The sequence below is a fragment of the Crotalus tigris genome, unplaced genomic scaffold (assembly GCF_016545835.1).
Source record: "Crotalus tigris isolate CLP2741 ecotype Arizona unplaced genomic scaffold, ASM1654583v1 scf7180000018260.1040479, whole genome shotgun sequence".
NCBI classification, from domain to species: domain Eukaryota; kingdom Metazoa; phylum Chordata; class Lepidosauria; order Squamata; family Viperidae; genus Crotalus; species Crotalus tigris.
This window is the reverse complement of record NW_024096909.1, coordinates 27,636-99,724: the sequence shown is the minus strand read 5'-3', so window position 1 is coordinate 99,724 and position 72,089 is coordinate 27,636. Positions and strand designations below refer to the sequence as shown.

Sequence of the window (72,089 nt, the reverse complement as noted above, 5' to 3'; positions counted from 1 at the left end):
TATATTGTATTATTTTAAGATTAGTTCAGCTTAAATTAAATCACTTATATTATCAAATTAAGTTTGCTCTGGTACTCTATAGGACTTTGACCTGGTCATCCAAGTTGTATAGGATAGGCCTTGGAGCCTCTCAAGAACCAAGTGTAGCTATTGGACCCCCCCCCCCAAAGTCAATGAGACATGCATAGGCACCAATGTCACTACAGCACTAATTACAGCAAACATCAAATTCTAAAATGAATTTGGTCCCCACTACCAACCAGAGTCCCAACCATATTGAAGGGGTGGACATAGAAACCTGTCTTTTTCTTTTGTCAGATGAATTCAATATTCACATGCACTTTATCATTCCATTATTATCATTAATAATCATAAAACCCGTATGCCACTCAACGAGTCTGAGATCAGAACTCAACTACAGAAACTTCCCAGATGACTTTGAGCCAGTCACACACACTCAGACTGACCTAGCTGGTAGAATTGCAAGCAAAATCCTGTTAGTGCTACCCATAGGTACCACTTTGAGCTTGTGAATGACAGATGGGTTATAGATCTAATACATAAATTACTATAGCTGTAAATATTCCTTGTTTGTAAGATATTTTGGCTTTTAAAATAGTAGGACACTGAACAGAATCTGAACTTCTTTTAGAGAATCTGAACTAAATTTATTTAGTTTGTTCCCTTTTAGTTATGTCATCATCATCATCATCATTATCAAGTTGGAAGAGACCTTGGAGATCTTCTAGTCCAACCCCCTGCTGAGGCAGGAAACTCTACCATTTCAGACAAATGGTTGTCCAGTCTCTTCTTAAAAACTTCCAGTCTTGGAGAATTCACAACTTCTGGAGACAGGTTGTTTCACTGATTTGTTTTAACTATTAGGAAGTTTCTCCTTAGTTCTGGGTTGCTTCTCTCCTTGGTTAGTTTCCATCCATTGTTTCTTGTCCTGCCTTCAGGCGCTTTGGAGAATAGCTTGAATTCCTCTTCTTTGTGGCAGCCCCTGAATTATTGGAATACTGCTCTCATCACTCCTAGTCCTTCTCTTCATTAAACTTGACATATCCAATTCCAGCAACCGTTCCTTATATTTTTAGCCTCCAGTCCTCTGATTATCTTTGTTGCTCTTCTCTATACTCTTTCGAGAGTCAGATTAACGAAAACTATCAAGAACATGGGTGGAAAGGGCGGACAAGGTTTGATTTTATAGTCGTGAGTATATCTACTTTCAGAATATTGAAAAGTAATCAACATTTAGTAAATGATAGGTGTTAATTATATGGAGATTTCAGTGTTGGGAGAATTAAAGATGAATGGGACTGTACTTTTCTGAAAGAGAAAAAAATCCTTTCATCATTTTTCATTATAATTGTCTCCATAATCGTAAACAATTTTTAATAAAAGTAGATAGCTTTCACATTAGCCCTTTCAAAATAATGATATTCACTATTTATTTTATATCTCCCTCACATGATCCAGTGAATGAAGGTGAACTCAAAAAAGAAATGTATAACTTTTACCTGGAAAGATAAGATTTATAACAAGCCTCACCCTTTTTGAAACAATGTTAAATCTGAGAGAATGAATAATTATTGTACCAGTGGAACACATTTGAAAATGTGGAAATTGTTAATTTCACTCTCCCCCCCCCCCAAGAACAATAATCTAGGCTTTGCTGACGTTTGAATTTACTTCAAGGAAGCAGTTATTATTATAATATTCCATCTTCCTGTTTTCTTTTTGTATTGTAGGAGTAGAAAGATGGAATGCTATAATATTCTCTCCAAAGGAAGTTGTGTGTTCTTTAATGCTGTAACAAACCAGTCAGAGGAGAAGCATGTTCTTGTTCTGAAGTTCATCCTCTTCTATGAGAGAACAAACAAACCTACATCTCTTCTTCATTGGATCCCATTAACTATTTGTAACAAACTGTGTCTCTTCTAAGATGAGGTAATCTGAAACAGCCTTTCCCAGCCTGACACTCTCTGGATTTATCAGAACTGCAATTCCAGGAATCCTAGCAGAGACTGAACAGTTATGTTGTGATTCAACTCAGTTTTAAGGATGTGAAATATGAAAACTGTATTCAAAACAGATTTAAATAGCAAGAACTTATTCATACCCTCTTATAATCTATGTGCACGCTTTGGATTTAATTAATTGGGTTAGTTAATTGTGTACTTTATACTTCATTAAATTCATTCTAATTAAAAGTCTGTGGCTGGAAGAAAAGCAAATTATTTTAAAGATGACAAATGTGGGAGTGAGGAGCTAATATAAAATACGGGAAATTATGACACCATTTTTTTTCTCATGACCTCTGATTTTGGAACTCAGCTCCTGACATTGTATTGAGAGGTCAAAGATGACTCTGCAAAAGAAAACTATTTTTATTTTAAGGAGGAAGGCATCAGTTTATTGACTATCTACCTGGATATTCATGCCCTTGTTAAAAGCTTTTGTTTTTCCACCTTTAGCTGCTAATTATCTGTTCAGAAAGAGCCTTTGCTCAAATGCTCCTGGATGTTGGCCCCTTGCTTTTACTTCTTCCCATTTCTTACATGCAGACTTCATCCAGTGACTTCACTACAGTGATGGAAAAAACAAGTGAGACAGAATGTTCTGTGAAAATACACCGACGCTTATTAGACTTCAGACTTGGATTCAGCGAGCCTTACAAATGCTGTGTGTCCAAAATCTCGGGTTCTTGTAATCAGACTACTTAATATACAGGGAGTGATCTCTGGTTTTCTAAGCAGTGTATGGAGACATGATCTGCTTGATGCATCACAGAGAATGATGTAATTGCAACAGTTAGCATTAAGTGCTTCCTTGCAGTTTAACCTTCTCCAGTTCGTCTTCCATAGTTCATAGCCAAATAATGCCTATCTTTTCCAGCAAGTGAGAAACATTTTACTTCTCTGTTTTTATAATCTAACTTATGTGCTTCTCTCTGCCTCATAAGGATCTTGGAGCATTAAATAATGGTTCCACTTAATTTTTTTAAGTTAGTGTACAGGAACTACTTAACTTTATCAATTGACTTCACATGACATGTTAAGCTATAATGTGGTCTGCCTATTTGTGACTTAGAATGTTGTATGAACCCAAACAATTATGACTTACAGTATTCAATCAACTTCACTTAAACAAAACTTGACTTAGTGATTGAGAAATCACTGTCATGGATTTTAGTAAGATGTAGCCCCCCCCCCCATAAGGTAGCAGAGTTTACTTGGTGCCATACTCAGTGCTGCAGTGCTCCATAAATCAGCCCACGATCAGTTATCTATGACAGAGAATGAAGTGATGAGAAGCAATGGCTTCCCTCCTATGATGTTTGATAACCATGAATTGATAGCCATGATGATAGGGCTACCATACCTGCACTGCAAATCTGGGTGGAAAAAAAGTAACACTTTGCTCCCATCTAGTGGTCACGTATGTTTTTGCAGCTCAAGTACAATAACTACATGGCAGACTCTTTCCCTTTTCTGTTGCCCCTTCATCTAAATGATGGACATTGCTAATTGAAGCCGTTTGTGTGAGGTGGGTCACTATAAATCTGTTTTGCAAAGAAATGTCTCAGTGATACAATGCAAATTCATTCTCATGCAAATGGCAGCTATTCCTCTTCAGGAGAAATGAGAATTAATGTTTCTGTCCATTGTTCTTCCAAATTTGTTCTGAAGCAGGTTTTCCCAGTCATTCTGGAAACCTTCTGTAACTAAAACTACCCTATTTTGGGTTAAAAACAAGCATTTTGAACTCAGAGCTACTTCAAGCCTGAATATTTGGAACAAACTTGAAACAGTATTTCAGGCTCAGTACAAATTTGAAAGGTCAAGTAATAAATAGTAATAAGTACAGAGTAAATGTATCCTTCATTGTAGTTTTTCAAACCTGTTTTGTTGTGTCACTTTCACAGCCAAAGCAATTTCTCATATTTTAAAACATTATTTGTCCAATAGATTTTACTCTCTGAAATTTTACAATAACAAACTTGGAACGTTTGTGATCCCGTATGTTGTAGCCATTTACTTTCATTAGGAAAATCCATCAATAAACTATAGGTAGGACTAATTACAAAAGATTTCCCAATTTCAAGTACTGGATTAATTGAGCATTACCACCAAATATGGCATTATATGCCAAGTTACTCATAACTCCACCAAGACAATAGCCAGAGGTTTGAATTAATAAGCTGCAGTGCTACCTCTTGATTATTTTCAAGGCCAGTTTTTGGTGAAACAGATTGAAAAGAAATCTGTTTCAGTGAGATTCACTGGGTTCACATTTCAGAACAAATTGCCCCAGTTGTTAAGAATTTCAAGAGAACATGGTATGCTTATTATAAGAATCCAGGGCTTTTTTTTCTCATAGAACGCCCAGAACGGAGTTCCGGCACCTTCTTTGGATGGAACCTTGTAGCTTAGGCAAGGCGGGTTGTATGATGTGTGTGAGTTCCGGCACTTTTTTTTTTTTAAGAAAAAAAGCACTGTAAGAATCATATATAATATTAATCAAATTTCCTTTCTGTTAAATTAAGTAAATAAGCACCATTCCCAAAATGGTTAGTTAATGAGACCTACCGGTAGTTATTGAATTTAATTCGTTTGAAACCTGGTTGGTATTTGCAACGATTTGTTTTGCAAATTGTAATTAGAAGTTTCTAACTAAAATCAAGCAATCTGTTAAAAGTAACTGTTTTCACATTCTTGTATTGAACAAATTTTACTTTGTGCTTAAAAAGGCAATGATTAAGGGATGGGAAAAGAAATCTCAGAACAAGAACCAAATATTCTTCCCACTTTTTCCACTCTAAAGTTTCAGCTTTGAATTTGAGGCAGAGGATAAGTAAATTCTCATTTAATATGGTAAGTAATATATTCAGGTTCTACTCCTACAGCTTCCTACCAGGTCCACCTGTCATACAATGTTTTTGATAGAGCAGCTCCATCAAGAATGGAGGAAAGCCTAGATGACATCTCTAAATAAGGATTTTCAGAGTTATACTTAGTGCCAGAAAGAAATAAGGTTCATTCCTGGGTTTTTTGGTGCTGTTTGCTGAACTGTTTGCACTATGTTTTACCTTATAATAAGTCCTTAAATATTCTTATTTTCTCTAACATGCTAAAACTTCTAGATCAGGCAAAATGTAGCTGAGAGTAGATATCCATATTCTGGTAAATATAACCAATCAATTGGCGCTTGTCCACTGGTATTAGTTACTGTTTGTTCCAATGAATGTAATAGGTGACTAAGGATAGGATTGTTCTAGGAATAGAACATTCTGTTTCTTTTCTTAACAATATTGATTTGTCTACTCTAGATGTGACCCAGTGCTTTCTTTTCTTTTCTTTTTAAAGTTCATCCCCTGAACATGAAATGGTTTATGAGTTCTGGACCTAGACTGGCTTCCAAACAGGCCTGTTTCATCTGGAACATCAATGTCTAAAACACTGCATGCAGTTTGGCAGATTCACTTTTGGGAAAAAAAATCACTGGACCATGTTAAATTATGGTCCAGAGAAAAAGCAAAACATTCTAAAGTTCTTGGAGTTTTCCTGTAATAACATGTCTTACATGTACCTACATAACAGAGATCCTTACATCTAAATCTTGTTTCATCACTATCAAGAATGTTACCTACCATTCCATTAAATACTTTGAAAACATCGGCAAAAAAATTATCCAAAGACAGCAAAATTAAATAGAGTTACAATGTCTCTAGTGAAGTATATTAATATCTTGACTGAATCTATTTTTTCTTGGAAGAGATTGATTGAAGAGAGGCAATTACTTAGAAATAAACTTAATTTAGTACAAGAGTCCTGTATAAAGATATGTATTGAGATTATTCCTTTGTTTTAGGATTACCAGAAGTTATATTTCCTTCAATGGGTCTAGAATCTTTGTATCTGTGAATATATCATTTTATACTTGACTGCTACAGTTAAAATTAATTTTTAAAAACTTCATTATATTTGTATTTCGAACGTGAAATTTTATCATTTTAAATTGTTTTATGACGCTATTTGTATCAGCCTTAGTTCTTAGTTGATTAAGTGATTCTTATTTTCTTAATTTAATTGATTTAGAATTTACTAAGTCCTGATACTATTAATAATGTCAGAATAATTGGATGTATAAATAAATAATTTAAAATTCATTTTGTATATAGTGGTTAGAATGGAGTAGTGAGGCTGACTCTGCCCATTGCCAGGAGTTTGATCCTGACTGGCTCAAGGTTAACTCAACCTTCTATCCTTCCGAGTTCGGTAAAATGAGGACTCAGATTGTTGGGGGCAATATGCTGACTCTGTAAACTACTTAGAGAGGACTGTAAAGCACTGTGAAGTGGTATATAAGTCTAAGTGCTATTGCTATTGCTATCTTTTTGTAAAAGATTTATTGATTAAACTGACAACGTGTTTTCAGAAGCACTGCAAAACTCTTATCTGATATTATCTTATAATTTCCCCCTTTGCCTTAACTTCTAAATTTGTTTTTGTAAAAATCAACACATATAATAAAGACTATTTGAAATAGCAAATACTGGAAAGGAAAGAAATTGAAGCTTAGCTTATTCAATCATGAAAACAAGGAGAAAAGATAAAAAAAACCCTCATCTAATATTATCAGGGCATTTTTATGAAATTTGCATCCAAACAGAAACCCTGTTATTCTAGGAACAAACATACAGTTCCAAGAGCATTATATGATGTAGAAAATTCAAATAATGAAAAAATAAATTTGCAGAAGAAAAAAAGTGATTGACTAATCAAACCAAACTTCCAACTATGACCAAGTTTATCATTATCTCATTGTGATCATCACATCAAAATGCAGCAGGCCAATCTCTATTACTTCTCTTTGCAGAAAATCAACCCTTGTTCTCAAGATGAAGAGAAGCGGTTTAACTCAGATTGGAGGTTTTGCTTTGCCAACCAAAGGTTCTGGCTACTGTACACAAAGTCACTAAAAGGCAACTCCCCATAGTCCTTTTACAAAATATGGAAATTTTTTGGGGACAAATCATGGGAGGGTGTTAAATGTATAAACCTCTCCCCCAAATAATGTCTGCAGGTGGATATATATAGTGCTAAACTCTGTTAAAAAGACCAGTCTCCTTAGCAATTTTACTGAACAACAACAATGGTCTGATGAGAAATTGTTTCAGGAATGTAAGGGTTATACTAGTCTGGTTCCCTGTAAGGATTTGTATCTTGCAACTACAGATGGAAAGCAGTGATCACCAAGAGGTTAACTGTACAAGATCCCAGTCACCCTTGCGCTTTGGAGTTAATTATACTGACTTAGCCAATGTTTATGCACCCAAAATAGGAACATTTAATTATATAAACCCAATTTTAAAAGTGAACAGTTCATATGGCTGAGGTCAACCCCGTTTTATCCTCTATCTACTTCTCTGTGGCTGAATTGAGTTGAGTATCTTATCCATCTGAGGCAAGATTGGTTGTAGTCTGTCTCTCCATCCAAGCTGAATTCCTTCTCAAGTATAATTCCTAAGTCAAATATTTAATTTAAACTTTCAGTATGGAAGTAATACAATTGAAACATGCAATTTATTATATATTCATTCTTCCATTTTTTGGGTTTGTTTTTTTGAATAGCATAAGGACTAACATAACAAAATTAACAGTTCAGAAGGTTTCACAGAATTATTAGATTCAGTAAAGACTACTATTGTATTAAATATTATATGTTGATATAAAATAATAAAATGCAAATCACTAGATGTGGCAGCATATTAAAAATAGAATAGAATAGAATAGAATAGAATAGAATAGAATAGAATAGAATAGAATAGAATAGAATAGAATAACAGAGATGGAAGGGATCTTGGAGGTCTTCTAGTCCAATCCCCTGCTCAGGCAGGAAACCCTATACCATTTCAGACAAATAGTTGTCCAATCTCTTCTTAAAAACTTCCAGTCTTGGAGCATTCACAACTTCTGGAGGCAAATTGTTTCACTGATTAATTCTTCTAACTGTTAGGAAATTTCTCCTTAGTTGTAGGTTGCTTCTCTCTTTGACTAGCTTCCATCCATTGCTTCTTGTCCTGCCCTCAGGTGCTTTGGCAACTCCTGAGATATTGGAACACTGCTATCATGTTCCCCCTTGTCCTTCTCTTCATTAAACTAGACATACCCGATTCCAGCAACCGTTCCTTATATGTTTTAGCTTCCAGACCTCCAATCACCTTTGTTGCTCTTCTCTGTACTCTTTCTAGAGTCTCAACATCTTTTTTACATCGTGATGACCAAAACTGAATGCAGTATTCCAAGTGTGGCCTTACCAAGGCATTGTAAAGTGGTATTAACACTTCACATGATCTTGATTCTACCCCTCTGTTAATGCAGCCTAGCACTGTGTTGGCTTTTTTGGCAGCTGCAGCTGATTGTCCACTAGGACTCCGAGATCCCTCTCACAGTTACTACTACTGAGTAGGATACCACCTATACTATACCTGTACATTTGGTTTTTCTTGCCTAAATGTAGAACCTTACTTTTTTCACAACTGAATTTCATTTTGTTAGATAGCAGCCAACAAAATGAAAAAAGTATAGTTAAATAATTCTTATAAGGCTATAAAATAAGAGTGGGTGCGATGGCTCAGAGGTTAAAGATACTGAGGTTGTCAGCTGAAAGCCTAAGTAGAGAAAATCTAAGTAGAGATAATTTCTTCAATGGCACACTTTGCCATGAAGTTTGTTATGTGCCTCCAAGTATCACAGAGCTTGGAGTAGAAAGACCCTTTTCTAATCTACCTCAACCATGGAAGGTCAATGTTGGCCGTGGGCCCATCACTCTTTCCCAGTGTATCTTGTCTCACAGGGTTATTATAGGACAAGATAGGAGAAGGGAGCCCTGTATGTGCCACCTTGACCTCCATAATAAAAGGTGGGGTACATTTCTAATAAATAATTTAATAAACTTATTGAAACTGAGATAACTTCAACATATGATACTGGTATTACCACTAAGAACAATAATTTGTACTTATTTGGAGTACCAATAGGTTGTGTCTAAATATTTAGCAATGTATCAACTCCACATCTTTCCCAATGATTACTTTGCAATTCCATTTTTCATATTGTTCCATTAAAATCCTTGAATAATTTTATTATTTGAGCCAATGTTATTATTTTCACAGAGAGTTTCTTTTGTGTATGTAATATAACCAAGCAACATATTTTTAATGAAGGGACACTTTTCTTGATTATGACACAATTCATTGCCTCAAGGGGCTCTTTTGGCCTTAATCCTGTACCAGTGCTGTATTAAAAAATATGATTTGTATTTATCTCTGTAAAACATATGTTAGTTTCCTGATTCAGTAAAGGACGCAGCTACATTAAGAATGACAACATTGCATTCTTAGAGTGAGCAGTGAAGGAAAAGGAATCACATGTGGTTCTATTATAGGCATGGAAAATGCATCCTGAGATGTAACAAATAAAAGAAGACAAAACCAATAAAGAACCATGAAAAAGCAAATATAAGAGAGAACTAAAGAGATATAAATTCCCCCCCACACACACACACAATGCGAACTGAACTTTCCCATCAAATCCTGAATTGCCCAACCATATGTCTATCACTAAATGTATCATATGATTCTCCTCTGTTGCTAACCCAATTTACTTCTTGTGAAGCTTCTTGTTCATTTGTTGATTGCTGCCATGAATCCCTGACTTGCTACAATCTGTCTAAATAGCCTAATTGATTGTAATTATGAGCCACTGAGATAGAGAGAGAGAGAAGTCAATGCTGTTTAATCCAGCAGGGGAGGAGGGAAAACATATACTGTTCTCCAATTTCATGCCATGACAGATAAGCACTGAAGTGCAAACTAACAGGCTCCTATTAGGAAAAAAAAATAAGACTGTGAGGCAGTGAAGAATTGCATTTAACAAATTATACCGTGCTTGTTTAAAGTGACAGAAAATGTAATTTTACTCTTTCTTCATCTGCGGGAGCACAACATTGCTTTAGGTCATTTGTAGCTGAGAACTAACAGGATAGAAAAATCCACGTAGTCCACATTTCAGCTCTCACTTTATTCTAAAAGTCACCAGAGAAAAAGAAGGATTAAAAAGATGTTTTTCCAAGGGTTATTTTGATAGGTTTGATATTAAATTTTATTGCATACTTCTGAAGTAATATGTTTGGCAGGAAATATTGCTTTCATCTTATCCATGCCTCTGACTTATATTTGTGCAACTGTTGGAGGTTTTTTTAAATTATTTTTTTGCTTATGTCCTATTCCAAGCAGCTTGTGAACAAAATATCATTTGTCTTTCTGGATCCCCTTTGGGAAACCATCCTGGTCAGCTATGCCTAAACTATTCTGTCCAGAATTGTCCTGATCCAATCTTGAATAAGGAAGGAATCTGTAGGGGAGCCTTCTGTTTTGATGAAGGAATCCCCTTTTCATTCAGAAACACTGCTTCCTTGTTAGTCTGATTAGTGATGAGAGTGTTAGTTACTTTCCTGCTATATCAATAAACCATGAAGAGTCTTTGATTTGGAAGTTCATCTGATATCTATCCTTTCAGTCAGAGGAGGTGCTGCAAAATTAACTCATAACTTTTCTCCATGGCAGTTTAATCTTGGAAAAGTGTAGGCTATTGAAACAATGATATGTAGGCTATTGAAATGATCGTCTCACCCCCCCCCCTCCAAATTAAACGAATCACTTGTGAGTTTGGATTTCCTAAAACACATAGATTATTTAGAAACAAGCAAATGTTGTGGTCTCTTCTCCTGATCTGAAAGAGGAAGAGAAAGGAGTAAATATGCAGGTCTAAGACAAGTCATGACTGTTTCATATTACAGGAAATGATTAATTCTCATTACATTGAACATGGAATAGCATGCTGCATTTCAGCTTCTCTCTAGTCTTCTGTTCAACATGGAAGACAATCTGGCCAAAGCAACTGTCAAACAATGTGTAAAAATATCCAGTCCTCAATTTTCATGTTGAGTTCCTAAATATATCCGGTACTCTGTCTAAACCTGATCTTACCATTGCTACATAAATATATTCAGGAATTGGAACTGAAACAATTTTAGACATCTGTGTTACTTTCAGAAACTAATCTTGCTACAACATACATTGCCACATTTGTATGATGACTTCTGGCTTATGCTTGGAAATGAACTAGATTCAATGTGCATCTAGTCTGCTATATAAGGTGTTCTTAATCAATGATGGTGCTCTCTGAGCTTGTTTGCTTTCTTGCAGACATTTCATTACCAATCTCGGTAACATTATCAATACTAGTGTTCTTAACCTAATAAACATAGTTGTTCATCTGCTAATGTTTTATGCTCCCTTGTACCCTTCTCCTGTCTAATGTCTCCTTTTTGATCATCTGTATCTACTCCTACATAAACATACATGTACACATGCATGTATGTTAGTTTTTTGGCATATAATCTTTTTAGATCACTTTTTCTAAATTTTTAGCTTTTTAATTTTGTGCAACTTTTTATCTTTATCATTTAATTTTCTTTCCCTATGATTGCGTCCTAAATTTCTATGTTGGTCTATTAAGTAATGAAGATTGATTGATTGGCTGATGGGGAATAATTTAATGAATAGTGAGATTAGCATGATTTATTTTCAAGGAAAAAACCCTTGTATCTTAGTCTATAAAAGGAGCGTTTTTAGTTGAACTGTCCAATAACACTTCTCAGCGGTAGTTCAGAAAGGTATGTGTTTAGAAAAAAAAAAGGCTGCAACTGTAAAATATTTATGAAAATAAACAGCAATAGGGAGAGACTAAAGATAATATTTAGCAATTTTGTGTATTCAAAATGTTCCACATCCACCATCTTAACAAGATAGGACAATATTTTGATCCCTATATTAGTGAAAGGCTGACTGCTTAAGGCATCATTAAGGTGAGAAATGAGAGCTCTGGAGAGATTTATTAGCTCATAGCCTTTCCATTACCTTATTACAAGGGTGGAAAATCTGTATAGAAAACTAACAACAAAAAGAAAAATGGTTATTCGTTTAAGAGATTATTACCCTAACTCATTTTCTCTTGACCTTTCTGCACAAAATAGCTGACATCATTAACAAATCCCTTTTGTAAATTCAATATAGGTTATTCAAATCATTCTTCTGGTCCTTTATTTGTACATCCTTTTTAATTACTAAAACATCAGCCAGTATAATTTCTATTTTCAGTATTTCATTTTTCCCATATTATTTGTGTAGGCTATCATTTTCAAGTCCATATTTGAATATATTTCAGTCTCGTCCATATTCCTCTTCCATAATATCATTTAGTCTGCCAATAACAGTGGGAATCTTAAAAACAGGCTTCTGAGCCCATTGTTCCAAAATATCTCTTGATATATTCCTTGTTTTCTTTCTTTCTGAGATTTTCTAGTGTTCCACGTTCATCTCAACTTATGATATTTAATTTTCAATTGCAAATGCATGGATAGTTTCCCATGGAAAAGATTCTTATATTTAATTTTCAAATTAACTTCGTTCAGCTCCATTACATACCAGTTTCAAAAGAAACACAGGACACTATTGTTCTTCCTTTTCTCTGATTAATTCGTACGCTTTTATAATTCACTTCTCTTAAATGCCAATTCACTTCCTTCATATTGCACGATGTTTGACAGATAGAGCCACAAATATTAACATTCATTACCCATCACATCTTTTGTTAATCAAGGTATTGCACAACATTTTTTTAGAAAGACAGAGAATTTCAGGTAGATTACCGGCATTAATTTACCCACATCACCTGCATTAATCCTTGCTAATGATAAGGACAATGTGGGTAAGTTCTGATACATTTTGGTTAATATGCCACAAATGCAGTCAAACCCCATTTTACCTCCCTTCTGTGCAAGCTAGGGTCTTTAATCTATATGTTGCTGTACCCACATACTATTGTCCACATCAAGCCAAATGGGAGGTACATGCAGCATATAGATCTATACTTGGGATAAGAGGTTTCCACTGGTGTAATTTAAATTCTTACTAGCTTTGCATATGTTATCTTACCTATAAGAGATACTGAACATCCCAAATTCTAGATCAGCGGTTCTCAACCTATGGATCGCGACCCCATTTGGGGTCGATCGACCATTTCACAGGGGTCGCCAAGCAAGTCTTCGACTTACGGCCGGTTTAGTCCTTGACTTACGACTGGTTGGGGGTCGTGGCATTAAAAAGGTTGAGAACCACTGTTCTAGATAGACTTTATTGCATTGCATTGTACTGCATCTGTTTTGGGTTTTTTTTACATTGTCTTTTAGTCCTTCTTGGAAGCATATTCTCTTGAAATGCATTGAACCAGGGAAAAGAACCCTGGTAGCAGCTGCTTTACTTCTGTTGCTTTCATCCCATGCAAGATACCTTTCTCCAGTGACGACCAAGCAGTGGAACAATGGATCAGAAACATGCCAGGCACTTATCTATTCCATGTAGCCCATAGTTAGATACCTAATGGCCAGGTTCAGTATAAGGCATATTCCTATATTTTCATCCTTCCTATATTTTCAGAAGAAGAAACAGAATTATACACTTTGGAATATTACCAAATGTTGCCTAATTGCATTTCAGTCAGTAGACCTCAGTTTTGTATTATCTATTCTTAAACTGCATTTAGAAATCCCATGCTTTAGAAAGTCAATTGTAATTGCATCTATCTTCATTTAAAAAATAAATAAATAAATTATTGCCTTTTAAAAAAAAAAGCCATTAGATTCATGTGGGAACATTTGTAAATTACACCTGGTAGTCAGCTCAATTGCATAACTAATTTATACAATATATATACATATATGCAACCATATATAATCCATAAAAGCACATCTGAGTTAGTTACCAAATTGATAACTGGCCTAAGTAGAAATGGAAGAGCAACAATTCTATGTGATAAATTATGTGAGATAAGTTTCTATTTCCTCTCAGGGTCGAGAAAACACATGGATGGCTGATAGAAAAAGGAACTTAGACCAAACAAAAACAACAATAACAACCCCCAGTAAGATAGTTCCCTTCAAATGCCATGTACTTGATTATAACCACTGGAATGGGAACTGCAACAAACACGTCTTGCTTACTGAGAAAGAACAAATGAAAGGAAAATAGATGAACAAAAATGAAAGCAGAGCAGATGGGAAAATAATGGTTGATGTCCAATGAACAAGCTGTAACGTTTAATCCACTTGGAAAAAAAAAAGGAACACTACCTAGAATGATAATTGCAATACTGTTCTTGCATTTGAGGTTTATTTCAGGGGATCTATAAAAAGTATTTTTAAAAGTTTGGCATATAGAGGCAAAGCAAATAGCAAAACAAGAATTATATGTCGCTAAGTTTGTGCAATTTCCTCAACTACTGTAATTGGTCTTAATGGTAATTAAATTGGCAACTTTGTCTTAAGCTGGTAAAGTAGTGAGGAGACTGGAGGTCTTTTGGCAATTTTTCTCCATTCTAGAACTTAACTTATACTATTGTGGGAAGAATCCAGAGAAAGAAATATTTTGGAGAATATTAAAAAGGCAGACTATATTTTTCCAAAGGAATAATGGAGAAGATCTTTAAAAAGGGAGAAACTTCTCCCTCCTCCCCCCCAGCCAGAAAACTTAGCAGAAACTAGCTTTCAGAAATGCAGATGTAATAATTTATTCAGAAAGGTTGGAACCAGGAAGCTGTTGAGATTAGGAAGACAAAGATTCCTAAAATCTACATACCCCACCCAAACTCTAAAGACATAATAGGATTAACTCACCAATACCAAACGGGCACACTCAGACTCAGGTCAAAGTGCATGACATAGAAAATACAAAGCCTCAAACTGGAATGGTAAACAACCTCAAGAGCCCCAGAAGGTATAAAAACTACCACTCCCAGCTACATGTGGTTAGCTTTCCCAGAGCCATGCTTCTGTCTGGCTTTGCTCTTCAATAAACTACAACCTTCTTTCTAAAGCAGTCTCCATTTTGTTTATTCCCAGCTTGGACTGGACCCTGATGAAGACTTTTCTTTCAACACTATAATAATTAATAGTTTAAAAAAGTGTAAGTGTTACATTATGGCAATGTTACTTTTTATGGGACTGCTAGAATGCTTCCTTGTATATTTGATCTGTATGTCATCACTAGTCATATTTTTTTTAAAAAAACCCTGAGAGCTATAAAACTAATATTGCCACATCCCCATTCAGAGATCTTTGTATAAAATAGCTTTTATATGATATATAAATATCAGCATGAATTTATTTATTTATTTATTTATTTTTAAAATTTATAAGCCGTCCCACTCCCAAAAGACTCTGGGCGGCTAACAATAAAAAACACATAAAACATAACAAAACAACAATACAAAAACAATCATCCAGGGGTAAGGTTTTATAAACCCCAGGCCTGCCGGAAAAGCCAGGTCTTAAGTAGCTTACGGAAGACCAACAGGGTGGGAGCGGTCCTAATCTCCGGGGGGAGCTGATTCCAAAGCGTGGGTGCCATCATAGAGAAGGCCCTCCTCCGTGGCCCCGCCAAATGGCACTGCTTGGCTGACGGGGCCTGAAGGAGGCCCAGCCTGTGGGAAACTAACCAGACATAGGGAACTATGAGGTAGTAGGCGGTATCGCAAATAGCCTGGCCCTGAGCCATATAGGGCTTTAAAGGTAATGACCAACACCTTGAATTGGACCCAGAGACCAATAGGCAACCAGTGCAGCTCACGGAGGATAGGTGTAACGTGGGTGTATCGAGGAGCACCCACTATCACTCACGCGGCTGCATTCTGGACCAACTGTAGTCTCCGAATACTTTTCAAGGGTAGCCCCATGTAGAGCGCGTTGCAGTAGTCCAAACGTGAGGTGACAAGGGCGTGAGTGACTGTAAGGAGAGCCTCCCGGTCCAGGTAGGGTTGCAACTGGTGCAACAGGCGAACTTGTGCAAAGGTCCTCCCAGCCACAGCCATCAATTGATGTTCCAAAGTCAGCTGTGGATCAAGGAGGACACCCAAGTTGCGAACCCGCTCCGAAGGGGGTATATTTTCCCCCGCAAGAGTCAACACTGGATAGTCAACATGATCCTTGGGAGGCAACATTCAGTGCATAATTTCCAAACTCAGAGGTGCCTGAGTTTAAGTTCCCCAGACAGTGGTAATTTTATACTCTGTTAGTCTTTATGACTATTTCCAAATGCCTCCCCTGAGGCTGTTGGTGCTTGATGGGAGTGCAAACGTGTGTTCTCCAAAAATTTTTTCAAATGATCCATTGAACGGCTCTGAAACGAGGCAATTGTTAAGATGTATCTCTATTAGTTCAGAAGCAGAGTATAAACTTATTTCACTTCTGACTTCTACCTCTCTACTGTAGATAGAGTTTATACGTTTATCAATAGTTCAATAAATCGCAGGAGATATGGTCCTAAACAGCACAGATGAGACAAATAAGTTCCATTGAAGTTACAAATAAGCAGTTATTGTGCATTTGCTATAAGATTGTATGCAGTGGTGGGATTCAGCCAGTTTGCACCATTTTGGCAGAACTGGTAGCTAATTTTTTGTTGCCCAGGCCCAAAATGGATTTCTGGAAGCAGCATTCACACAGAGAACTGGTTGTTCACATATTTGAATCCCACCACTGATTGTATGTTGCCAGTGTAAAGCCATCACTTGGGGTATATTTATAGCACAGGTGCTTTCTTACACAACGAAAGTGTCAGGTTGCTGAAGATCAGTGCTCTATTTTGAAGTTTGACTGAAAAGGGAAAAAAAGAAAAAAAAAAGAAAACAAAACAAACTGGGAAAGCATTTACTTTCTAGCTTTCTTTCCAAGTTTTCCCTTTTAATGTTATTGCTTTCTGCTATTAAACACTATCACATCACATTATTGGCTGCCAAATGTTACAAAGTATCAACTGTCAAATGTTCACCTCAAATATCATTGTGCCAAATGCATTTCTCCAGTATTCCTTGAATGCCAACAATATCCGTGCAAAATTCAACATCAGAAAAGGACAATTTTAAATAACCAAACCAGCATGTGAAAATTTATTCCTAGCTTGTCCAGCATACAGCAGTGTGTTTCATGGCACCTATAGCTTTTGCTACCAAAATGATATATTAGTTTTGAAAAACAGTTAATTAACAGGTGTTAATTAAATACTTTTTAATTTATTTTAATTTATCATCGCTTAGTCAGCCAGATGTTCAGATTGGATTTGGCATTTTTGTCTACCTAGCGAGTCCTTACCAAGGACCTGGAATAGGCAAATCTGGATGTTTAATGGTATTACAAATATCATCATAGGATTATTATTATTGTTATTATTGTTGATTTGTTGTTGTTGTTATTATTATTATTAAAATTATTTGATGCCCAGTTTGCTACAAAGCTACACTGGATGGAAATATCATGCTTTGAATACCTGCATCAAAAGAGATGCAAAACAGGATATCCTTCTTTAAAATCAAAACATTCCCAGGCTAGCAGAATCAGCCAAGCATATCATCAAAGCAGCCAAATCCTTGCTCAGTGGGGACAGGCTCCCTTTTTACAACCCCTTCATTCTGAAAGGAAAAAAAAAAAACAAGTTGTGATGGTAATATTAATATATCTTAAAAGAAGATATATGTAAGATTATTTTGCTAGCCAGTATATTTTGGATATTAATAACAAGAAGCCTATTAAAATTGTCTTAGCAAGGAGGTATGACATAGTGGAGTCGCAGCATGAATCGGTCTCAGTCATACCTCCATGGCCAATGTACAGTATAAAAGATGATGAAACATTTATTGGCACAAAGTATCCTGTCCTCCTTCATAGAACTCTCTGAGTTGATATAAAGCTAATTCAGAAGCAGAGAACTGACAATTTTGTTGACTCAACTTTTTGAATCAGATACAAAGGCATTCTTCCAAGAAGGAAGAGCTGCTTTTCTTGCAATTGTGCAGTTTCAATACATCCAAAGTTCTTTATAAATAGACAAATTACAAAGTTGAAATATAATAGATGAATTAATGAATATCCTGAAACCTTAGTTGCCTTGCAGGGATGTGGCACACCAGTGGTTCTCAACCTTCCTAATGTTCCGACCCTTTAATACAGTTCCTCATGTTGTAGTGATCCCCAATCCCCCCATCCAGCTGGCCGGGGGGTGGTTATCAAAAACTTGACCAAAAAAAGAGGAAAAAATGGGAAAGTATAGGTAGTCCTCGACTTACAACAATTCGCTTAGTGACTGTTTGAAGTTACAACAGCACTGAAAAAGCAAATTATGATCATTTTTCACACTTATGATTGTTGCAGCATCCCCAGGGTCATGTGATTTACATTCGGATGGTTGACAACTGATTCATACTTATGACGTTCACAGTGTCCCAGGGTCACGTGATCAATGGCCAGGGGGCGTGGCCAGCTGATCACTCAGGTTGCAGAGTGCCTGTGGGGGGGGAATCTGTGGGTCTCTGGGATGGGACTGGGGTGGGTGCCTGCCTTCCCTCCCTTCTCTCCCCTTGTCTCTTCCTTCCTTCTTTTCTTCCTTTCCTTCACCTCCCTCTTAGTCTCTTCCTCCTTCCCTCCCTCTCCCCTTGTCCCTTACTTCCTTCTTTTCTTCCTTTCCTTCACCTCCCTCTTAGTCTTTTCCTCCTTCCCTCCCTCTCCCATTGACCCTTCCTTCTTTCCTTCCTTTCCTTCACCTCCCTTTTAGTTCCTTCCTTCCTTCCTTCCTTCCTTCCTTCCCTCCCTTCCATTGTTCCTTCCTTCCCTCTCTCATTGTCTCTTACTTCCCTCCCTCTTCATCCCTTCCTTCCTCCCCCCCTCCGTGCCCAAGAAGGAACAAGGGGAGGGGGACAGGCTGCCAGAGGCAGAGGAGAGCTCCGCCCAGCTCACTTGCTCAGCTTCGCCAGAAAACATGCTGCTTGCTAAGTTAGCAGAAGCTCCAGGATCAGCGCTGGGCTACAGCTGATTTGTGCTTCTGCTAAATTAGCAAGCAGCATGTTTTCTAGCAAAGCTCGAGCAAGTTTGCTGGGCAGGAGCCAAGGAGAGCTGCTACAGCTGACCTGCTTTTTGGCTGCTCTGCAAAAGAGCGGATCAGCTGTAGAGGTTCTCCCTGATCCTGGACAAGAGGGAAGGAAGGAAGAACAGAAGGGACAAGGGGAAAGAGGGAGGGAAGGAGAGACAAATAGGGAGGCAAAGGAAAGGAAGGAAGGAAGGAAGGAAGGAAGGAAGGAAGGAAGGAAGGAAGGAAGGAAGGGACAAGGGGAGAGAGGGAGGGAAGGAGGGACAAAGAGGGAGGCGAAGGAAAGGAAGGAAGGGACAATGGGAGAGGGAGGGAAGGAGGAAGAGACCAAGAGGGAGGGAAGGAAAGGAAGTTCCAGCCAGCAGAGGCTTGGCAGCCCGGCTGCCGAGGAACAGAAGAGCACAAAGCTAAGGACAAGAAGGTGGCAGTTTCCTCCCAAAGGGGGCTCCTTTTCTCCACCTCTTCCCTGGGTTTGTGGGGAATTTCTCATCATCAACACTGAAAGGTGCTCCTTTGAGCCCACTGCCAGCTTTCTCGCCCCCTTTGCTTCTCCCCTCCTCCCCCCCTTTCATGAGGATTGCGGTGCTCTTGGGAAGCCGATCGTGCTCTGAAGCTTAGGAGAGGAGGAAGAGTCCCTTCCTCCTTCCCTCCCTCTCTCCCTGTCAAGCCCCAGTGGGCTCGACATGAACAGGTGGAGGAGGAGTTAAGGATGGGCAGGGTGGCAAAGGAGACCAGCAGCTGTCGCAAGACCTCTCGGCTGACAAGCGCAAGTTCAGGGGTCACCAGATGATGGGCGCAGGAGTTGGGTGCTGTGGCAACCTCCCCTTCGCTGACCTGCGTGCATGAGAAGAAGTCAATCCGGTTGCTGCACAATGAGTCTCTGGGGAGGGCGAGGCCTTGCTCTGCACCTGCGCTCTTCATGCGCCCCCTGCAGGGCACATTTGGTAGAGTTCGTGCAGATTGCTGCCAAGCAGCATATTTTCCACAAACAAGTGAGGGGGGGAGGGAGAGAAGGCAGTTGACAAGCCCTGCCTAAGACCATCGGAAATATATGTTTTCCGATGGTCTTAGGCGACTCCTGTGAAAGGCTTGTGTGACCCCCCAAAAGGGCCACGACTCACAGGTTGAGAACCGCTGATCTGGTGAGTCCTTACCAAGGACCTGGGATAGGCAGATGTGGATGATTGATGGTATTACAGATATCGTTGCAGGATGGAAGCAGTTCCTAGTTGTTGTTGTTGTTGTTGTTGCTGTTATTATTATTATTGTTGTTGTTGTTGTTGTTGTTGTTGTTATTATTATTAAGAACCAGCTAATGGCTAGACCATCTCCTTAGAACTGGGAGGATGAAGTTAACTCTGTCCAACAAGAGCAAAAGTCATTCATTGTGGAAATGTGACATGCAAGAAAATTTTATATGAAGCGTTCATTCAATTGCTGTGTGTTCAATCATAATCAAAAGAACCTCCCACTTTGTTGGCAGAGATGAGATGACTGGAACATGCAAACAGCTTTTGTACATCAAGCAGGATGCCAAGCAGAAGCCAATACTCTGTGATACATGCAATTGTAGAGTTCTGGCAATGCAAGCACGTCAGCAGACCAGGGAATATACTTGAAACCAGCAAGCAGAGCAAGGAAAAGCAAATATGTCTGTTGCAAAAAATTCTGAATCTAATGAGAGCAAAATCAACCCAAGAGAATCATGGGCAAAAATTATGACAGAGATGTTGCATCAGGCTCAAAAGGAATGCGCATGCCTTTTAATGAGGAAGAGAAGAAAGCAATGTAGAGAAGCAGAGGGGAGGAATCACTTAAAGGGGAAGAGAGAGAAGCCTAAAAGAAGGTCTTCTCCCCTCAAGAAGACAAACCCACTGCAGAAGACTGTCCAACTCCATCTATCTCTATTTCTAGTGTAGGAGAAGATGGAGAACCATATGCTAGACATATCAAAATCTATTAATTAAACGAAAATGAGAAGACAGGTGCACTTTCTACTATGTTTGTAGAGGTGGGGAAGATTGGGTGGTCAGGTAGACTATGGAGCAACGGAACATGTAGGCCCTTCTAAAATTGCAGAACCATAGTTGTCAACAATCCAACCGAACATGGCCAAAGGTAAAGTTGCTGGGAGTGATGGTTTGCCAACATCTATAAGGTCCCATTTCTTGATTTTGCTAGTCACTGTAGTGAGTAAATTTAGGAAATGTCTTCTTTGTCTCTCCTTATTTAAATTCCTTTAAACAAACTGCAGCTGTCAATAACATACATTGAAATAAACATTTCAGGGGCCTTTGGAAATCTGCTGTCAGCTTTTTCTAAGGAATGTACAGTGTGTACCATTTGAGTAGTGCTGTGCATAATAATAAGTGGTGGATTATTTTGTTGTACAAAGAAAAAGGGAATTACAACCGCACCTGGCAAATTAATTTCTCTTCTCTTCAAATGCAGATCAGTTGCAAAGATTCATGTTTGTATGGGCTGTGTTTATTTTGTGTTGGAGCAGAATGCTTTCATCCATGTACATTTATGGACAGCTGTAGTTGAAATGATAAAGCAGACATCTTCTTCTATGAAATGCATTCCTATTGCCTTCTTCTAATATATGATGGAACAGAAATTCCATCTGAGCCAGCATTTGCCACAGTTTTGTTCCTGAACATATCCTGGATTTTAATGTTTAGCACTTCTCTGCATTTAACCATGTCTTTTTCTCTGGAGTGACTCCTTTCTAATGTACATAATGTAAATTAGTAAAGGGAAAAGAAGTCCATTACAAATTTAAAAAGCTCAGCCTAAACAAAGCAAAGTTTGCATTAGAATTATAGCTATAAGAAATTCAGAAGAGAAGAGAAGGGAAGGGAAGGGAAGGGAAGAGAAGAGAAGAGAATGAAAGGAAGGAAAGAAGGAGAAGAGACAGGGAAAGGGAAGGGAAAAGAAAAGAAAAGAAAGGAAGGGAAAAGGGAATGGAAAAGGGAAGGGATAAGAAAAGGAAAAGGGCAAAGGGAAAGAAAGAAAGGGAAATTAGGAGGAATTCAGTTGCAAGAATGCTTGTAAAACTAGGTGAGCAGGTTTTTGAGATTTCCAAGAGACATGGCAGGCCCTGCTTGGCACAGATGGTGACACTGAAAATAATTTGCTAGTGTTTATTTTTCTCCAATCAACAAGCTACAGAAGAAAAATATTTGTTGGGAAAAATATATCTGAAAAAGACCATATGTTTCTAAAAATGTACAAAGAGAGGTGGGGAGGGGAAGCCCTATATTGGGAAACTTTATACTTAAAAAACCCTTCACTGGAAAATATATATGTATACATGTGTGTACAAATGAAAGTATATGATATCATCAAGAGAGTGAAAGAATTGAAATAGAAATGGGGCTGGTCACAGAGCAAGAAGAACTGATGGCAGGTGGACCCAGGCAGTCATAGAATGGATCCCACTTGATAAAAAGCGACCATGAAAAAGACTTAAAACAAGATGGATTGATGATATCAGCAAGTATTGCTGGCCCAATTGGCAAAAGAGAGCTCAGCACCATATTGGTTGAAAACCTGCAGAAGAAGCCTTCATCCTCCCCTATGTCTAAAGTGAAGATTAATGGTATGTTTTCTCCTATAAAGGAGAATATTTGTAGCTTAGGGTTGAAATGCTCTCTGAGCTTGGTTGTTTTCTTGCAGGTGTTACACAAACTAGGTAACATCATTATGATTAGCATTAATGATGTACCTAGTTTGGGCAATGAAACATCTGCAAGAACACAACCAAGCTCAGAGAGCACCACTCCCCCACTTTTCTCCTACTTTCCCACTATTTAGGGGAACTAGATAACAATGGCCACTTTCATCCTTGCTTTTTGATATCTGCAAGGAACTCTTGGCTTGTGCTCTTGGACAACATAGGGAGATCTATGGAGTATATACAACTCATCTGAACACAAATTGGTTTTATTTGCAGATGACATTGTTTTGTTTGTTTCTATATCTCATTCTACTACTCCATAGCAGGATATTCTATTAACTGTTCCAAAACAGAATTGATGCCTGTGGGTGAAAAGTAATATCTTGTTGAATGTAACATATATTGAGAACAGGATACCTTAGGGAATGTAGTATATAAAGGCGCCACTTGTTAGCCAAAGATTAACATGAAAATGTATGTCAATTTTAAAAATAAATCTTATTTAGGAAAAAAATGATTTAGAAAGGTAATTTGGCATAATGCTTTTTTTTAAGTGGATGGTAAAATGGACTGGTTTAATAGCAATTCACATATCTCTTTTTATATTCCCATCCCTTCTGTATCTTTATGCAGGGAATTTCCCCACCCAGCAAATCATCAAGAGGGGGCCTGCTGGGGTATGGTTCTTGGCTGTCTCCCCTGTGATATATACCTTAATATATTCTCTGACTGTTCAATTGTTGAACAAGCTGGCCATCACAGCAAGATGATCCATCCATGGAGTTTTCACATGAAAAATATATCCTCAGATCAGCTGTCTAAATCATACTGGGACAAAAGATTATTCCAAGCCTGCATCCAGTTAAAGGGTATTAGTGAGATGTTTACATTGGATTTGGCCTTTTCATCCATATATTATTTCCAAGGAGTTAGAATACACAGATGTTGTTGCTTGATGGTGTTAAAGGTACCATTGTTGGATGTAAGCTGTTCCATGTAAAGCTGCCTTTTGCAATTGACTGCTGGTGCTTTTGTCATTGCTGATGGTGTTAACTGGTATTCCAGATGTTTGGGGATTATACTATTACTATTGATACTATCTTTGCTTTCTTTTGCCTTAGCTGTTCTACTCCTATTTGCAAGTCTTTGTATTTTGTAAATTTCTCCAGTTCTTTCTCTTCTCTTCTGCTGCTTCCGGAAACTGCCATGTTCACTATCCAGTTATTTTTGCCTTTCTTATTTTTCTCATTATCACTGCCCATCTTATCAAGTGACCCTTGTTACTGCAGAGTTAGGAAGATGACTTTGACAGAGATATGCAGGAGCTATCACCTAGGCCAGTGATGGCGAACCTTTTAGAGACCGAGTGCCCAAACTGCAACCCAAAACCCACTTATGTATCATCAGGTGCTGGGTGGGCGTGGCCCATTGGGTGGATGTGGCCCACTGGGTGGGCATGGCTGCAGTGGTAACGGCAGACTGGGTGGGACTAAAAAGTTCAATCAATCAATTCCAACTTTGCAATATCTTTTTTTTCCCCACAAGAAGTTGAAATTGATTGATTGATTGAAACCCCCCCCCTTTTTTTTTTGCACACAGCAGCAGAGGCCTAAAGCAAAAAGGTTTTATAAAACCCAGCTGAAGGCCTAGGACTGGGGCGACAGCACGCGTGCCCACGGAGAGGGCTCTGCATGCCATCTGTGGCACACGTGCCTTAGGTTCGCTACCACGGACCTAGGCAAAAGGAGGTGAAGTATTTTTAATTCTAGAATAGATAGATTATATTCAGAAGTGGGTCCAGCAGACACCTCCCTTGTTCACTTAAGTAAAAGAAGGAGGAGGAGATACAGAACAAGACTTTGTCATTGTAGTCAATCTCAATAAAAGTAGCTTTAGCCTTCCTACGGAATACGTTTCATTCAACCTAATGAAACTGACATGTATAGGCTTATTTCAAAGACCCCTCACTTTGCAAATGACTCAGAAAAGTGAGTTGTGTTTGATTTCAGTTCTTTTTGCTCCAGTATAGCTCTACTTAATCAATACAATTTCAAATAACAAATACAGGAAGCATGGCATAAGAAAGACTAGGTGCTACATGATCATCCCTTTCTATCTATGAAACCAAAGTGGAACACACTGCTTGCAGTTGTCTTCCAAGCAAAGATAGAAACACATCTTTTTCCTCCATAAGATTTAATGGTTATTGTATCCGCAAGACTTAAATCTTCTGGCGACAATCCCCATTATTTGTTTCTTGCTACAAATACCTCAATATTTATAATATCGTAGTAATATAAAATGTCCTTTGGAATCTCTCTCCCTCCTTTATGAAACAAGTCTTAAATGTCTAAAAAAATATTGAGAGTATGTTATTAAAATGCATGCCAGTGCAATCTAAAAGAACAGGTACTGTTTTTTATTTTCCCTCACAAGTTGAGAGAGATACATTTGCAAGCCTGGATTGTCCAGCTGTCAAGGCACAGAAAATTTCAAAAGAAATTTTAGGCACAAACATGCTGAAAATATAAAGTAGCAGCTGGCAATTCTTCCACCTGCACCAAGCTTTCTACAAGTAGATCTTTTGTGTTAAGCAGAGCTTTTATTGCCTCCAATTTCTAATATATCACTCTTATATGATGTTTAACTATGTATTGTGAGCCATAAGCTAAGATAGAACTGACCACATAAAAAGAAAAGCAAAAAATATGTTTCTCTGGGAGGAAATCTTTCTTAGTATATAGTGTGGGTGTTCCTTAACTAAGATTGATAAAGAATCCTCAGAAGGATCTAGAGCAGTGGTTCTCAACCTGTGGGTCAGGACCCCATTTGGGGTTGAACGACCATTTCACGCGGGTCGCCAAACAATGCAGTCCACCATTTTTTCCCCCTTTTCCTTAGCTGTGCTACTCCCTTTTATTCTATTGGCTTTTGAAAGACAATAGAATAGACTCTCTTGAATAGAGTCTAATTCTATTGGCTTTCAAAAGCCAATAGGAATTGTCCAGGCTGTCTCTGCCCTGCTCGCCAAAAGTCCCATTCTGCAAACGGTGCTGCACCAGTTGATTAGTCCTCGACTTACAACCAGTTGAGTAGTCCTCGACTTATGACCGGTTGGGGGTCACGGCATTAAAAAGGTTGAGAACCACTAATCTAGAGAAAGGGGGGGAGGAGGAGGAGGAAATATGTGAGGAAGAAAGATACTTATGGACATAGAAAATAGGAGAAAGATAGGAAACAAAGAAATCAAGATGTAATTCTCAACAATATTTTAAAATGGTATTATAATATTGCAAATGAAATATCTATTTTAATCTATATAAATTATATAGTGTATTATATGGGGTATTTTTATATATGGTGTGTGTGTGTGTGTGTGTGTGTGTGTGTGTGTGTGTGTGTGTGTTTTCAAAAGGTTTTCAGAAGTGGTTTGACCCTGCCTCCATCCTAGGGCTGAGAGGAAATAACTTGCCTGTCAGGCACAAGTAACTAGGAACAGGAGTTGAGTTCAAAGCACTAAAGGTTTATTACATACTACTAACTGTCAAGTCAGATTGGTGCTAGATAAGGGTCAACAAAATTCATGGGGGACCTCTTGGGGGGGTTAGCAACTGCAAACTGGTGATGCATTTAACCCCGCCCCTGGGCTCAACCTGCTCATTTCCTGTATTGCAAAGGTTACCTAGACATAATAAGCTACATTGCTATTGTGTGTATGTGTGTGTGTGTGTGTGTGTGTTATAATTTACAAATTAATAGCTAAAAGTATTTCTTTAAGAAAAATAATTGTAATATTTATTTAGCTTAATAAACTGAGGTATCTTTTTTTAAAAAATGTAAAGAGGTCCAGCATAGAAAACTCTCCTATGCTCATGAATATATCTCTGTATATTTATTTTTGGCCAGAACATTTGATGAAAACTAACCTTGAGTACCAAAAGAGCCAAAGAAGAGTTTTAAAACTAAATGCCTTTTATAATAGAAAAGAACAAGAAGCCTGTCAGATTCCTTGAAAACTGAACATTGAAGACAAAGAGGTAAGCAACCGGTCACAAAGTTAATCATTGCAATTCAACAATATCTGGAATTCCACAATTTGCCCTCACAGTATGGAAAGTAAAAGGTGTTACAGACTCACTACAGAAAAGAGATGATTAGCTGAAGGAGATGGATCATTTAATGAAAAGCCAGGTAGAATGGTTAAACTCTATTATTGTAGAATCTACTTCTTAATTTAATGTGAAGATAGAGGACTGCATGCAAACCACAAGACGCCTAAAGCCATCAACCCTTAAGTCACAGTCATAGATAAGGAATAATTAGGGTGACAAATTTCCACAGAATCTGGGACTTTACTAGGAAAATGGTGAACAAAATTTTGCTTATGGTTGAATGAAGAATTACTAGGAACAAAAAATAAAGTAAAATAACCACAGTTCTAAGAAAACAGAGTTAGGAAAGCATGTCGTTTGCTGAATGTCATTAAGAACGCCTTAAAGGAAAACAAGGAATTTATTTCTTGAAAAGATATCAAAGGTACAGCATTTATTTCCTTTGGAAAAAAGCAGGCTTTGTCAGGTAAAAACAAGAAATTCTATAAGCTACCTTATGAGCTTCTATTTTTTCTAAGGGGGAAAAAGCAACACTTCCAGGGAATTCATTTTCACATTTAATGTTTAGTTAATTGTAAACACCAAATAATACTGCTCCACTCCTCACTTCCCCTCCAATAATTCCTTTTAGCTTTAATTACTTCTGATTGCCAGAAGCAAAAAAAAAAAAAAAAGAATAAAGGATAGATTGCTAATTAATTAAAAAACTTGGGCACTTTTAAAACATTCATGGATGATCTTTGAAGAGCATTCATGTAAGGTGACCAACCGTCCTCCTTTAGGGAGGACCATCCTCCTTTTGTAAATTCTATCCTCCCTCAAAAAGTGTCCTCCTACATGTCCTCCTTTTCGATATTTGAAGACTAATCTGCAGGGCTTTTTTTTTTTCATAGAACACTCAGAATGGCATTACGGCACCTTTTTTTGATGTTTTTTTTTTCAACTTTTGCATGAGCTGGGCTACTCCCACTATTGGCTTTCGAAAGCCAATAGGAATTGCTGCTGAGCACGCCAAAACACCGGGCTGGCAAACTTTGCACATGTAAGTTGTCTGCAGTGAAGGCGAATTGGCAGGAACATTGCACCCCTCCCTGCTACCCAACTACATCATCTCCTAGTTAGTCCCGAAGATATTTGGAGGAGACTGGAGCGGAGACGCCAAGGTAACTTTCTCTTGATCTTCGGCCCTGCTAGGGCAATAATAGCTGCGGGCGCAAGAGGAAGGGGCAGTGGGGCTGCTGCGGGCAGGAGTGTGAGGGGCAGTGGTGGCTAGCTGCCCCCCATACTGTGGGAGCTGTGGGGCTTGCTCTACACGGGGCTGTGCAGGGTGGGCAGTGGTGCTGGCAGGGTGGCTGCAGGTGGGGTGTGTTGACAGCGGGCTGCCCCCCGGGGCTGGAGCCATGGGGCCTGCTCTACACGGCGGGGCAGTAGTGCTGGTGGGGTGGCTGCGGGCAGGGGCGCAGCATGTAAGCATAATTACAATATAAAATGTTATTGTTACAAATGGTTTTTATTATGCATTTATCATATTATAGTGTATTCTGTATTATTGTTGCAATGAATAAAATGTTTCTTTTATTTATGATATTTTTTTCTTCAATTTATTTGTGTCCTCCTTTTCATTGTAAAAAAGTTGGTCACCTTAATTCATGTGTTTCAAGAAGTTGATGCTGGAGATGAAGTCACGCAGGAATTAAAAATGTTGATATTTGTTGATAAGTATGTACGTATTTGTTGTTGCCTGAAAGTGCAGTGAATGAGCCTGCTGTTTGCCTACTCCAAGACTGTGATTAAAAATATTATTCCTTCTGAAAAAATGCATTGCTGCCATCCTTAAAAAAAAAAAAGAACAACTGCACACTAAAACTAAAGTTACTGACGTGGCATAAATACTTGGCCGTGTGATCTGTATCCAATTCTAAATCCAGTTTGTCACTGTAGGATTCAAGGGCTGATGAAATTCACTGAGAATTCTGAAACACTGAGCTGGAAGCAGCAAATGACAAATCAGGACTTGCTGAAGTTTGTCTTATGTTCTTTATCTTTCTCAACAAGGGCTACGTGAATTTGTTCTGTTTTCCTTTTTCTGCTGAAATGCAGAGTGGGCAATTTTTTTTCACTATTTCCAAATGTTAATATTTGGAGTCCGGGGGAAGGGCACTTTCTCCTTAAGCCTATTAATAGCAAGAGAAGTGGAAGAGAGAACCTGGAACTCACCTTTTCAGGCAAGGCTGTGACATCCCTTCTGGTATCTTGATACTACAAACTTTTTACAAACAATTCTGGCCTAGAGTAAGAAGGCACTCCTCCATTTGTTTGTTTCACAGTACTGGTTTCATTTGTGGACTACCTAAACAGACCATCCACCCAATCTTCCCAATTTCTTGCTTGTACAACCACCCTTTAACTGCCTCCTATGTCCTCACCTTCAAGTGCACCATCATAACCTATCAAGAACCTCACTTTCAAAAATGAAAATTAGAGTGGAATAGTAGCTGATTTAATCTACTTGTCAAGGAAGGGCTTTTATATGACTAAGGATAGGAAGTTTGTCCATATCACTCTATCACCCAGAGAAGTGTTTGATTTTCCAAAAGTTCCTACTACTTCATTATAGGACAAGAATGAATAAATGAATGTGTCAGCAATACAAGTTGAGGGGACTGCAACTAAATTTACTTCTGAGCAAATAATGTTAATTCACAATTAGTATTTGTGTTTTACGTCACACCAATGTTGCCGAGTAATATCTGTCTAGTTATCAAGTGGATCAGTAAACAAGTTCTAAATTAGAGAAATCAATATCAACAATTTTACTATTTGGCTTAAAATCCCACTGGCTCATTTTGCCCTACTTGTTAGTTGGATTAAACATGATTAGAGATTGAAACAACAATGAAAAATATGAAATGACTTTGAACCTGGAAATGCAGACAGAATATTGAGAAAGGGCATCGCTTGCCCTTCTGCACACAAGGACAGTCATGGTCACCATGCCTTCAATGTGCATGTTCCTCTGTACAAGTAGGAAAGGGATTGTTTTGCTGTTCTGCCCAGTCTCTCAATGGATTAAAAGATGGAAGAAGCAATGAGAAAATACAAGATGGATGTAGGCCACTTCTGAAACTTGCCCGGACTTTCTGTATAATTGTATGAATGGCATGACGATGATCTATTGTTTAAAGAAGATTTGCAGAACAAAACATCAAAACGATTTGATAACTAGAGCCAATCAGCTGCAACTCTAGGTTTTTATAGCAGAGAACTGGCATTTTTTTAAAAAAAAAAATATTGTAGGATTAAACAAATTTACAGGAGGCAGATCTGCTGGGCTGTTATGGGAACAAATACTAGATTACATGGACTTTTAGTCTGATTCATCAAAACAATTGCCTACCTCTAATTCTGGAGCACTGATGAATCAAAAGCTGGCATCTAACTTTGCCATCATTATGTTAAAATACTGGAGTGTCTATCCCAAGAGATTGGTGATGTATTAAAAAATGTACACTTGAAATTGAGAACTTGTTGCAGAGACTCTCATACAAAAGTTACCATCCTAACTTTGTTAAATTAGTTGCATTTTGAGGTAGGGTATAATGCTGCAGTGATACAGCCCTCTGGTGGTGTGTATTTGGCTTTTTTTTTTGCAGTTTTATCTGAATTTTATGAGAATCAATCAGTTTTTAGGAGTACAATGAAATAAGAGTCCTTTTAATGGAGACAGGGGAGCAGAAGTCCTCAAAGGAGGACTTTCATTAAGTATCTAAAATGTTAAGAAGGATCAATATTTTTCATTCAGATATCAATATGTGACCAAGAGTTTTAGTATTTCAGATTCCCCCAATTATTTGACTATTGGATTCAATAGAAAATCAGAGGGAAAGAAATTAAACTGGTGTGGGATATAATGGGAAGAACATTTCTGTATAGATAGAGGATGTAAGTATATATGTATGTGTGTATATAAGCATATGAACATTTTGTCTCTGGGTTTTCATAGTAAAAGAAGTCAGAAATGCTTTTTAGTGATCATAAAGGAACCTTCTTTTCCATAATTCTTATAGGATGACATTACTAATCCTACAGTTAGAATGATACATCTGCACTATACTATATATCAGTGGTTCTCAACGTTTGTGTGACGGCGACCCCCGTCACACAAATGTGCTGTGCATGCACGGCGCCGCCCCCTGAGGGGGAAAAATGGCAGATCGCTTTGTTTGGCGACCCCCGATAAATGGTCGATCGACCCCAAATGAGGTCGCGACCCATAGGTTGAGAACCGCTGCTATATATACAATACAAGTTGTCATAAGGTGGAAGGGAGATAGGGATGATTTAATGGATATTGTTCTGAGAGTTAGAGACTTGATCAAGAACCTGTCAAATTTGACTTTGTTGGAATGTTAGACCTGGTTGTTTCTATCATTCTAGATGGTAAAGCTGACTGTAGGATTAACATCTTACAGCAATTATGGAAAAAAAGGCTCCTCTGTATTATACAAAAGTCAATTACTCAGAGTCACTTAGGTGAGATGGGTGGTGTAGAAATTTGATGAACGAATGTAAGCATAACCGCAAGCTAGATTATTTCCAATGACAGTTCCTGGGGAAACTATAATCAAAAAAGAATTATGGCATTGGACTTTCTCATCAAATTCATGTTAGAGGGAGAATCTAGATGGAATCTGGATGGAAGACACTGAAAACTACTGGAAGGATGAATAACTCAGTGCACACCACGAGCCCACATTTGATTGACTGCGTACCATCAAATCCATGTCAACTGTTAGTGACCACATAAATAGGTTTTCTCCGTGAAAAACCTGGTCCCTGAAGTCTTCCAACAGTACACTCATCAGCATTGTAACTGAGTCCATTCTTCTTGTTGCTGATTGTTCTCTTCTTCTTTCCAACTTTCCAGGCATCAGAGCCTTCTTCAGAGAGCTAGGTCTTCATGTAATCTGTCCAAAATTTGGGAATTTGAGACATTTGTACCTCAAGTGAGGACACATTTTATGATTTGAATACAGCCCAACGGTATTTAAAATTAACTGAATTTGTGAAAGATTTTCAGATTAAAATGGTTTCAGCCCTAGTTACCTCTGGAACTGTTCTTTTCTAGTAGAATTTGCATGTCTGCCCCCTGACAAATCAAGGGAACAAGAAGTAACATTATGGTAATCTTAGTAAGATATTTGAAACAAGTGCTAATAAAAATTCAAGGTATTTCTATAGAATCTAAAAAAACCAACAAACCCAAATATTACTTTATAGCAGTGGTTCTCAATGTGTGGTCCATGGACCCCTGGGGGGGGGGAACTGGGATGTCATCCCAGGGGGTCCCTGAAGGCTTGAAGAAATATTACAATTGAAATCTTAAGTTAAGTCTTGGGAGTCTGTGGCCATGAACAGTGGCCACAAAGGGTATTTAAAGGGAGTCTGTGATGAAGAAAAAGTTAAGAACCACTGCTCTATAGTACATATCAATGGGCAGATTAGTAAATCTTTCTATCATGCTTTAATATTTTTATTTATTTATTTTTATTTTTTATTACTTTTTTTATTTAAGTATTTTATTTTATTTTTTTCCTCCCTAACCTTTCTCCTCCTCTCTCATCCCTCTTCGGATACAGTACCAGGGAAATGCCCAAGCAACATCTCTCTCATAAGTTATCCCTTATTATCTTACTTTAATCCTATCGTCTAACCTACTTACCCCCCCACCCCAACCCCCCTCCCTCCCACTCCCAAAAACCCACCCACCCTCAACCTCCCCTTCCCCTCACTTCCCAGAGCTTGGCACAGGGTTTTCAAACATATTAAACAAAATCTACTTAGCTTTAACTAATGCAAACTAAATCTAACTAAACCTATCCAACTATACAAATAATAAAATCAGTAAGCTACTTTAACTCAGATACAAAACAATTTAAACAAATTAAAGAAAATCAACTATCAAAATCAAATAATTCCAAATTTAAAACAAAAATTATTCATGATCAAGACAATACTTTTAATCATATCTACTCTAATCCTAATTTACCCATTAAATCCCATATTTATTTTAACTTTAACTAATACAAACTAAATCTCAATAAGTACTTTAACTCAGATACATTTACAAAACAAATTTAAACAAATTAAAGAAAATCAACTATCAAAATCAAATAATTCCAAATTTAAAACAAAAATTATTCATGATCAGGACAATACTTTTAATCATATGTACTCTAATCATAATTTACCCATTAAATCCCATATTTATTTTAACTTTAACTAATACAAACTAAATCTCAATAAGTACTTTAACTCAAATACAAAACAATTTTTTTTAAAAGAAAAAACAAATTTAAACAAATTAAAGAAAATCAACTATAAAAATCAAATAAACAATTCCAAATTTAAAACAAAAATTATTCATAATCCAAACAATACTTTTAATCATATCTGCTCTAATTATAATTTACCCATTAAATCTCATATTTATTCTTCATATAATTTATCCACCTTCTCCACACTGAGATGTGTATTTCTTTTAAACAATATAAACTTGGCTCTTAACTCTTTCCCTCCCAAACCCAAATAAATTTTGTTAATAACCTTTTCTCCCAAATCAAAACCTTACAGCTTCTTATCCACTTTTAATATATCATAATGTATCATAGGTACTCTCAAATATTAAATCACCAAATTAAAACCTATCAACTCTTCTCTTGAACGGAAATCATAATTTTAAGCTTTTAAACTTTCCCCTAAACAGCAAAAATTTAACTTTATACATTTATTAAAAATTATAATAAGTACTCTCAGATATTAAATCACTAAATTAAAACCTATCAAGTCTTCTCCCAAGCAGAGATCATAATTTTAAACTTTCCCCTAAATAACAAAGATTTAACAAAACTCTTTATAACTAGCCGGCTGGTATTCCAACTTCTCCTTCTATTATCTATTGCTTAGAAAATGACAAAGAACCTTCTGCTGTTCCTTTATTTTACTTCTAAAAGCTGCACGAGTCATGCCCAATTTCTTTGATGAATCTTCTGTTAAGGAGGACTGCTGCAAAAGTTCAACCTGCATATTTTCTTCAATCAGCTGCTCTTCCAGCTTTTCTTCCACCTTTATTTTACTTCTAAAAGCTCCACAAATACTCAATTTCATTAATGAATCTTCTGTCAAGAGAGATTGTTGCAAAAGTTTAACCTGCATATCTTCTCTTGGTTGCTCTTCCAACTTTTCTTCTAATATCTCAGCTGTAGGTAATAAAGAGCCCGCCTTCAAAACAGAAGTGTAAAAATCTTTCGCTTTTAAAATTGTATCAAGTCTATAACGTATCCCCGCATAGTTCACCACTATTCCAGCCGGTATCTCCCATCTGAAACGAATCTGTCGCCTCTTAAGCTCATCAGCCAGAAAAGCAAAATATTTTCTTACTTTGAGAATTCTTGAAGGTAGTTCTTTCAGAAGTATAACATCCTGGGCTGCAATTTGAAATCTCTGCTTGTAAAAGGCTTGTAAAATTTTATTACGAAGTGATCTACTAAAAAAATAAATAACCACATCTCGTGGCAGATTCCTCTGTCTTGCAACCCTTGAATTAACCCTAAAAACTTTTTCTGTCTTTCTCAATATTTCTTCAGGCTCGGATTCCAAAATAAGAGCTATATTCTTTGCAACCACTTGTCTCAAATCTTCTTGATTATTTTCCTGCATTTATTTTTAAAGCAAACTTCATACTTCTGTATTGTAACATAGTAATTTCATCCTGAATTATTTCCACCTTATTTTCTATTTTATCTTCCAATTTTTCAGAATTTTCTACAGCAACATCAATATGCTGATCCAAACGATCTATGTGATCAGCAAACTTCTGAAACACAGACGCTATATCTTCTCTCAATTTCCTAAATTTATTTTCAATAATTTCACTTATCTCTTTTTCAATCCGTCGTACACTATCTTCAAAGCATCCTGTAAGTCTTTAGGTAAAACTGCTGGTAAAGCTGAGAAAAATGGTGGAAATTTAGACTCAACTTGCTGAGCTGTCTGCATTACCGAAGAGGAGATTGAGGCTTTAGAAACAAAAGCTCCAAAATGCTTTGAAGCCATCTTAAAAAAGAAAACCTTTAACAAAGAGAGAGAGAGAAAGGAAACAAAAGGAGGGGGAAAAAGACAAAAGCCTCCTGTATATATAAAAAAAAGAAAGAAAGCTGTTACATTGTTTCAAATTGAAGTTCCGGTCCTTTCACTCTTAAAAACAACATCTCAGCACCATTTTTCACCCCTCTCAAATAAGAAAAGAGAGAAGATGAAATCTTTTCCAGAGTTAAAGTCTCAAAATAATCACAGATATAATCTCCCTGGTCAGCTCTGTCTGCTTTAAATTTTACTCACAAGTTCATTTTAAAAGCAGATGTGTAAGCAGCGTCTAGCTTTGCCCCCCAAAAAAATTAGAGCAAAGGCATCCTGGAATGTGGAGAACACCTCAGACTCCGTGGGAGCTCTCACCCTCCAACCACCAAAGAAAAAAAACTTTGGGGTCTCAGGGAGCCCTGCCACTATCCGAGGAAAACTCATCTCCTCCCCTTCGCCCAGGGAGAGAGATTCCAAGCCGCGAGATGGCTGTTGCTCGCTGTCTCAGCTGGCTTTGACACATTCCAGGGCGGACGGCTGAAAACAGCCGCCATCGGCGTCGCCGTCACCGGAAGCCATGCTTTAATATTGACAGCATTCAAATATTGGATAAATTGTGGTTATATAACATCCTGAGCTTGGTTGATTTGTTGTTGTTGTTAGTTTGTGGCTGCCTTTAATTTGTTGGGAAGCAGATTCTCCTTTTTGTGTGTATGTATGTGTGTGCAGGAGGGAGGAAGACTTGAGTTGGAGCTGGATTTTCTTAGCTTCCAAAATGGAATTAACCCTACAGTGTCCTTATATTATCTACCTCAGATAATTGTGAGATTCCATGGCCTCAGTGTCTATCAATTGCATTACTTAATTTCAGTAACAATGGATCTAGTTACCTTTAAGTGTTGACCAAGGGGTCTCTTTTATTATGGAGCAGGGAGAATCTGGCTTGTGTCCCTCTTATGGGATGACTTTGAGACACTCACTCTCAGCCCTACCTCTGATGATAAAATGAGAGGAGATCACTTTATACATTTCTCAGAGTTTACCTCAGTCCTGGGCTATTTGAAAAATAGAGGCTTCTTTCTCTGGAACAGCATATGAACTTCTGAGAAGTGAGGCTATGCAAGGAAAAAGCATAGGAATCATGATAATCTAGATGCTAAAAGTGCTCTTAGGTAGAAGTGTGGTTCTTTTTAAGTTTTAAATATCTTTTTTTTTTGTCACTAGGATTCAGTTTCTAAAGCCAGGCCAAGTCAAAATTACTCCAGGCATTAGTTAAATGTGTTACTCTCAGTCAAACACCCTGTGATAGACAAAATAGAACAAAAACCCATTGGAATGTTTGGGAGCCATCCTGTAAAGCCACATGTCTTTTGTATTCTGCTTCTCTCTTGCTTTGTAATCAATTCAGCAAAAACTATACAGCTCTCTCCCTTTGCTCCCCCCACCCCCGGCATCACATGCAGTTGAAAAAACTGGTGGGAAAGAAAGCAAAAAGTGCTGACAGAATTTAAAACCACCACTATCAAGAACCAGAAGGCAGGATGGTCTAATTTTGTTTTGTTTCTCTTGCAGTGAGCTTAGGAGTTGTAGAGTCTTAGATTGAGCTGTTATTTTGGGTTTCACAAGAGAACTGAGTCTACCCAGGGTTCAAACACATTTGAGCAGAAAAGACCCAGTTTTGGTGTTTCAAACTGGAAAGACACAGACAAGGGAGATTCCTGGGCTCACCCACCGCTCCCTACTCTGCCATGTATAGGAGCAGCTACTTGCATGCAATCCACAAGGAGAAGTATGAACAATCAGATGCTTATGAAGAACTTCCAGAGTCACCGGAATTTGGTGGTCTTGCACAAGCCCAAGGCCTGGAAAACCTGCAGGAACTTAGTCAACAGTTTTCAAACTACATCAACAGGGCTCGGGTGCTTGAGCAGCGTAACGCCATCTTCCGCAAGCAACTTGAGACATTCCAACGCATGGATGAGCTGGCTGGATTAGAAGAGGCTTTTGCTGCTCAGATTGATCTCAATCACCAGCGAGTCCGTGACCTGTCCACCAACAGATCTAAGCTGGAACGTGAGAAGAAAGACGCTCAGCGCATGTTGGATGAATACTGTAACAAGTAAGTTGGTTGGAGATGAAGTAGATGCCTTCATTATGGCAGATGGATGCATAGAGTTTCCTGGTTCTCCAAAACTGTGTCATCTACCTTTGGCTTTTTCTAAATGGAGGTACAAAACAATCTTTTTTGTGGCTTTGGGTAAGCAATCCCACAAAAGCAAAACAAGGATCCTAGGAACTTCGCTTGTGAAAGTGAAAAGAAATAAGGGTCTTCGTGGCATTTTGTGATGATGTCCAACATTCTCTTCCAGTAGCAGTGATAGCTCTCATCTGCATCTGTGTGCTCAAAGAAAATATTAGCAATCAAAAGTACAGGGCACATCTATTCAAATTTTTCCTTCATAAAGGCACAGTGAGGAGAAAGTTAGAATAATTAAGTATGAAATGCAGTGGCATCTGATGCTCTGTAAATTTTCATAAATAAGTACAATATAATAGTGATGCAGAAAGGAAAAAAAATATCTGGAAGGATTTAGGCTACTGAGCTAATCTAATGAGTTTGTATCAGGAATGGAGTCGTAAGGTTGGTGCTTTGAAAGTAAATTTTGTATTTCCATAGAAAATACTTAATTAGGAAATATTTCTCAATTTGGAAAAAAAATGCTGAAAAGGAATATGAAATGCACTCAATTAACCAATCAATAGCTTTCACAGATTGTGATCACCTCCAATGCTTTATGGAGTGTTTTGAATGTATGTAGCAATGTTGTGATTATTATTCTTTTACCATTTATGCAAATTATAAATGACTTTTCTATCCTGAGGGCATTCAAGACATTCGGATCATTTCATTTCTTGCTACGTATACATGTCCTGCCCAATCTCTCCTTTGTTTCTTAGCATCGTTCATTTATTTTTCTTAATCTGGCTCCTTATATCTTTGAAAACAAAGGGTTGTGTTTTTTTTCCTGTTTTCTTTCTGTAGTAACAGAGTTAAAAGAAACAAACAAACAAAAAAAAATCCCCAAAGTATGGAATACTTATTTTACAACGATTGAAAATATTTATTCTATTTTCAGATATAATTCCTTTCTTTTATTTTGTTTAGAAAAATGAAGGAAACAGTCAATTGAGCCTGGCATTATGGTTGTTGCAGTCATTAAGCAGATCACCATGAGACCACGACCGATTTTAACACCTTTTTTGCAGTGGTCATTAATACAGGTCTGCCAGTTGCAAAGTGCTGTAATTTGTTTGTGTGTACAATTTAGAGACTACTTGACTTCCAGTGTGTTTGGAAGGCTTACAATTAAAAAAAATAAGAAAAATACAAAACACAAACAAGAAATTATGTGTGGTTCTGAAACAAACTCATCTAAGGAAGCTCAACTATCACCTGATCCCATAGTCTGGGGGAATGGCCAACTTTTTAACAGCTTCCTGATTTTTACCATCAGGATGCGAGTCTATTTTGGATCCCTTTGGAAATGTATTATTCTAGAACAGGGACCCCCAACCTCTGGTCCATGGACCAGTACCGGTCCGTGGCACACCAGCAACCGGTCCACACAAACAAGCAAAGCCCCATCCGTGGGATGCAGGCAGCACACAAAACCATGCATCCTCTGGTCTGCGGAAAAACCCCTCTCCACAGAACCGGTTCCTGGTGCCCAAAAGATTTGGGACCTCTATTCTAGAAGGCAGGCACTGCTACAGGGAAGGCTGACAATATTCCTTAATTGATAGGATCCAAAGTGTGCCCATTTAAATTCTGTCGTATATTTTGGATTGTTTCCTATTCTATTTTCTTCCACAGTTTATATGGGACATCATAAACATATAAATACAGAACACAACCCTAGCCTAAGCCAATCTTTTTTATTCTGGAAAGGAATCCTTGAAATAATGATCAGATTACTGGGAACCCTTGTAGAAAATCCCAAAACCTCATAATGCAATTTACTTCTAACTTTCACGATCCAACTTTTATAAGATTTACTGCAATAACAAAATGGCAGGATGGTAGCTAGGTTGCAGTCCATAAGGATTCCTACTTGTGCAGAAGTTAGCATTGTGCAACACATGAATGTCAGTTCCCCCCCCCCAGTCATGATCTCTCATGGAAACCCTCATGACCTCTTATGGAATCCCTGTTAAGAAAGGCTCTTCTAAGCTCCTATGCTTGGCTTCCTGTTGGGCTCATGACTTACCTTTCTCTTTTCCTGCAAATTTTGTGCAACAAGAGAAAGAATCTTTTGGAAAGATTTGTCTCTGGTTTTAATCAACCACAATTTGTGGATTCAGCTAAACTGGCAACTATAGCTCATTTAATGTAGCTAACTTAATAAGCCATGGTTTAAAATTGGCTTGCTTTAAACTAAAAAATAATTTGCCATTTTGGACAAATCCCACAGTTAAGTAAAAGCAGCAGCTTCTATATTTCTCCTCTCAGCAATGCAGGAGGAGGAGAGAAAATGGAGGAAAGCCCAAGGCCAGCAGGATGTTAGATTTGCACTTATATCAGCCTCTTAGATCAGGGGTCTTCAAACTTGGCCTTTTTATGACTTGTGGACTTCAACTCCCAGAATTCCTCAGCCAGTGGGTTTTCCCTTCCTAGTTTAATATTATGTCCAAATGTATCCATAAACTTTGTATGAAAATGCAAAGATGTTTGAGGCATTTGGCTATTTTCTTTTTAAAAACTTTTTTCTAAAAAAAATCTTATTACATTTTAAAGAAGATCTATAAATAGACATAACCAAGATAGAGGAATAAAATATAAGTTAATAAACAAGGACTTTAAAAGTGCTCTAAATAGTAAAAATATCTCAGAGATCATAGTTTTCCAGTCTATTATCAATTAATTTTGAATAATCCACTCTAAATGAATACCAAGAACCATGGTCAACACAGCATCATTCACCAGGTAATCTTTTATACTATGGTAAATTCAATCCATGTCACTGAAATCTGTTCTAATATAGATATCCTGTAAAACTAAAATATAGACTCTATGCAGGGATAAATTCAAACTCTGAATATGGTATGAAGCCATGTCTTAAGTCAAATAGGAAGAATGGTTTCCAATTAGAATTGAATGAAATTTTCTTTCTAATGTATCAGTGGGGTTTACTTGCATTTTTGTTTGTCTTCTTTTAGATATAAAAATGAATGTGAATATCAGAAGAAGCAGAAAAGTACTCTTGAACAGCTTAATAAGGTAAATTCATTATATCAAATGTAATATTCTCATCCTTTTTTACCGGGGGATCTTTTCATAAGTGCTGCTTTTCATGTGCTGTCACCACTTAGAGAGGGCTGTAAAGCATTGTGAAGTGGTATATAAGTCTAAGTGCTATTGCTATTAGTACTGACAGCCAGTAGTAACACAAAGATAGGCATGTTTAATACTATCACTTTTGCAGTAGTATCTGCATTTGCTGCTGCTGGTTTTGTGTGAGGGGAATTGCATTTTCCAGCTTTAAAATGTTTAGAAGCTTAAAATGCCATTTTTATATAATCTAAGGGTATTAGAAAGTAAAGTATAACACTTTACTTATATACATAGAAAAAGAGGGTGCAATCAATCACATACTGTATCTGAGTGCCCTCCATCATCCAACAATTGTCTTTTTAAACAAAACTTGTTATGACCCAGCTGGTCAAGGCAAGGCAAGCCTTTAGAGAGTTCTTTATTTCTCTTAACCAATGTTCCAGTCAATGGCCCTCCAACAACTGGTAAGGCTCCACCCTCACACTATCCTGAAGGCAGCCACCCTCAGACTCCAAAACATAGCCCCAGTAGTACAAAGAAAGCCCACAGAGTAGAGCATGCTCACAGGGCAAAGTCCAGGGTTCCAATCCACCAGGCAGGATCCAGGCACAAGACAAGGTCAGTCCTCAGGACAAGAAACAGGTCCCAGAAAAGAAGCAGTTCCAAATCCCCAGTGAAACAAAGGCCAAATGTAGATCACAAGGGCGAGGTCCAAAACAAAATGCAAAGAGCAATCTTCCAAGCAAGGCGAGGCAAACAGTAACAGGCATGAGTAAAACCTGGGGGGGGGGAGTGTAAGCCAAGGTAAACAATTGTTCCTAGCAAAGACTAGCTTCCCACTGCTTCTCCTTAAGCTACTCCCCTCCAGGGGTTCATTGTGAGGAGGGGTGGATTGACCTTCTCCCTTGCAGCCCTTCTCTGGGCTTGCCTATGCTCCACTCTCCTTGCCCTTGGATTGAGTGGAGTAGGCAACTGTTCCTCATCAGAGGAAGATTGGCTGCCTATCAGCATCACTGCCGGTCAGTGATGCTCCCCTGTGTCTGTGCAGGCAGGCAACTTACCATCTGGTCGACTCCCCCCCACCAGTGCCTGAGGGGGCTCAGGACAGCATAATCCTCAGCCCCTGACATGCCTTCCCTTTCAGACTGTCCCAGCTCCAACTCTTCTTCCTCCTCCAAAAGAGGCTTTGAGGGAGCCATGACAAAACCTGGTTTCCTTGGCAAACAAATGATACATAAAGAGTTGTGTGGGTGGATATCCTTTGAACTATCCTGACTCCTTGTGACTACCTGGACATGTCCACATAGTTTCCTTGACAACATTTTTCAGACATGACTTCCCTTGCCTTCTTCCCAGGGGTAAGAGAGATTGACTGGCCCAAAGTCACTGACCTGGCTTTATGCCTAAAGAACAACTAGAATTCACTCTCTCCCAGTTTCTAACCTTTAACCATCTATACCAAGTTGGCTCTCATAGTATTTAAACAATTATTAAATGTAATAATTGTTTAAATACTATAATGTTTAATATTAATAATTTAATATTCAATTATTCCTCCCACCTCCCTTTGGGAGGATGTGTTAGAATTAAAATTAGCTGTTTCACTTTTCTGGACTTTTATGCTTTTCTTACATGTTGAAAAAAAGTATTAGAATTATATCTTGTTTTTTCCCCAAAAGTTAAAGTGAATATACATAGCAACCTCTCTTGTTGATTTTCTTCCCATAATAAAAACTCTAAGGGCTGAGTGAGAAAGATTAGTCCATCAATGTAAACTTTTATTTTATATAGCTATGGTTTATATGTAACTTTTGATGGAGTGGTATTACATCAAACCTGGGGGTTGTGGATTTTTGATTTGGGCAAAAACACTAATCAAACTCTAATGCTATTATTTGCGACTATGAAATCCAATACAAGGAGAAATATTCTGTTGATGTAATTCATCCTAATATTTCTTTTATAGTTTTAAGAAGAGCAAAGTTTTAGGCGAAAGTTCTAGTCACATTCTTGAGAATAAACAGTGCTGAATTCAGGGGAAGTTATTTCAGAGCAGAACACTAAGAAATTACTAGTGTTAAACAGACAGCTCAACTGAAGAATCTACTATAATTTTGGTCTGTCTTATTTCCTATCAGTCACACTGTGTAGGAGGAATGACAGAACCAGGGGGCAGAATCAAAAGAGGAATCAGCCTAGAGTCACTATATAGTCACAAATGGATTAAATCCAAACCCTCTTAAATTCCCTTAACCCTTATCTAGCAGCAAAATAGTGCTAGCCATTAGTTGAGTAGATTCCAGTGTATAGGCATGAGCAATAAATCGGCTTAATTAGAATTTCATGTGTGATCTGATCTTTCACTCCTGACACACATTCATATGACATTTCTTCCTATTTCCTTTTCTACTGTTCTTCTGTACCTCTTCGTCTTTCTTTCTACCACCTCAACAAGTTCAATTCAATTACCTTTTTCAGTAATATCTATTTCATCATGGAGAGAGAGAGAGAGAGAGAGAGAGAGAGAGAGAGAGAGAGAGAGAGAGAGAGAGAGAGAGAGAATAAGTAAGATTCAGTATCAGAAAAGAAACTAAAAGTGTATCTGAATAATAACAATAATAATACGTATGCCATTGAATCCCAAGGTTTATAACAGCACAATTCAATAAAACACTCATGATGAGAAAAATGAAAATTAATTTATCTCCAAATAATGTCGTAAAACAATACAATAAAATAAAAAATGGTGGATACATTAAAAAGATTTTCAAATACTGTTGGTATAAGATCATTCCCAAAAGTCTTTCTGAAAAAGACTTCTGGAAGAGTGACCCTAAATATAATCTAACTTTTTGGGGGAGGATGTTCCACAGTAACAGAAAAAATGTGCTTTCTGGCCTCAGCCTTTAGCTCTCCTTGCCTAATAATGAGTAAGTGTTTTGATAGACAGTAGCGTGAGGGTCCAAGCAATAAATTGGTTGGCCTGGCTTAGTCCAATGCTTCTGCTATAAACAAATACTATTTCCAATATTTGTTGTACTTTGGGTACATTATGCAAATATTTAGTTTCCTTAAACCTCTGGGACAGGTGAAATGAAAGAGAAGAGGAAGACAAGCAGCAAAGAGGTATGTGGACTTTATGACATTGACAATGGTGCACTGACAGAAGATGTCAGGTTGGGGGTCAGATAATCTTGGAGAAAATTTATCTTTGTGGGCACTAAGAGTTGACACCAACACGATGGTACCTCAATTTCCAGTATTCCAAGAAAATTTAATTTCACAGTATAATTCAGGAGGTTTACCATAAGTTGACAACAACCAGGGTGTTCTGTGTATGTAGCAAATGGACATATAGATGAAATAAGCATATTTGTATATTTCTAGTTCTTACCCTACCCACCCCAATTTTGTTTGCAATTCTATATTTATTTGTGAGTGAGCCCCTTTTCAGCATTTCTGCCTACTGAGTAAGCATTTATGAAATTATGGTATTAGTATCTCAAAACTATGCACTCATGGTTTGCCAATCAGTCTTGGTATGGCAAAATCTCCCTCTCCGATCAACTTCTTTTTCTTAATTCCATCTCACTCTTGCTGCCTGGAATCCTTTTCCACTAGACCAGGGACGTCAAACTCGCAATGTCACGTGATGTGTCATGACATATCACAACTTTTTTTTCCATTGCCAGCAATGGGATGGTCGCAGTTTCGCTATGATGCATCTGGCAGTTTGACATCCCTGCACTAGACAAAGGCAACTGAATCCCATTACTGCTCATTTTATTTTAGTCCTATATAATTTTTCGGCTTTTACTTTGTCATCCTAATGTTGCATCTTTACATCAATTGCCATTCTCGTTTTACAACAAAACTCATCTTTAAAAGTGTAGATTTGCAGCCAGATTGGTCTTCCTTTGATGCAAGGAAGTGTTCCAAATTGTGGACACACAAGGAAGGTTGAGGATATGAAAACTTTTGAAAACCTATTAGCATAAAAAGTTAAAATAAAATTCAAATGAAGGCTGAAAGAACTGGGAAGATCACTGGGGAAGGGTTGATTGACGGAAGGAGCTAGGGAAAGAAGTGCTGCAAAGGTTGATGCGTGTGCAGTGGGAAGACCAGGGTGGATGGCCTGAATGTAAGATTGGCAGCTGATTGATGGGGAAATGGGCTGGAGGCCTGAGGAATCCTTAAAATTATCTCATCAAAAACAAGGTATAAATTTGGGGATCCCACTATCATGACATATCAGGATATTTTGCTATTTTGAAGGAAGCAGGCTACAGTGCAATGTAGCATCCCCATTCTGCTTTCCTGATATTTTTTGCAGCAATCCCTTTTGGCCCATTTCTCTCCAACTGGGCTTTCAAGCATCCAGCCATTTAACTAAGAAACTCAGCAAGGGAGGTTACAATGTGTAGATTCTGCGAATGAAAGAAACGTAATGAATTGCTCATTAGACAAGAGGCCAGGGGATTTAGGGCTTCTTTGATTGCAAATGTAATTCAATCAAGGACACATATCCTTTCAGCTGACATGAGTTGACCTGTCACAGATTGTAAATACCATACAGCTAATGCAATTTTCACAAATGGCAGCTTGCAAACAAGCTATTAGTTGAAATTGGTTGTCACAGAACATACATAGTGAATAAATAACAACATTGTCCAAATAATTTGGCTTCTAGACCATCTGAAAAAATAATCAGCCAAGATAAAAATCTGGGGGCAAAAGTTATCCCATCCCTAAAAATACTGAAACCAAAGAACATTTGCAGTACAGAAATAATTTTGAATGTACTGTAAGATAAGTTTGCTCAGCAAGGCAAGAAATAAGTGGTTTATTGAGGGAGGTCAATTAATTTATTAAACTTGCTAATCATCAAATGCAATCAGTTACACAGAAAACTGGAATCATTGTCCTAACATGGCCTATCCTATGCTTTCATACAGAACGAATATTGGAGGGAAAGAGATGGAGCATAATACTGATACTCTTAAAGGCCATCTGATCTTGCAAATCTATGTAGCTTGTTGTGTAAGTTTTTAAAAATGTTTCCTGACTTAAAACATATGTACAGAGATTACATAGAAGTGCACTGCAGTGCCCTCCCTCCCTCCCTCCCTCCCTCCCTCCCTCCCTCCCTCCCTTCCTTCCTTCCTTCCTTCCTATATGTATGCATGCATTCACATACATAGGCATACATTCCACCCAGTGGATTGTGCAATAATTTCATATTTTGAAAGCCAGCATTTGCAGGAGGGGTGCAGAGGGATAGCACACATTGCGGAAAGAGCTCAGGAGAGCCCACTGCCGGTCTGCGCTGCCAAGAATGGAGTTGTGTTTTGATCACAGGTGGCTGTTCTTAACATTTGTGATAGAGAAAGGAAGTAGATAACTGCTATTTGAAATGAAGATGTGTCATAATTGCAGGTGGGGCTGGAATTTTCAGATATTGGAGGGATTTGAAGGATTCTTTATCCTTTCTTTTAAAAAAAAACACTTATGAACTCTGTTTACTTTTTGTCTCTTTGGACTACCTGCCTCAGAAAACCATTGCCATTCCTGCTAACTCCACAAATCTATGGGATGTTGATTACGTAGTCATGACTGATTTCATTTCTATTGGCTTTAGTCATTTACAACTAAGTAAACCTGGATGAAATCCAACATGTGGTTTTGTTGTCCAGTTTTAAATATTATACCAGCACCATATGCATGAGATTATCCTATTTAAGTAGAAAATGTAGTCTTCATTTTTATAAGGTAAAATAATTGGGCCAAGGAGGTCTCTGTGGGGAGCTTCTTGGATGAGTTAGGATTTGAATCTTATCCAGATTTCATGAACTATATGTGCTAATGACTGATCCCAGTCTTATTTATTACATTTTCAGTTTCATTTTAAAGGCCCAACCTAACAATTGAAATAGGCATACTCTACTTTTGTAAACATTAGGTGAGTAGGTAAACGGCACCAAAGATGCTTGCTGTTTCCTGAAAGCAAATATACTATAATGAGATTTACACTGAAACAAATATTAGTATTTTTCTTGTGCGTTTTTGATGTCTATACAGGATATTTTATAATTCTTCCCCACCCCCAGTGTTTTGTGCTTGGCAGTTTCCATATAGCTAATGCTCAGAATTATGTTCTTTGACATAACAGTTGATAATATCATATGCACTGAGATGCAAAATCTTCCTATCCGTCACTTTTATTTGGGGATGGGGAGGCAAGCAAAGAGTCAAGATTACAACGTATGGTTTATGAAGAGCTGAGAATGTTTTTAGATGACAAATTTCTTTCAGACCTTATTGATAAGCATTGTATTACCACAAAGGAGATAAGTGAATATACGTTAGAAATTGAGACCCAAGCATGGGAGGAAACATTAATCAGCAGTTGCACAATGCCAACATATTCCTGACTAACTTTTACAGGTAGTCCTCAACTTACAACTATTCAATCAGTGACCAGAGTTATAATGGCATTGAAAAAAGTGACTTATGACCAGTCCTCACAACTGCGGCATTCCCATGGTCATTTTATCAAAATTTGGGCACTTAGCAACTGGAATGTACTTACAGTGGTTGCAGCATCCAGGGCCACTTGGTCACTATTGCAATCCTTCCCAGCCAGCTTCCAACAAGCAAAGTCAATGAAGGATAAGCTGGGTTTCCTTAACAACTGCTTGATTCATTAAACAATTCATTAACAACCACAGCAAAAAGATTGTAAAATTGGGTGTGATTCACTTATCAATCCCCTTGTTTATTCTGGTCTCATAAGTCAAGAACCACCTTTATAGCCTAGGGCAGAAGTCCCCAGCCTTTTAAGCACAAGAGAGGTTTTTCCACAGACCGGAGGGTGCGTGGTTTTGTGTGCTGCCTGCATCCTGTGGATGGGGATTTGCTTGTTTGTGCATACTGGTTCCTGGCATGCCGCGGCCCAGTACTGGTCCACAGACCAGGGGTTGGGGATCCTTGGCCTAGGGAAAGAAATGCTGATAAATTATGTTAAGGAATCTCTCACATACACAGACGCACACACAAAACAGACCTACTATAATGAAAAACCCTGAGCCAATTGTAACCAGGCTCAACTAATTACAATAACACTGAAAATGATTCTTCTCATCCATATGATGAGATCACTGGGGTTAGAACTTCATATACTGTTTGAATTAGTTGTCACCTAATGTATCTCTGTATGCAGTGCATCATCAATCCTGGCTTCCAGATGTCTGATGAATACCCAAAGAAATATATCTAATTTTTTTTAAGCTAAAGTTTAATGTTATTCTATTTTCCTAAATATGTACCCATCAGCAGTATCTAACTGTCTTTCTCAGCCCATCAGTGGATTCACGGTCTCATTGTAATGCTTCCGATTCAGCTTTCCGTAGGAAAATAGAGAAACAGTGAGCAAATGGATGACTGCTGGCTTAGAATATTCCACTTGTCATTTGCATTCATAAATCTTATCTGCTCACAAAGCAGATAACTAGGCTTGTAGCGAAATTCTATGCTTTATTTTTACTATCATTACCAGCACAACAGCAGTGCTACTTTTACAATCCATGGGTATAATGGAAACAGCAAGCATCTACACATTTTTGAATAGCACCACAGAGCTTGGAATTAGTTTGCTGGGCCTATCACAAAAGCAAAACTTATGAATAACTCCCCATCACATTGCCTAACCAGAAATGGGACTGTAGTACAGCTGATAGAGGTGATGTTACTGAAAATTGAACAAGCTACATTTCATTAGCTAAATGAGAAAATGGACCCTGATGTGCTTGCATTGACTGTGATTTGCACAGTTTACTAGCTGTTACAGGTGTGTTCAAAATTGAGAAAGTCCTCTGATTGTTCTTTTCAAAAAGGGTATTTTTTTTGTCCATTTGTCCTAATATTACATAGCAAACCAGTGTTTTAGCCCCTGACAAACAAAGCATGGATAATAAGTATTCTTTATATAATGATTTTCCTTTAAAAGCAAAACTCCTTAAAATGCATCTAATGGATCTAAATGGAAGCCCAATGAAATAGATTGGAGATATAAGTGAAAAAAGGTTAGTAGAGCCAGATCTTGTTAGTACTTGGAGGGGGAGAAACCACCATGAAATCTCAGCTTGGTCATTTAGACTGGGAAGTTGAAACATATCCCAGAGGAAAGCATCGGTGAACCACTTCTACCTTATTGCCAAGAAAACTGCATAAATGTGACTTTGGAATCTTTAAGAATCACCTTTGATTCAAGGAACTGTTTTTTCCTTGTTATATTTATTTGGTATGCAGTTCTACCTAAGTGCAGCAGACTACCTATTCAGTCCAATTGCCTATCAGTTTTGAAATGTCTATCGATTATTTAGATTTCAATTTTTGTATATGCATGTTGCAAATAAATGTATTATTTGAAGGTCATCCGTCCTAGTTTTACATTAATCAATTTCCAATCTGTTATATAAGTTATGGCAAGAGATGACTTTATAGATTTTTAAAGTCCAGTGTTTCCATTGAATACTAGTGACTCAAATATTTATTTAAAATCAGAAATAAAAGGACAAAAGAGAATAATATTTTGTTTTGTTTTTTATATCAGGAAGCTGATGAAGCTTTGTTATGTAATTTAGAACTCCAGATTGAATCACAGTTCTTGCAAGATGATGTAAATGCCACGAAAGACAGATATAAGAAGGTAAGTCTTATAGCTGCTCGTTTTCATCAATATTTCCCAAACAAATTTTAACAAATGAAGCTGTTCCTTCCCTTTTAATACAAGTCTCCTTTCATATATGTAAATCCATGCTGGGCAAAAAAAAGAAGAGAGATACCTGGTAAAAGGGTTGTTCTGCTTAGGGATGGATTGAAGAGATCTGCTATGTTGTTTTTTTTTTGTTTGTTTTCTTTTGGTTTTTCTTATACTGGTACTTATCATCTACAATTTGGTGGAAAATGAAAGTTACACAGAGTAAAAGAATTCTTTATTTTTTTTTATTGAAAAAGTTTTATTGATAATTAACAAAAAAAATTTTAAACCCACAAACCACCCACCCCCTACCCCCCCACTTCCCAGAGCCGAGTACAGGGTTATTACAAACATATTAAACAAAATCTAATTAAATTTAACAAATTATACAATAACTAAATTCATACTTAACCCTTAACTCCCTTTAAACCTTAATATCATAATACTATAAACAAGTCCATTTTAAAACAATTATTATAAAGAACCATAATAACAGTAAATAAACTAAATAATTTCCATTATAAAATGCTATTAATAATAATTATTATTTAAAATTTAATCATAAAATAAATGGAACTTTTTAGTTCCATATTTAATCTAGAGTAAAAGAATTCTTAACGCACAAATTTGCTTCAAGTATCAGATATAAACCAAACTCAGAGTTCTTTCATGCACAAAACATGAGCTTGCCTTCTTAATACTTTTTTTTTTAATTTTTGGCAGGAATTTAGGTTTGGGTGTTATTTTGTGATAACAATTTATAAATATTAGGTCGTTTTAAAATCATTGACAATATATTAGATACCTCCAGTAGATGGAGATCTACTTTTTAACCAGCTCTGCTCCTGCTTCTGTTAACAATTACCTTTTCCCCTATACTTGAGATTCCTACCAACAATACTTCTATAAGGCCTCTTTTACAAAGAAACTGAAATAGCTGTTCAGAGCTCCTCCTTATTCTAAAAAGTTAAAATTAAGAATGAGAAGGGTTCTGCCCCTACCCAAATTCAAGTCCTGCTGGTTTTTTGGGATTCAATTTCCATCAAGGTATGGTTATTTCTGCTCATCTTCATATTCTCCAGAAATGTCCCAAGGACTTTTGGTTTTTCTTTGAAGACGTTTCACTTCTCATCCAAGAAGCTTCTTCATTTTCTGACTGGATGGTGGGGAATAGAAGGATTTATATTCCTTGCAGACAGCTGTCATTTGCATTCTTTTAGAGAGTCATTGAGGCCATTTGGAGGTTTATCTGTATCCTCAGGGTCACCTGACTAGTGCAGATGGGTTTGGAGCCTTCTTGGCTGCAAGATGTTTTCTGCCCTGTGTCCTTTCACTGTTGAAGACAGGTGCAGGCTGCTGGGGATGAGTTGCTGTGTTGTCTGCATCTCAAACTGAAGCGTAAATGGTTTCTCTAGTCCAGTGGTTCTCAACTTTTCTAATGCCGCGACCCCATAACACAGTTCCCCATGTTGTGGTGACCCCCAACCACTTATACATCACTGGGTGCCAGGGGTGTGGCCAAAGAAAAGGGGGAAAAATTGGCGGACAGCCTTGTTTGGCGACCACCGTGAAATGGTCGTTCGACCCCAAATGGGGTCCCGACCCACAGGTTGAGAACCACTGCTCTAGTCTACAATGAGAAGCGAAAGGTCTTCAAAGAAAAACAAGAAAGTCCAGATACCTCCTGAAAAGGAGCACTTTTGGGACGACCGTGACCTGGATGACTGAGAATCTCCATAGACGTTCTCCTGAAATGAAACATACTGGTTCAATCCTATCAAGTGGTTTAGCAGATTGTATAATTAAACCCTTCTTCCCCCAAGCTTTTTGGCTGAGATAAAGATTGATCATGGGATTACAGGGACACTGCAACAGCCGTAACTTGGGGGACTGGTCATAGTTTTTTTTTGTCCAGTGCCATCGCAACTTTTAAGAATCGCTGAATAAATGGACATTAAGAGGGGACTACCTATAGTTAAGATCATTTTATGTAGTAATAATATAATTCAATAGCAGATATATGCCATATATATAAAACCAAATGGCACTATCTATGAAGAACGGTTGAGAAAGGTAATTACAGCAGCATGCTAGAGAATACTCTGATAAAGCTAGTCAGGATAAATGTCTAGCAGCCCAGTTTTTCTTAACATCTTTGCTTCCTTCTCTTCCAGAAGAGGGGAAATTCAAATAGAAACTCAGCAGTGCAGTTCCTTCCATCAAGCTTCTTGCTGTAATAAGTTTTAATAATTATTTTATCTGGCTACAGAACCTCATGGAAGTACAGACGTATATTGGAAATTTACAACAGATCATGCAAGCAGCACCTCCGGTGTCCAACATCATGGCTGGTGCCAGTGACGTAAGAATTTTCTTTTACAAATCATGCAGTCAAAAGTCTTCTTCAGGCATACATCTGAATATTTGAGGGTTTCAAACTGAATAGAGGAAGGAGCATTCAGTTGTCATATATTCAGCCAGAAAGTCTGGCAGGGGCATGATCATGTTCATGTATACTGTACACATGTAGAAGTTGGAATCCTGCTTTAGTATGATCTCAGATTAAGAAGAGAACTCTACTTGTGTTCTAGCAAAAACTCCTAATCATGCCTTGGCTGAACATATGGCATTCAGGAAGGCTAAGGGTCTCAGCCATAAGCCCAGCCCTGCTCCCTGCTTTCAAGCTCCTTCCATTTTCATAATGCCTGAAGAAAAATTAAGTTCATTGAAACATTCAGTTTTAAAATAAGATAAGGATAAGATCAAACTGTAGGATAGCAAAATTTGGAGGATTATACTGTAGATCTATACAAGCTACAAAGGAGTGCTTCGTCCCTTTTCCTTTTGCTACAACTCCTTTGAAGCTACTTCACAAAGGAATAATTGAAGCCTGGGAAACTGACCCCTTGTCAGTCAGGAGTGCTGATTTACCACTAGCTTACCAGGTACTTAGGAGCCAGAGATTGCAGCAGCACAAGGGAATAACAATCAGCGACTTAATAGCTAGCCATTAACACCCCAATTAACAACTAAAAGCCACACATAACCAGGCACCACATAAATACTACACATAAAACAGTCCAGTGCACACATTCTGGAGAGAGAGAAGTTCTTTGAGGTTGGGCTCCAGCACAAGTCTGAAAGCTTGGAAGAATGAACCGCTGGTCCCAGTGACCAACTCAGATTGGATCCTGGAATGCCCTCTCTCCACTTTCAAAGCGTGATGCAAAGATGCCTTATTACTTTTCTTCACCTTGTTTCAGTGTCCTCTTTGGCACTTCCAACAATTGAAGTTACTGCAAGAGTTGGACAAGGACATTGAAACAAGTCAAGGAACCTAGAGAAACTGGTTTTTATAACTGCTGCATCTTGATGAGGCAAATATTGTTGCCTTCATAGCACAAAGTATGTCCCCAAGGCAGAGTATCTCATATAGACCTATTGATACAAGTCCTTCAGACAATTAATGAGTTGATATGTGTTGAACTCTACACCAATTGTCCTCTGATTGTCTTGATATTGATTGCTTAGGGCAGTATTCTATAATGAGCAATTGCTAGATAGTGCAAGGAACTGGGAGATGTCCTTTTTCTGCTGCACTTTGAGGCAAGAATATTGCATTTTCTACTTGGTCAGCTCTCTGAAAAGATTCCTTAACTTTTTTCAGTTGCAATTAAACACGAGTAATTCATCTGGGGTTCTTTAGATATGCCATAAGACAAATGCAGTTGTTGTACATGCTGCTGTTCTAATGTTGTGGTCTGCAAAAAGGTGTACATGTTGATCTAGAAGAAAATGCAGTTGCGTATAAATGAAATATATATGCTCAAGTGTGAGCCTAAATACAGAGATTTGTTTAAACCAAGGAAAGAGAGGATAATGGATGCTCAACACATCTGAAGGCTATAAATATTTTCTGTTTGTACACAAGTTTCCCTCAGTAGGCTTTACTACTGACCATTTCCCTATAACATCCAATTTTGTGGGATGTCTGGACAATGAAGTTATTTATCACATTTCTACTAAAAACCTGTTGCAGGCGAAGAGGAAAATTGGAATATTTTTCCAATCCCCTTCATTCCAACCTATAGTCAAAGCTTTGTTACCAATCCAATTTCACTCATATTTCCTTCTTCTGTTCTGTTTGCAGGAAAAGCTGATAACCGAGGGAAGGATACCAATACTCCAGAGTCAGTTAGATGAATACAAGGGCATTTTTTCCCAGCTCCAAGCCCAAAAACTTAAGCTTCAGACAGAGGTATCATTGCAAGAAAAAAAAGTTATTTTTTCTAGAATAAGTGATTTACAAATATTATGATTTAAGCTAAGATTAAAGTTTTTAAACCATTAAAAAATTAAATTAAAAAATAGATTATTAGATTGGGTCATGATTGTTTCACAAGAAGGAGGTTATCTGAGAAATAGTTTAGGTCTCAACTATTCTTCTCTGAGCTTATCCCATCCACAGATTCCCATTAATGGTTCAGTTCAGAGTGACCTCAGTTCTTTTAAGAATAGGAGAGGGCGAAGCTCCTACAGTTATGTTAGATGGATTTACCAGTTTCTTAGAGAATAAAGTTGCTAGAATCTACTCAAGTTGGATAGTATGGTGAGCAAGGTGGCACACTGTGGTATAACCTGGGATTCTTTTGACCTTGAGAAATTGAGTAAGGGAATAGAGTTCTCTGAAGTCTTAGTATTATTGACTCCTATGGGCTTGACAGATGTGAACAATTGGACCCGGAGACAAACAGTGCTTCTCTGAGAGTGTAATGTCACCTGCCCTGAAGAAGGTGGCATTGCATCATCCCTTGATTAAACCCTCTGTTTTCTCCCATTTCCACCCCTCCCCCCTTTTTAGGGGAGTGGGTATGATCACTGTTTGTTCTTTCATGCTCCTATTGTAATGGTTCCGACAGACAGGGATGAATAAAGCAGAACTCCAAGGCTTGCAAATTCAAAGTATCGGCACGGTCAAGAGTGAAACCAAATTTGGATACACAAGTAACAATTTTCCAATACAAAGTTAAATGTCCCACCCATAAAAGCTTCTGCAAGCAACTACGTTTCCCAATATGGTTGTTTGGTGGGCTTTTATTGCAATACCCAGTCCCTAGTCTCGGGAGCAGCCGATGACCTTGGTTCCCATGGGACAAAAGATTATTTTGACTAGCAAAGCACCTGGGCAACCCCCCTCCCTCCGTTCTATGTGGCAACCTAGAATGAGAAGGAAAATGGCTGCAACCATGCTCATTTGTAGTGTTGACACCTATATACCATCATAGACAATCATTTTATGCAAAAAGATGGCATCCTAATTTTTTGCATTAGTGTCACTTTGGCCCTCTTGCTCACTAGTAAGGCTCAGATTTTATTACAAAAATCAGTTCCTTTCTCTAATGTTACATGGTTTTATTGGCATCATGCCTGTTTCATTTTTAGCACTCTGGATATCTTAGAATCACTACTTGCTCTTCTCCTCTATCAGCTAAAAACACCAGAGAGATCATAAGCCATGAGGGTTCATTGTAGTAGGGTATTTAATCTGTGCAATTCACTTGTGCCCAACTCTTCAGTCTTAGGAATGGAAATTATTCCCAGGATCTGTGAGGATACATTTGAGTAAAATTAATTAAGATTTTACAGAATACACCCTTGAGTTTCCCAAATTATTTGAATAATAAATCTTTCCAATGTTGGTTTTGTATTTTACTGCAAAAGTTGATCAAAGATCATAATAACCATTTTGAGTTGATTTGATTTCTTGCATTTGTATTCCAAGAACAATGATGAAGCCATAATAAATTTTCCTGTCAAGCAAATCTCTGTTTTTCAGGTGACTGAGCACCATCTGGTGGTCAATATGTATTCCACTGGAATGGGGGAATGGAGAAAGAAGAAGCATAGTTTTATTCAAATTTGATGTTTTGGCTTTCAGGAGCCCTCTCAGAGGATCTCAACATTTAATTTAATTTAATGGGAGATTCATTAAGGAATGGGCTTCAATTTTTCTTGAGAATATAATGTAGAAGGGCATTGCTTACCTTGGCACTTCAGATTCTTGTGATGCCAGGTTCATGTTACTACACATTTATAGAACTCCAGTAGTTGCATCATTGCTTTTCCCTGAAAGGATATGGCATTCAGGAACTTTGTCAGTGGAGTGGGAGGAGGGTGACTTTATAAAGTTATCAACAATTCACTGGGGTCTGAGAGAAGGGAGTGAGGTAAAATGGGTGCGCTAAGTCTACAAAAGTAGTCTCAATCTTAAATCTTAATCTTATTCTTAATCTTACTACACTAGTCTTTTGAGTGAAAAATGAAGAAAAAAAATCAAGCTACCATTTTGGGATGGCCTGCTGCTAATTTTCCAATGAAACCTTTATAATTACAGAAACAGATTCAGGATTATATTGAACCCATAAGAACTCACTTCTCTACATATTAGAAACACTAGTACTACACTAATCCTATATAATGGGTAGGTATGAACTTAAAACTTTGATGCACACATGCAGGTTTTTATTAGCATTATTTATATTAGGACATATGAACACTTTTAAGAAATTACATCTTTTGTGTCACTTTGGGTGTTGTGCTATCTAAATATGATTTCTCATCTTGCCTGCTGCTCATTGTTATGGTGTGTTAATGTTGGTCATTTTTTTTCTATTTTTTAATGCCGATAATACTCGAAACCAACAGGTATCAATGATTTGTTTCATGTCATTGAAATGTCTTTGAAATGGGATAGTATTCCACGTCTTTGCTGTTAGTGAACTGTGCTGCTCCCCATAGCAGACAGACCAGCTTTAGGCAATCTCTCACATCTTCCTTTTTTTTAAAACAGACAGGAATGCTGGACCAGGTGATTAAGGACACCCAGCAGAGCTATAATGATGAGATTCACCTGTATAATGAGCAGATTGACAGTCTGAGAAAGGGCATAGAAGATGCTGAAAGGACCTTGGAGAAATACACCAACCAGTGTCGCCAACTGTCCATTTATAAACAGTCCCTAGAGAGTGAATTGGAGCGTTATAAACGTATAATTGAAAATGAAGATAGCAGGTATGGATATTCTTGAAGCAAAAAGCAGCAGATCCAAAGGTGCTTTTCAAAAGACAAATGGACTTCCTTCATTTTTTTTCCCCTTGAAAACATTTTGTTTCTCACCCAAGGAGCTTCTTCAGTTCTGACTGAATGGTGGGGAATAGAAAGATTTGTATTCTTTGCAGTCATCTGGTTTTTAGCACTCTGGAAGTCTGTCATGAGAGCTAATGGCTGATCTTCAGAGTGCTTATGAACAGATGACTGCAAAGAATATAAATCCTCCTATTCCCCACCATTCTGTCAGAACTGAAGAAGCTCCTTGGGTGAGAAGTGAAATGTTTTCAAGAAAAAACCAAGGAAGTCCAGTTGCCTTTTGAAAAGCACCTTTGGGACAACCACGACTTGGATGATTGAGAATCTCCATAGACAGTGATGCTTAGAGTTTCATTAGGTTTTGTCTAAGAAATCATTTCAATGGTTAACATTCGGGTCTTGAACATATTGTTCAATATTTTAAATAATACGACTATTTATAACAGCTTCCTAGGTTTCTCTATTTTTGTTGGGTGTCTAAGCTTCTCAGACGAAAACATGATTTTCCAGTGTTGTGCAGCACCCAATTTTAATTGGTATGGAATATATTACTCACTTTAGAAGCCCATGACATATTCCTTGAGTCATCCATCAATAGCATTTCTACGTCAATGTCCTAGGTGTTTTTTCCGGGCTTTTTGCATGACTTTCTGTTGTTGCTGAGATACTACCAGCTACAGTTGGTAGTTGTTGATTTTCAACTCTGTAAGAATACAAAGCCAGCTTTTCCCCTTCAAACTTTGTTTTTAATTGGGTAAGGAACCAGAGATTTAAGGCAACTAATTTATGGTTGCTTTTCTGTTTCAACTCTTTTGACATTAAGAGTAGCTCTTTGCACTACTATCAATAATCATGTATCTTTTAAAAAATAAATCAGTAAATCTGCAGTAGTTTCAGAGATGTGCATAGAGAGAATTAATCATTCACATAATTTTAAATCTTCTAGAAAAGATCTGCATTCATAGCACTTCTCTTCCAATTGTCTAACCATAGTTGTGGTTTGTAGAACTTTTTCCTCTTTTAAATCAAAGTGATTTAAGCATAGAGAACTCCTCTTTTCTTAACTGCCATGACAATATTATGCCCATAAATCATAATTGCCTGCTTGCAAATATATTGTCCTGTATTTATTCATGTGTGACCACAAAACAACAACTGCAAAAATAAATAAATAAATATTGGCAAAATGGCGTTTCAGAACAGAAAGTACTCTGGTATACATTCCTCCTTAACTCCTGTTAAGACATTTTGCTGGTCAGTAAGAGTTAAAGACAGGCACAAATGTTACTCTGATTAGATTCATTCCCTTTCATTTTAGTAGGATGACTTAAATGTGGTCTTTATGAATGTGTAGGTAGATGTGCTTAGAAGCTCATGCTGGCAGCCAGTCTTTCGAGGTAGGCCAGATCAGGAAATGGAGTCCACAAGAAATACTGGAACACTTTTGATATACATTATAATAACATAATCTTGAAAGTCTAACTGTGTTTTTCTTCCCTCTCTATTTCATCAAAGAGACTTAAGGCAAAACCAGATTAACATTAACATTCTCTGACTTTCTTGGATTTAAATCATATTTTGCTTCTCCACGTTCTTCTCTGTGGTTCTCTATCATGGGTGCCTTATAGTATGAGGATTTTCAAACCTTCTCTGAAGCATGTCCACCTCTGCACACGTAGAAGACTTTTATAGTGGAGTAAACATGGAAAGTACATGCAGGGAAACTTTTTAATCCACATATCTTTTTAAGGCGGAGGAGGTGCAACTATATGGTCCAATTATATGCTTAAAGGGAAGTGAGAGAAAGAGTAACCTTCAGGAATGGTGAGCAGAAGCAGCTCTGACTTTTCTTTTAGACAACTGAAAACTTCAGGGATTGAGTAGGCTTTGGATATGTGAAATCTGGAGCACTTTGTTTTATTTCTTACCACAGGACGTTTTCCGTTTGCCAAACTTTAGGGGCATCTCAGCTACTCCAGCAGGGTTCCTCTCTGCGTAGGTTCTTACTCATCAGTTATTTTTCAGTGACATTCATATGCGTTTTGTGAACCTGCCAGAGTATGACATTCTGTTCTAGAATGTTTGATGACAATGGATTTGGGGAAGTTGGTATAGAGAGGTAAGTTAGGATTTCACATCAAGTAGTCCATCTTAAGGCAACAGGTTTGGAATGGAATAAAAACAACTTATTTGGAAAGTATTACAAATATGTATAACCACAGGAATGTAACCCAGATGGGTTGCCTTGTCATTATTTTAAATGGTTGTTTAGGTTTTGTTTTGGTGGAGTTTATTGATTCTCCCTTTTCCCTATGGTGATAGATTGAATTCTGCTATTATTGGAACTCCAGTAACCCTATTTACACAGACCTACAGACCATCAGAGACCCCAACCTTGAAAGGGACAGGTAATTGAGACTCTACAGAAATTATTTTAGCCTGTGAGAGCAGCATGCACGTGTACCATGTTTCTGTATGCTGATCTCATTGTTCATATTACTTGAGCACAGGTGACTTATGTTAACCCTTTTCTTGTGGATTACTAGTAACAAAATCATTTGCTGAAAAAAGATGGACAATAACTGAATCATCTATTAATTGCTTAGGAAGGAGAGAGGTCTCCAACCCCATAGTTCCTAGAATATACTGCCAATACTTTTAAAATGAACTAACACTTCTGTTCATTGGGAACTTGAATATTTGTGATGAAGTTTTTTACCCATATTGGTCAGGAATAAATCCTGCATCCTGAGAAATCCATAAAATAATTATGCCTGAATTTTGGTTCATTAAAATGAACTTTCACTCTTACATAAAATAGTAACACTTTCTTGACTTCTGAAGGCTCTAAGTTGCGTAAGTTTCTTGTCAACAATGGGGAAGCTATTTGCTCATTCCCCAGGATTTTTTTAAAGAAACTTTCTAAACTAGTCTGTAGTCTGTAGCCCTGGGATTTCCTGGGGTCTCTCATTCCAGCGCTGACTAGATCTGATTTATTTACAGTAGCTTTTTGAGATCAACTGTTGGCTGGGTGCTGTTGAGCCTCCCTTGAAATTCCTGCAACTTCTTGATTATTGCATGAATTGCAGTAATGCATTTATGGTCCAACAGGACCCTGGTAGATGCCAGTGTTTCCTTATACAATTATGCTAGTAATGTTGAATTACAGTATTGCAGAGGTCCATATTGTAAAATGATCCATAAGGTCTTGGAGCATCTTTGTAGGTAATAGTAAAATTTGAAAGCTGTAGCTTTGTCTTTATAGACTGTACCTAACGAAATTAAAAATGTAATCCACTTAAAGTGTGTTTGTGACAGAGAGAGAGACAGCAAGAGAGAGAGACAGAGAGAGAGAGAGAAAATAAAGGGAGGGAGATGTTCCTTTTCTTTCTCGATACAGTAGCTCCATTTAAATATTCAACATATTTGAATGATCCATTCAGATATTTTCTTGAGAATGTGTGTAAATATGATGTAAGCAATTATGTAAGCAGTAATCATACTAATTGCATTAAACTAAGATTAAACAAATCAAATCAAGTTAAATTTGTGATTGAAATTGAATCACATTTAGGTTTTGTCTTTGCTTAATCAACATGTTGGAGTGTATCACTCAAAGGGCAAGTGTAGATGCTGCCTGATCTAACATGTTCTTCATGCCATTAAAGCCATTCTCATCAACTCTGTTTGAGGGAATGTTTGCAAATTATACATTTCATGTTTAGTGGGCTGCATCTCATGCTATATTTGTTGTTCTTTTATTTCTATTCATGTAGACATTACACTAGTCATGCAAGACATTGCTGGTGCCAAGTTACGGCAAAGAAGTCTGCCAAAGAAAATGTTTAAGAGGAAGGAGATTACACCAAAAGATCTTACTAGTGGGTCTTCCTTAGAAAAAATGTTTGACCAGCCGCAGGAAAGATTTGACCAAATTCTGATGGATTCCAAACAGGAAGGATTACTCACAGAAAGTGAACATGGATCGAATGGTACAAAGGAAGAAACTGAGCCCAGCAAAGCTGAAGAAGATGTGCCTGATGGAGCACAAATAAGCAAAGCTTTTGACAAATTGTGCAATATAGTGAAAGAGAAAGTCAGATGCTACCAAAGACAGGAACCTAGAACTGGGTTCCATGCTAAAGGATATGTAGTTATTGCAGAAAAAGGCAGCTATGATGACACCTGCTTCCATTCTTTACCTATTCCTTATAAGGGTAGAGTCATTGTTTCAGATGTTGAAGGAAATATATCACGCGGTATGAAACCAATCCCAGAATTACCCAGATCTCCTGAACATTACAAAAGTGAATTCGAAGTCCATAGAATGCAAGAGCGATCAAGGATGCAGAAAGACATTAAATATGAGTACAAACTGATAGGCAAAGAGAAGGAAGATGATGTATCCAGGTGGCAGAGAGAATTTGGAAAAAAAGAAGCGTTCCCAAAAGTGGAATTTACTGGGGCTTCTGAACCATTTTCCACACCATGTCCAAGTGAACAAAATGAAGAAGGAATTTATGTAAAGAAACAATGCAAAAAGCAGGATGGCTTGCATAAGGAACTAACTTCACCAAGCACTGTGAGTTATGAGAAGGTAGAAATGGTAGAATCCATTGAGAAATTCTCTGATGAAAAAATCCAAAGCTATGAAGAAACTGCTATGATTATGGAGACCATGACTGAGAAAACCAGCAAAAAGAAATTGGAAGAAAAAAACCATTAGAGTACACCTTCAAACAGCCAATTAATCCAGCTTACAATTATTGTAGAGGTGATCCTCAGAGGGTTTTTTATTTTTTTTAATAGCAATGCTAAAAAAGATTAATGGAACTCTACCAATGTGAATGGTTTGATGTTGGTAGCCTAAAAAATATATTTTGCTTGATTCCTCATCACTCTCCCCTTATATTGTCTGATGGAGTGATAAAAATAGTGAATGTGGAGTTGAATTTCTCTGCCAATAGCAAAATTGTAGTTGTCTCATCTTGAGGATCTTAAATGAAATTCAAATGTCACTCCCTCACCCTCAGTTTTTGCCATCTCTGGGGGTTGTTGTTGAACAGAAGCCCCAATTTTTCAAGATCATTCCTATGTTGGCCTCAGTTAGAAGAATGCACACAGGGAAGAGTAGCCACACCATCAAAAGAAAGAAGGACCCGAACAACTGGTTTTATGTATCCCCAGCTCTAAATATTACTTCAGATCTAATATGTTCACAAGATCTTGTTTGGAATTAAACTGTCCCAAGCCTCCAGGAAAGAACCAAAATATCCTCTATTCCCCATTAAATTGATGATCAAAGGAAAATAATAGGGGAGAAGTACATCTCTTTTAAGATCACTAGTTTTTCTTAATCATATCAACTTGCAAGGGATTGGGGCCATTGTGCTTGGTGCCATTGCATGTCCAAAGTGTATCAAATATAATACAAATGGATTTGATGTCTTCATTGAAGTGATTCTTGGACTATACTAATACCTGAGTTTCTGATGATGCAAATATCTGAATGTTAGCTGGTACCATTTGGTTGATTTTTTTTTTTTGCCTAATAAACATTTTGTCTTCCATAGATATTTGCTCAGAGGATGTGTGTTGCCATTTAATCACAAAAGGCAGAATATTAGGAAGTCACCTGGAACTCTATGCACAATGCAGTGGAACCATTGACTCTCACTTCTAAATCTAACCAAGGGACCAGACTAGATACAGAATTATGAATTATTGCCCAAGGACCTCTTTTTCTGAACATTTGCATAGAAATTAAAATACTGATAGCTTTAATTTTCTGTTAGAAAATTGAGTTAACTGCTTATTTGATATGAATATTTGTATATGCTGGTCCAGAGATGTTTTCTCTACAACTCACTTGCCCCTTTCTAAACAGATAGTTGTGAGAATTAAACAGCAAACCTGTTTTCAACTCTTCCTACCATTCATAAAGGTTAAAAGTAAAACCAAATATAAATACAAAGTACAGGCACAGGTAGCACCAATTGCCTTTTCAGTAGTCATGACACACAATGGAGCAACCTCTGCTTTAAGCTGGTGGATGCAAAACCAACATTACCAGATGGAACTCGAAGATAACTTTTTAAATGATAAGAGTGACAAAAGAACCAAATCACTGGACATTAGGAGACTTTCTGCATCATGTTTTCTCCAAGCAGTTGTGAAAAGGTTGGGTACTTCTAGATCTCTTGTAGGTTTACCAAGCCTTTATGTTCTGTTGCCACCAACAGGAGTTATAAACATTTGACTGCAAGCTTAACGATAGGTTGTTCTTTGTTTGTTGCGTGATAAGAAGGCTGAGCAATCTACAGTGAGGTAGCTGTATAGGAATTTAAGTTGTATGTTTCCAATTTGGGTCAACTATGGAACATATAAAGTTAAATGAGCAATGTTTTAACATGAGGACCTGCATACAGTGGCTCAAGTTTCACAAGAAAAACAGATCCCAGGTTTGCGGGCAGCATAGTCTGTTGTCAGAGAGTCTGATTTTTGTGCAGATCCATTTTGCTGAGAATTTCTTAGCAAAGGTTTAAGAACTACTGGAGGTCACGGTGCTGAAGTATATCTAAAAATTCATAGCGGAGTGCTGTAAAAAAAATCCACTGTAACTCATAGTTACCTTAATCCAATCTTTGAAATACAGATCTGGTACTTTAAGTGGCGTTTCCTGTCCACATAACCTTCTTACTCACTTTCAAAGAAATTCATTTGACTCTGTTTATAGAGCTGGAGATTCCTTGTAATTGAAAAGGGTGTTGTACACATGAAAGAAACAATAGGTGTGCATCTGATTACATACACATCTCTGAAAGAAGATGAGTGGATGAAACCAAAACTAACAGTAGACTCCCTCTAAGCAATGGGCTTCACCCATGGTAAGTTTTCATGTTCCTCAATTGCTAAGAAATTCCTGGATGATAAATTCTTAGAAGAAAATTGCATTTAGATGATGTACATCTAACACAATATTTATTTTTTAAAAAATCAGGCCATTATAATGTCAACTATTCTTATTGGGAGTATTTGCATATCTTGGCAAGGACTCCCTTATCTACTGTATTTATTATTCCTTGGTGCTTTCCAGATATATTGAACTTCAACTTCCAGCCAGCATGCCAAAAGGAATGGGCTGAGGGAAAACCAGTTCCTCTAAAGGCCACCAGATGGGGGAAATACTATTCCTAAGCAGTAAGTGGTTTCCAGTAAGTGATACTGCCCAGTTCATTGAAGCCATGGGACATAGGCCCTATTCCCACACTATGCTTAAAAAAAACTCTTAGCTATTAACCCAATTCAATCTCTTTCGTGATATTTCTAGAATCATGAAATCATGGTAAGGGAATCAAGTATCACCATTTTGGAAATACAGAGCTATCCATTTTCTTCAGGAACTATCTGGTTTTCTAGAAGGTCTTACACCAGGAGAATAATAGGCTTTTCAACATCACTAGCCCCTTCTCCATTGGCCAGGCCAGCTGCAATAGGTGCAGCCAATATTTGGGAAACCATGCTCTGTGTTGTCTAGTATTAGCAGTGAGTTCTATAAGGAAAGGCATTATTTCTCCCCAGCTCTTTTACTGGGAGGACATCATATTGAAAATGGCTCAGTAGATGATTAGATCCCACTCCTTTGACCGTATGGAGTTACTTTAATCTTCTATATGATGGGATTTGTTTGAGGTAAATTTAATTCTATGAGTATCCTTGGCAGAATCAGTTGATTTCTTTTTATTATTCCACAAAATGTGGACATTAAATTAGGTAATTGTGTTGTAGCAGCATGGGCATTATTGCTCCCCACTGCTTAGTCAGGTTTACCCTTCAAAATATATTTAAATATGTTTTCAGTGGAAATATAAATGTCTGCCTAAAGCACATTTGTGTCTCACATTTCTGTTTAAACATTATGATTTAAAATCCTCCCATTTCCAAAATGGATTCAGGGTCATTTCTCACATGCCTATAATCTTGGCTACAAAGTCAAGGCCACTCCAGGCAAGACTATTCTACGCAATACAAAGCAGATATTTATTTATTCAAAGATTTGAAAATAGAACCAGTCATTAAAAAAGAGAAAATGTAATATCCCACTGTATAAGCACAAAGGCCATCTCCAAAGTAATAAATTAGGCTTGATCATCCATGGTACTATCCATGACTGAAGAGAATGGAAATCACATAACATCTTGAAAGTAACAGAATTTGCACTCCTAGACTATGTAATCCAGCTACATATTGTCCACAGTGTCCAATTAGATGCTAATGGAAAGTCCATATTGGTGTACAGGGACAATGGAACCCTCCTGTTGCACATAAATAATTTGGCTGTTATTAGTCATGCTCATGTAGACTCCTAGATAGATTGGAATGTATTGTGTTTTGTGCTGCTCTGGAAGAACAGAAATATATTCCCAGTGTTTGTTTTTTTTAAAAGAATCCAATAATTCCTGATTTGTTTGTTACTACACTTCAAAATATTAATCCTGGTGCTTGAGTACTTGAAACAATGTACCTCATTATTAGTCTTCTCTTACCTTAAGATCTGCCAGCTGTGTCAAGGAGATGAAAGATGGGCCTTTTCCATAGTTCTATCAAGTTTGTGGAATGTTCTTCCTGCAGAACAGGGGTGTCAAACTGCTGGCCTGTGGGCCGGATGCATCATAGTGAAACCGCGCCCACCCCATTGCTGGCAATGGCAAAAAAGTCACGATACGTCGCAACACGTCATGTGACATTACACGTTTGACACCCCTGCTGTAGAAGTTCTCCTGATGTCCACCTTACTAAGTTTTAGTGCAAAGTAATCCAGTCCTTTCACATAACTAGCTTTATTGGTTTTATGCAGTTCTAAAATGTAGATATTTCACTGTACAGTTTTTAGATTGCCCCAGAAAAGAGTTTGTAAAGGTCCATGTATAAACATATTAGTTAATACATAAAATAGCCTATTCCTATAACAAACTAATTTCAGATGTCGGTTTCAGTGGATATTTTGATGAGGTTTTGGGATTTCAGCTTCTCATTTCATTTGTTCTTAGATTATATTTAGTCTAAATATAAAAAAAGACAGATTTCCTTTCTGAGAAAGTGCAAGTTTCCTTTGCCTAACCTCTTAAACAATCATACCAGCATATTCTGCTCTATTTTTTTTTTATCTAAATGTAAAGACTACACTGTCACATACTACTGATAAGCAATTGTACTGGGATCTATTGCTTTACAACATCTCTTTATTTTTACTCATATTATAAAACATTAGCACAAGGCTTCATAGTTCATTGCCTGTACACAATTTATCCCATGACTCCCACTTTTTTTAAAAAAAAACCAGTTATGATAAATAAACATTATTTTGCATCAGCAGTATCACAAAAAGGACTCATAACTGTATTCTGATGCATACAATAAAGTCCTACAAATTGAATCTATCTACATAATAATTCTATTAATATCAAAATATGCCATTGCTCCTTAGAATTGCTTTTCCATTGGGATTATGAAAATATATACACCCATTTAGTTATTTTGCTACAATATAAGACTTTTAATGTTCAAATGGAAAACTTACATCACTTCAATGGCATCTCAATATATAATTCAATGCGACCCTCCATTACCATTTAGAAGGCTTTCTGAGACATTATTGTGATCTTTGCTTTCACAATAAATAAATTTGCATGAGCTATGCATATCGATTAGAAATGCATACATACAGTACATACATATGTATGCATATGTTCAATAAATTCTTACTCTTATTTACAATAGGATGTGCCTATATAAATATATAACATATGATATGCCAGTATGCTACTATTACACATTCCATATAGTATAGAAAAGGTTTAAATGTTTAAATTTCAAAGGTTTAAATAGTTACATAAGTAAGTATAGATGATCTGAACCAGCAAGGAAGGATAGCTGCGATGCTTACACTATTCAGTTCCTTTCTGAATGTGATGAAAATGTGTTATGCCAATAGGGATATTCATTTCCAATGGAGCAATTATTTCTTGCAGGACTAGAATAGAGTTGATGGTCATCACAGTAGAAGCAAATTCTACTTTCAGATATGCATGTTCATACTGTATGCTCATTAAGTTTTAAGAAATTATGATTTAAACAAAAACAATGTGATTCAAAGGAAGTCTGTTTTTAATTAGTTTTAGGGAAAATTTATGGCCGTGCAACTTGTTTACACAAAGGTTTTCTCTTGTTTTCCTCTATAAAAGTGTTTTCATGCAAAAATACCCACAAATGCTGATGCATATGGTTGATGTGCTTTTCTCATCAAAGGAAATGGAAGTCTCTGAATTTAAAGTGTGCTCAATTGTGGCTGAGAATTTTCCTGCTGATCTCAGAAGGATTTGGTTATTAAAATCCTTCTCCTTTGGTTATTACAACACTCACATTCATGCAAAAGTCTGAGAATAGAACAAGCCCCAATATATTCTTTAACTCTATTTTACATTCATAGGTTTAAAAAGGTGTACCAATTTCCATTCATAACAGCAAACCAAAAATAATAATAATCCAGAACCAGTTTGACAATATGCAAAGGTTTCTATTTTCCTGCAAGTCTCGCCACTCACAGGATCCCTACAGTCCCAGACCCTGCATTATTATTTTATTTTATTATTTTATTTTTATTTTATTTTATTTTTTTATTTTTTTATTTTATTTTTTATTTTATTATCCATTTCTGCACATTATGGACATTGCCCATCACAAAAAAATAAGGAGCTACTATGTATATGGAGCTTTAGGTTATGAAAAAAAAATTGTCTGCATTAATTTGCATGGTTTACATATTATCAAAATACACATTTAAGTTCCATGTTTGATTTGATCAATAAAGTTCAAATTTGTCTATTGTGCATCTTAATTGTTTACAAGTTGTTCATGTAAACATGTTCAACCATGTAACTAGTCATGCCTCTCTGATGTCCAGCATTGAAGTTTCATAAATTAAAACCATACTGGGAGGTTTGAAAGATGCAACGTAGTGACTGTAACAGTTATCCTCAAATAATCACTTATTGCAAATGAACAAAGAAAAGTAGATGTTCAGTTGAAAAATGCATACAATTAGTTTTCACTTTGAAAGGGAAATCTATCTTTGACTGTGCCCAGTACCACAAGGCACAAGTGCAAATAAATCATGAAATAATTGAAACAGATTCTCATTTTATTACCATCACAAGACCAGCACTATGGAGAGTAAACACAATCCATTCTTTAAAAAGAGAAAGAAAATAGGAAGAATATAAATAAAAAAATTGAACTAAAAATAAAAGAGATAAGAACCATGGTGACCCAGTGCCTGCATTCAGCGCCAAGCAATCATTAACCTTTGAGGGATGCAAACCAGTAGCACAAAAGCAAGCAACCCCTATATGTGTGATTAATAGTTCTACTGGTTAATAGATAAACTACATAAAAGGCGCCCGTGGACCCTGGGAGCTCAGATAGTAAAGGGACAATCAGAATCAACCCACTGCCATTGTAATAAGAGCAATGTAGAAAGAAGTCAGTAAAGTCTTTGCCTGATCCAAACCATAAAAGCAGATGTGGTCTTTTTCACTGGTACTCTCTGCAAATTTGGCAATAAGAATCTTCTTAATTCCTGGGGCTCTAGAGCAATGGTTCTCAACCTGTGGGTCGGGACCCCATTTGGGGTCAAACAACCATTTCATGGGGGTTGCCAAACAACGCAGTCCGCCATTTTTCCCCCTTTTCCTTAGCTGTGCTACTCCCTTTTATTCTCTTGGCTTTTGAAAGCCAATAGAATAGACTCTCTTGAATAGAGTCTAATTCTATTGGCTTTCAAAAGGGGTTCTAAAATTTTTCAGGATTTATGTATAATTGATTGATGTTTATTTAATTTTTTTATGTTTTTTTGCTGTTTTTAGTTCTGTACTCAGCTCTGGGAAGGGGGGGAGGGTTAATGGGAGGGGGGAAGGAAAGAGGTGGGGAGGGATTTTATTGTAAAATGTTTATAAAAATTTCAATAAAAAACAAGCCAATAGGAATTGTCCAGGCTGTCTCTGCTCTGCTGAGCCCGCCAAAAGTCCCATTCTGCAAACGGTGCTGCACCAGTTAAGTAGTCCTCAACTTACGACCGGTTGAGTAGTCCTCGACTTACGACCGGTTGGGGGACGCGGCATTAAAAAGGTTGAGAACCACTGCTCTAGAGAGTAAAGTACCAATAAAGGAGAACATTTGTAGCTCAAGGTTGAAATGAGGAGTCCTTGGTGCTCTCTGAGATTGCTTGCTTTCTGATGGATATTTCATGACCCAAACTAGTAGTACTACTAGCACTGATTATGTTAGCTAGTTTGCAAGAAAGCAGCCAAGCTCAGAGAACACCAAGGACTCCTCAGAGAGTAAAGTTTGGAAGCTGGAGCCAGGAAGCTGGAGTACAGAGCTAAAAACAGCAAAAACAAGGTTTTTGAAATGCTTTAAAAACAGTGTTTCTCAACTTTAGCAGCTTTAAGAAATGTGGACTTCAGCTCCCAAAATTCCCCAGCCAGCCATGGCTGGCTGGGGAATTTTGGGAGCTGAAGTCCACATATTTTAAAGTTGCCAAGTTTGAGAAACATTGCTTCAAATGATTGATTAGCCTGATACTCCCAATTTCTCGCCCAATCTACATCCAAAATCCATTGTTTTAATGTCCCTTTATTGCTAAATCCAAGAAGTTCTAAGATTTTAAATTTTAGATCTAAAAGTTTCAAGTGAAGTCAAGTGTGGCTAAATTTCCTGGCAAAAAGAGTAAAATAGCAAACTGTATTTCTTCTGCTTCCAAGCAAAGAGTCACATTTTGGAGCAGCAAAGAGTATTAACTAGTTTGGATAGCCTGTGGCTTCCCATAGGGAAAGTTGAGATACTCATGAGTCTGTACTCCATACTCCAAGGTACATAAAACTTTGGTACTAGAAACTGTTAACATTGAAGGGACATAGATTCAGAGGCCTGGCTCTGCAATAAAATCTGAAGATGGCAAAGGAAGCATTCTGAGCATTATTCCGTACATATGACAGCTGCACATGCCATGATCTTGAGGCACGAAAATCACTTCCAGATATTCCAGTAGAAGATTCCACTTGCTTTATCATCTGTCCATTAATTTGCTACCTGTGTCTAGTCAGCCATCTGGCAAGCACTTTAACCTTAGTTTTATCTTCTGTTTTGTAGGAAATTAATAATTAACATTTTACTGTGAAGGCCCCTGCAGTGAACTCTATTACTAGAGTAAATAGATGTAAAGGGGGGGGCTCTGTTTTGTGCTATAATAGTTTATATAACATAATTCCTCTCTACTCTGGATCACTTGTTGAAATTTAGTAGATTTTCTAGGTCTGATTAGGGAGATACTTTGGGAAGCTCAAATGTAGCATTTTGAGTCAGTTCAACATTTTCTACTTCAGTGACAGACAACCTGGTGCCTGCAATGAACCTGCAAGGTAAAAATTGTATAAGGCAAACAAATTAGAATAAATTGTTTGTGTTATAAATAAATAAAATGACACGAGGCAAGGCGAAGGGAGCAAATGAAGGGTGATGCTGTAAGTATGATTTAGTATTGGAAATAATAAGATAGATCGGTCATTCACAGGCAGAAAATATAACCCTTGAAATATAATCCCAAGAATTAGAAAATATAATTTGAAGAGTTATTAAAGAATGAGCACTCCTATTTATTCAAATTAAGCAGGAAATAAAGGAAAATTACATTGGCAGTTGATGCTGCCAATGTAACACAGTGTTAAGTTAAGAAAGAAGGGGGCTGAAAAGTGTCAAATAGCAGAGGCTTTCTCAGAGCTGAAATTTGAAATTCTTCTTACTTGAGATTTCAGAAGCTAAATCAAAGAAGCTGTGCAGTATCAGTTGTTTCTGTCTCTATCTCTTTCATTTCTCTTTCTCAACTCTAAACAAATGAAGTATTGAGTATTAGTTGCCATAAACCCAATTTATTCTAATTTGTTTGTCTTATACTTTTTACCTTTCTGTTCAGAGTTTTATATAGCATTGCTTTTCTTAAAGAAAAAATAGATTTTCCTCTGGAAGCATCCCATAGGCCAGTGTTGGCAAACCTTTTAGAGACCGAGTGCCCAAACTGCAACCCAAAACCCATTTATGTATCATCGGGTGCCGGGTGGGCGTGGCCCATTGGGTGGCTGTGGCCAATTGGGTGGACATGGCTGTGGTGGTAACAGCAGACTGGGTGGGACTAAAAAGTTCAATCAGTCAATTCCAACTTTGCGAGATCTTTTTTTTTCCCGTGAGAAGTTGAAATTGATTGATTGATTGAACCTTTTTTTTGCACATGGCGGCAGAGGCCTAAAGCGAAAAGGTTTTATAAAACCCAGCTGAAGGCCTAGGACTGGGGCAATGGCGTGCGTGCCCACAGAGAGGGCTCTGCGTGCCACCTGTGACACTTGTGCCATAGGTTCGCCACCACAGCCATAAGCCTTCTGAGCCCAAAGGCAGAAAGACAAAAAGAATAAGGTGATGGAATGATACAATTGATGAAGTTAATCAAGGAATGGTTTAATAAAAAAAAGAAATAATGGTGCAATGTGATCTTATCCCTGACAAAATTATACTCTTTCAAGTTGTATCGACTTGTTGAGAAATATTTAAGCATCTATTTCCTTAAGAGACAGAATGAGTTAACTCTCAAAAAGCTCAACTTTGTATAGCCAATGTCTTCCATTTTCAAACTAAATTTTAAGTAATGTCCCTCATAATTATCCTGATTAAAAAAAATTGGAATTGTACCAGAGACATGTAATAAGAAACATACGCTTTAGGATTCCATGAAGATCCTAAATGTTGCTGGAGAGTGGAAAGTCAGAGACATTAATCAGCCAATAAACTGATATAGAATTGAGAATATAATATTTTATGGAGTAAGTGGCATTATTTCAAAAAATATAAGGTACTTAATCTGGGGGTCCCAAGTTGCTCTTGCAGAATCAAGAAATAAAAGGGCTAGGACAATCTGTGCCCAGTTTTAGTAATAAACCAGTAGTTCTTTTCTTTGAAGAATGAAAATCTGGCTGCTTCATGCTTTAGTTACTTTATTTAGATTATTATTACATACTTAACAGAAAATTGCCAATGAAATGTTTTGGAACTTGAGCTGGTGAAAAACATGGCTTCTACACACCTACTGTATATATTGGAGTGCCTTTGTAGGATTGATTATATCAAGGTGCTGGCTTTGGTCTACAAACCTGCATACTGAGTTTTTTTGGGCCACCTGAGATACTAATCAGTGAATAGAAAAAGGAAAGTCTTTTAGTTGCAAAACTCAAGAGAAATGAGATTGGTTCACTGCTTGCTTTATTTTTGTACCGCTAACTATTCTAGTTCTGTATTATTACTTATATTTCTCTTCTATATTGTACAGCTTTTATTCCTTTTTTCTTTTTGAATGATTGGATTTATTTTAGTTTTTAATTTGAAGTATTGGTGTTCATATTGTTCACTGATTCTTGTATCTGGGAACTCAAGGGATAGATCTACATATATATTTCCAGACTAATTTTGGTTCTGAGGCTTCATTAACCATGTCTTAAATTTATAAATTTCCAAAACCCACTTCAGAATAGCCAGGTTTGTAATAGAAATGCTTGAGGTTTTAACTTTGCAAATAATACCCATTAAAAAGATAGACTGGAAAACCATGAAGAAGCATGAGAGACGTTTCAAACATTATTGCAGCCCATAAATTTGTATGAAAAATTGCACAAATCATGTGTGCCCTAATCATTTTGCATTGAACATTAGACACTAATTATTCCACATTTCATTAGAGTCATTATTTGCATGCAGAATGCTAGCAGAAGCAAAAAAAT

General features: G+C 37.4%; 1 protein-coding gene and 1 long non-coding RNA gene across 2 annotated transcripts; one reads left to right on the top strand and one right to left on the bottom strand.

The window, feature by feature from the left end:
* The first annotated feature begins 36,481 nt into the window (after nucleotides 1–36,481).
* BFSP1 (beaded filament structural protein 1) lies at nucleotides 36,482–61,773 on the top strand. Its single transcript, XM_039349310.1, has 8 exons — nucleotides 36,482–37,094; nucleotides 40,193–40,253; nucleotides 48,919–49,014; nucleotides 51,335–51,427; nucleotides 53,216–53,323; nucleotides 55,916–56,136; nucleotides 58,534–58,619; nucleotides 59,988–61,773. The coding sequence occupies exons 1-8, from the start codon at nucleotides 36,724–36,726 to the stop codon at nucleotides 60,935–60,937; spliced, it is 1,986 nt and encodes a 661-aa protein (XP_039205244.1). The 5' UTR covers nucleotides 36,482–36,723; the 3' UTR covers nucleotides 60,938–61,773.
* LOC120310663 lies at nucleotides 48,993–58,218 on the bottom strand. Its single transcript, XR_005557425.1, has 3 exons — nucleotides 58,140–58,218; nucleotides 55,110–55,191; nucleotides 48,993–49,124 (listed from the first exon to the last, which is right to left on the bottom strand). It is a non-coding gene; the product is annotated as an uncharacterized LOC120310663 (long non-coding RNA).
* Nucleotides 61,774–72,089: the final 10,316 nt, after the last annotated feature.

Coding starts and splice junctions, on each gene's coding strand:
- BFSP1 (XM_039349310.1), top strand. CDS start 36,724: ATGTATAGGAGCAGCTACTTGCATGCAATCCACAAGGAGAAGTATGAA. Junction 49,015..51,334: donor CGAAAGACAGATATAAGAAG/GTAAGTCTTATA, acceptor ATCTGGCTACAG/AACCTCATGGAAGTACAGAC. Junction 51,428..53,215: donor TCATGGCTGGTGCCAGTGAC/GTAAGAATTTTC, acceptor TTCTGTTTGCAG/GAAAAGCTGATAACCGAGGG.